The sequence below is a fragment of the Toxotes jaculatrix genome, chromosome 8 (assembly GCF_017976425.1).
Source record: "Toxotes jaculatrix isolate fToxJac2 chromosome 8, fToxJac2.pri, whole genome shotgun sequence".
Taxonomy (NCBI): Eukaryota; Metazoa; Chordata; class Actinopteri; family Toxotidae; genus Toxotes; species Toxotes jaculatrix.
Genome location: NC_054401.1, coordinates 1,998,031 through 2,069,794, shown reverse-complemented (window position 1 = coordinate 2,069,794; position 71,764 = coordinate 1,998,031). Strand labels below are relative to the sequence as shown.

At 41.7% G+C, this 71,764-nt stretch overlaps 4 protein-coding genes across 7 annotated transcripts in view; 3 read left to right on the top strand and 1 right to left on the bottom strand.

The window, feature by feature from the left end:
• Positions 1-12,255, top strand: part of prdm1a (PR domain containing 1a, with ZNF domain) — a 15,370-nt gene extending 3,115 nt beyond the window's left edge. For 2 of the 3 annotated variants that reach the window (XM_041045118.1, XM_041045119.1), the window contains exons 2-7: positions 123-458; positions 2,781-2,900; positions 4,284-4,536; positions 8,892-9,967; positions 10,281-10,409; positions 10,525-12,255. In XM_041045118.1, coding sequence (XP_040901052.1) covers positions 123-458; positions 2,781-2,900; positions 4,284-4,536; positions 8,892-9,967; positions 10,281-10,409; positions 10,525-11,070 — 2,460 coding nt within the window. In that variant the 3' untranslated portion in view covers positions 11,071-12,255. Of the gene's footprint in view, positions 1-122; positions 459-2,780; positions 2,901-3,474; positions 3,500-4,283; positions 4,537-8,891; positions 9,968-10,280; positions 10,410-10,524 lie in introns of those variants that run through there. The other variant, XM_041045120.1, reaches the window with a different exon arrangement.
• An 18,750-nt stretch (positions 12,256-31,005) lies between these two features.
• Positions 31,006-60,047, bottom strand: atg5 (ATG5 autophagy related 5 homolog (S. cerevisiae)). Of its 2 annotated transcripts, none has more exons than XM_041044537.1 (9): positions 59,965-60,047; positions 59,683-59,803; positions 59,077-59,264; positions 58,197-58,324; positions 56,999-57,077; positions 56,246-56,408; positions 52,911-53,005; positions 44,309-44,426; positions 31,006-32,876 (listed from the first exon to the last, which is right to left on the bottom strand). In XM_041044537.1, exons 3-9 carry the CDS (start codon positions 59,182-59,184, stop codon positions 32,740-32,742), a joined length of 828 nt encoding a protein of 275 aa, XP_040900471.1. In that variant the 5' UTR covers positions 59,185-59,264; positions 59,683-59,803; positions 59,965-60,047; the 3' UTR covers positions 31,006-32,739. The 2 variants fall into 2 exon arrangements, with proteins under 2 accessions (XP_040900471.1, XP_040900472.1); XM_041044538.1 differs by having other exon boundaries at positions 59,077-59,261.
• Positions 60,004-64,025, top strand: dctn3 (dynactin 3 (p22)). The gene is made up of 7 exons (XM_041044539.1): positions 60,004-60,143; positions 61,530-61,614; positions 61,936-62,022; positions 62,307-62,390; positions 62,605-62,663; positions 62,749-62,808; positions 63,079-64,025. The coding sequence occupies exons 1-7, from the start codon at positions 60,054-60,056 to the stop codon at positions 63,163-63,165; spliced, it is 552 nt and encodes a 183-aa protein (XP_040900473.1). The 5' UTR covers positions 60,004-60,053; the 3' UTR covers positions 63,166-64,025.
• Positions 64,026-70,988: 6,963 nt separating this feature from the next.
• The window catches only part of nt5c3a (5'-nucleotidase, cytosolic IIIA), a 12,345-nt gene continuing 11,569 nt past the window's right edge, over positions 70,989-71,764 (top strand). The window contains exon 1 of the mRNA XM_041045228.1: positions 70,989-71,360. Within this exon, the coding sequence (XP_040901162.1) occupies positions 71,223-71,360 (138 nt within the window). The 5' untranslated portion in view covers positions 70,989-71,222. The remainder of the gene's footprint in view (positions 71,361-71,764) is intronic.

Sequence of the window (71,764 nt, the reverse complement as noted above, 5' to 3'; positions counted from 1 at the left end):
CATTTGGTTGCACTTTCTTGAGTTTTTCTTGGTGGAAATGTTTAAACACAGGAATGTAAAAGTGAAAATCTCCCTCTCTCTTTCCATCTCTCTGCCTGTGTTTGTGCGTGTCTCTCGACCAGGCGACCTCTCATAGCTCGGCCATGTTGACCAGTGAGGGGGCGCACACCATGGAGCAGGACGACTCGCACCACGGACCCAAGATGGCCTCTGCCGCCAGCTCCAGCTCAGACGGAGCCGAGACGATGACAGACACAGACGTTGACATGGAGATGGAGATGGAAGAGGCAGACATGACTCGATGGACGGAGACAGAGTTTGAGGAGAAGTGCACATACATTGTCAAGGACACGGCGTGGGAGGCAGGGACGGACAGTGACGCCACGGTGACGACAACCAGAGCCGAGGCATCGCTGCCCCGAAACCTGGCCTTCAAACACCCAGCTGACAGCAAGGAGGTTAGACTCAACACACGCAATGGGAGACACACAAACGTTCTCTCCAGTCACAGTTTTTCACACACACACACACACACATGTGAGTCAGACGCAGCTCATGTAATGAAGAGGGGGTCGTGTCTCATCGTAAAGCTTCACACACATTACAGAGAGGAATCTATGCGTGTGTGGGGGTGTGTGAGATGCCTGAAGCAGAATTTACACACCCTCTCTCTCTCACACACACACACACACTGTAACTGAAGTGTGCTGTGTGTTTAGGCTGGTGTTCATCAGCTCGTATTCATTCATTAAAACTCATTCATCATGTGAGGAAATGACGATGGCTCGATCTGTGATTATTAAACTGCCTGCAGTACCAATCCCAGCTGGCAGGGGGCGCCGTGAGAGGGGGGTTGCCAATTCAGCAACAAGTGCAACACTTCACACCGCTTCAGTCTGCTCACATCTGAGCTGCTGAATGATGTTGGGTGTGAGGTTTGATGTGAACTTTGAACCCTCAGGTGCTTCATATGTTTAATCTACAGTAGCCTGTAGGAATTTTGGTCTTGAAATTTTAAGTTTTATTTGATTTAGAGTGAAAGATTCTTTTTCATAGCAGAGTTTTGGACTTTTGGAAGACATATAGTTTAGTTAATTTCGGTTAATTTTGTTAACAGAAGGGGGAAAAACTGTTTTGCACAACATATTTCCTCTGTAAATCTTTCTAAACTAACCAGTCAGCTGCTTTTTATAAAACTACAATAATAACATTTTGTCACTTATCAAACTGGAGATGAAAAAGTCTAAATGTCAAAGGTTGAAACTCGGATGACTCCACACAACCTCCAGTAATGTAAGAAAGTGAAAAACAGAGGGAGTTCAGCATCTGGAAAGATGAAAAATTAGTTGTAAATTTGCAAGTTCAAGTTTTAAATAACATTATCACTAAGAGACTAATCCGTTTTAATAATACTCTAAAAAGTTGTAAAGAAATCTTTTAAATGATACTTCACAGACTTTAAGTTCACCCCACATCTTTTTATCCAGGACACCTGTAGAAAAGCAGTTTCAGTAAATCTCCTGCTGTGGTGCAGGATCTTTGCTGGGTTTCTCGAGGCGTCTTGAACTGGAAAGTGCATGACTTCAGATCAAAAGGTCACAACTTTGCCAATTCTGACAGTTTCTTTGCAAACCTAAAGCAGCGTGATCACATAGATTTTCTCATCAGGGGCTTATCAACAGGAAACCGTGGAAAGAACCAGAGAGAGAAAGAGAGAGAGAGAAGAGTGTGTTTTGTTTACGAGCTGATACGCTATCAGCTAACATTTATCTGGACGGAGAGAGGAAGAAGGGAAAGGACGGGAGTTTGTCGCGCTGATCAAAGAAAATTGAGTTTTGGTTCAAAGAAAGAGAGAGAGCATTGTAAAAGCCAGTTAATAAGTAAAAAAAGGAAAAGAATCCTGTTACGTACACTCATGCACACACACTAACACACACTCATGTCTGGTTCTGCAGAGGGAATAAGGAAAAGGGGGATTTCCCGTGTCACCAGGGAACGAGGGGGTTTGGGAAAGACTTTTGTTTGCGTGGGTTATGCATGAAGAAAAAGTGTGAGTGGATTTCTCTGCCATCCGCGGCTGGAGCCTGACGTCTAGTCAGCGCATAATCCCTCACTTCTCTCCTCTTCCTCTTCCTCCTCCTTTGTTCTTTGATTGAATCGGATGAGGAACAAAAAAAAAGGAGAAACTTTTTTTTTTTTTGAGTGTCTGTACGTTCCCCCCGAAGCGTGTGAAGTGGCAGCGGTTTTAGTTTGATGTGGCGACAAGTGAAGGTGTGACGAGTGAGAGACAACGAGATTTGAAAAAGGAGATTATACAGTTTTTCTCCAACCACACACACACACACCCACACACACACACACTCCTTTAATGAACTGAAGCATGAAGTTAGGTAATTAATCATCGTCTCTGTGAACAGGTGGTGAATAGCACTTGTCTGTGAGTCTGAATTTGTACGTACAATAACACTTAATTAGACTTAATGACACATATCACAGACGGTGACAGCAGTGTTATTTGCAGTGTTATCACATTATTGTTGATTGATGCATCCTTGTCGCTTCGTGACACAACTGGCCAGTGGAGGGTGCCACACCGCTGCACCCCTCTATCAAGGCAGAAGTGGTTTCTGCCACGTTTAGCTGTTAAATGTGCTTTTTTTTTTTAAGACGCCACATTATGACCTGTTAAGATTCTACAGTTAAACATCTTTTAACTTCCCACACACACAACATCTAAAGCCTTTTGTGTAACCTGCCCATGTGTGCGTGTCTTGGTGCAGGTGGTCGGCGTGTACAGCAGGGAGTACATCCCCAAAGGAACTCGCTTCGGCCCTCTGGTCGGGGAAATCTACACAGCTGACAGCGTCCCCAGAGACGCCAACCGGAAGTACTTCTGGAGGGTGAGTACACACACACACACACACACGGAAAAAGCGCACACATGCAGACACACACACTTCCTCAGAAGCCGGAGGGACCCCTTCCTGTGACGTCAGTGGAACAGGAAACTGGACTCGCGAGAAATGGGGATGTGATGTCACCTTCACACAAATAACATGTCACACTGCGGTTTGGCAGAGCACAATTGACTCCCTCACTACCGGTAACTGACAGTGAGAGTACACATCCTCCCAAACCATCAAACCTGACCACCACCTACGCTGTGTGTGTATGTGTGTGTGTGTGTGTGTGTGTGGGTGTGTGTGTGTGTGTGTGTGTGTGCGTGCGTGCGCGCGATTTGCATGAAAAGACAGACTCGCTCTGCAGCAAACCACAAGCAGATACTACACCAGAAAGGTGCTCTGAAAGGAGTTAAGAAAAAGAGTTGAATCTGATAGAGAGAGAGTGAAAGAGTGAAACAGAAAAAGGGGGAGGAGAGAGAGAGAGAAAATGACTCAGTCCGTCCTTTCTCTTTTTAATATAAAAGAGGATCTCCTCCTCCTCAGCACTCTCTGTCTGTCTGTCTGCTGAAGGGGCTGAAGGTGAAGAGAGGATCATGGTGAGGAATAAGAGGATGGAGAGATGGAGAGAGAGATAAGAGAAGCAGTAAAATGGTTGGATTTAATGTAATTTAAATTTAAACCGGCCCGATTCAGTCTGGGCTTAACTAGTCAGTCAGTTTTAGTTATTATTTTTCATTTGGTGAGTTACTTATATATTTACTTTTTCAGTCATTATTTCTTTATGTTGTCAAACTCTTATTTTCTTAGATACTTGGTAAACTATGAACTAATTTAATTGCTTTTTGAATTGTTTAGTAACTTTTTTACTTATAGTCTCAGCAGTGATCATTTGGCTGTTTCTTCACTGATTTGCACATTTTTTTCTTCATATTTGTATTTTTACTTTATCAGACACTAATTTATCTACTGATGTAGTCACTGAGGTGGTTTCTTAAAATTTACTTTAGTAAACTTAAAATTACTTTAGGAAGTTAGTTCTTCAGCTTGTACATACTGTAGTTGGTCATTCACTGTCAGTTATTAAAAGGAGGAAAATAAAGATGAGGGAAAAAGAGATAACTCTTATTGATAAAAAAAAACTTTTATTCCTTTAATTCCAACTAAAGTTAACTAATTTAGTTTTGTTAAAATTTAAATCCTGTTTGTTCTTATTAGAGAGAAAAAGGGGGAAAAGAAAGAAAGACAAAAATTAAAATAATAATTAAAATACAGTATTTTTTGGTTTGTTTAATTTACCACATTAAATTCTGTCACTTAAACATTTTTTTCACTAAAATCTCATGAACATTTCTTCCTCCTCACTTCTTTCCCTGGCTCCAGATCTACGTGGACGGGGAGTTCCATCACTTCGTTGACGGCCTGGACGAGACTCGCTCTAACTGGATGCGGTACGTGAACCCAGCTCACTCGGCGGCGGAGCAGAATCTGGCGGCGTGTCAGAACGGCATGGAGATTTATTTCTACACCGTGAAGCCCGTTCCTGCCGGTGCTGAGCTGCTCGTCTGGTACTGCCACGACTTCGCCCGACGCCTCCACTACCCACCATCAGGAGAGCTGATGATGCAGAAACTCAGTAAGTTTATGAGTTTTTTAGTTTGTTTTTTGTTTTTTGTTTTTTTTTTTCAATCTTTTAATGACCAAAAACTTTGGTGATGAACAATAAGGACAGTAACTGAAAGAAATATGAAACTGGCTTTTTTTAGTTTTTAGTTTTCAGTTTGGATCAGAGGTGAATGTTTTATGTTTTCCATATGTGGGTATTTTTATTAAATGTGTGAGCTGCTAACATAAAAAACTTAAAATCAATAGGCAGTGTAGGTCTGTGTGTATGTGTGTGTGTGTGTCTTGAGTGTGTCCTGTCGCCACTGTTAAAGCCTAACAGTGTGTTTGAGTGTAGCTGTGTCTCCTTCCTCTCTGAACGTTAGCCTGTCATTAACTCACACACACACATACAAAGGTACACAACCGGCAACCTTTCATCTCTGTCAGTGCCATCGTTGTATTTTTGTGTGTGTGTCAGTGACAGAGTAATTACACAGACAGGGGGATATGGCCCCTAATGCCACAGTCTTACACACTTAAAGACCCACTTTTAACATGAAAGCTCACACACACACCCATGCACACACACAATCTTGCTCAACCTCAATAAAAGAAGCAGAGACAGTGTGTGTCTGCACGACTGTGTGTGTCGTCAGTGACCTCTTAATGAGAAAAATGTCTAAAAGGAGGCGTCCGGTTTCTCTCCTTACAAAGAACCACTGACAAGTATTAATCTTCATCAGGATTTCTGCTTTAGCTTTTGTTAACTTTTTGCTGACAGTATTAATGATCATCTTCAATCTGATCTCAACCAAAAACCTAAATCTAAACCTTTAAACTAACACGCTGCACTAAACTCCTCTGCGTACACTTTCATGACGCAGCCGGCTAACTGCACTTATCCACTTTAGCTGAGCCGATCAAAGAGAGAGCGAGCTAAGAGGAAAACAAAGAGAGGGAGAGAGGGAGCTGAGGGGCTTCCAGGTGTGACTGCAGGCTAATAGTAATGTTAAGGTGGCAGAGAAACCAGCAGAGCCAGCCTCAGCGACTCCACTGCCCAGGGAAAAATGCGCATTACCTGGGGGACAGAGGCAGGGGGTACCTTCAGCCCCCCCCTCCCCACTCTAAGGCAGTGTGTGTGTGTGTGTGTGTGTGTGTGTGTGTGTGTGTATACAGTATATGTGTTGTCTTTAATTAGCTTCCTCTGTCATTTAGCCCCACAGGCTCCTGTTGACCTGCCAGTTACCTGCACTCGGCCAGTTTTGTCCTTGAGCTAGAAAACTTTGATTTTCTGAACTTTTTTTTTCTTGCGCAAATTTCATTGCGCAAATGTTTATCACATGAGTACTTGAGTACGTGAGTCAGCTTTTGACTGTTGGTGTGGACCTCAAGAGGTTCAGCTCTACAGTGGAGTCAGAAATAATCTCATTGGCTGAGTAAAACCAAAACCACACTCTTTCTGTCTAAGTAACGTTCGAAACCCAGTTAAAAGGGCAAAAGGTAAAAGAAAAGGAAGCTATTCTTATGAATCCTAGTAATGATTCTACTGAAAAAAAAAATGTAATCCAGTTTTTTAAGTGGGCTTGTTAGCCTACAGTGGTTTACTTTTGAAGCTTAAACTCTCCAACATCATGAAGGTCGCGGCTGTGAATGAAAAACAAAGTTCGTCCTTCTGAAAAGTTTGCTGTTTGAACCAGAGGTGAAAATCTGTGCAAATCCTGGGCTCAAAGTAAACAAAAATAAAAATACAAAAAAAAAAAAGAGTAGCTTGTGTAGCTGCCACATGAATGTCTTAAATTTCGTAAATGTCTTATAGTTTGTGTCATTTCCATTGGCTGTAGCCACACAGATATTGATGACTGTTAGAACACATCAGTGAAACTGCAAGCTAACACTGTTCTCGATTACTCATGAGATTATTTCTGCCCCCAGAGCGGCTTCATTTTTAGAGAAATGTCTCAGTGACTTCAATTAACATGTTGTTTGCTTCTTTAGTGTTTCTTTATTCAGAGCCAGTCATTCATTCAGGTTCATTTTAAATTTCGGATACTGATTATTTTCAGATCGAACTTTTGAAAATGATGCAGCGTTTTATTTTGTTCATGTCTTTAAAAAAAAAAAAAAGTATTAAAATTACACGTTGTGTCCCAGCGGGGGCACCAGAGATACCAAATGTCACATCCTGTACTGTATTCCTGAGGAGTGTGACAACATTTACTGTCGTCTGTATCGTGTTTTTCTCTCTAGTTTTTGCTCTTTCCAGCGAAGTCATAGCAAAACCAGACGTGTGTGTGTGTGTGTGTGTGTGTGTCCGCGCACGCATGTGTGTGTGTGTGTGAGAGCAAAATGACTGAGCGTGCGCTCTGCTGTCTCACTCCGTCACTTTCTCCTCTCTCTTCTTCTCGTACTCTTTTTGTTGTCGTCATTTAGGATTCCTTAAGTGTTAGCACTTGAAAGCACCTGTCAGCCGCGCGCGCGTGTGTGTGTTCAAAAACACTCTCTTCTTATACACACACACACACACACGCACACACACACACACACAATTTAAAGTGCAACATGCCTAGAGATTCACACCCACTCTTTTCATCTCAAACACATGCAAGCTCACGCATACTGTGTGTGTGTGTGTGTGTGTGTGTGTGTGTGTGTGTGTGTGTGTGTGTGTGTGTGTGTGTGTGTGTGTGTGTGTGTGTGTTGCTTGGCTGTACGCCCTGATATGTTTGGCACATGAAAAGAAAGAAAGTGGAGGAGGGAGTGCTGGAGGTAGAGTCGCACCTCCCACCCCCTCTGTTGACTACTTGAACTTCCTGGCAGAAGGGCCGTGTTGACAGATTGATATCTCCAAGATGGCTGCCCTGTTTGTGTTCTGGAAGAGGGAAAGAGGGAGGAGGAGGAGGAGGGCTAACTGATAACCTTAGTGTTTACACTGCTGCTATACTACTGACGCAAGGGTCACTGTGTGTGTGTGTGTGTGTTTACGCATTTTTCTTACCTCTCTGGGATCCTTACCGGTATAAACACCGATCAATAATCCTCATAGGGACCAAAGCCTGGTCCAAAGGTTAAACATGATTTCTGAGGTCCTGGTTAAGGTCAGGGACCAGGTGTGAATTCAGGCTGAGTTAAGTTTTAGGATTAGGCATGAACTGGTGATGGTCAGGTTTTGGGTTAGGCTGCCCACTACGAACAGAGGTCAGTGCATCGTCCTAACGATGATAGATGCTCATGCTTGTGTGTGTGTGTGTGAGTGTTGGGGGGGGCAGGGGTTGAATCAGGGGGAGTCAAGCAAATTTTACCAGTGCTGGCACTCAGGATTAACTTTGACAACCTTCATCTCTCTCACACACACACACACACAGACACACTCACACACTCCCCTCTGGGTGACCTCATGGTAAAAAGTTGACTGGGCAGTAAATGAGCTTATAGATAATAGACGGCGGCGTTTTAAGGGCCTGACTGCAGCCATTTAACAGCCGAGATGTGCTGCTAGCTGACATCCCAGGACTTTTAGAGTGTGTGTGTGTGTGTGTGTGTGTGAGAGAGAGAGAGAGAGAGAGAGAGAGAGATCCTCCTAATCCACTCTTTCATCATGCAGAGGAGACAGTAGGTGTGAGTGACTTCGGAGGAAGCTCTCTAATTTAACCTTTTGACCCGGAAACAATGGTGAATGGTCAGGAAAATCAGGAGAGTAGGAGCTTGATCAAAAGTGTGTGTGTGTGTGTGTGTGTTCGCCAAAAGTGGAAGAGTCAACAAATCAGACAGAAGCCTTTGTCTGCAGGCACCTCTTTGTGTGTACCTTGTCACATGGTGTGTGTGTGTGTGTGTGTGTGTGTGTGTGTGTGTGTGTGTGTGTGTGTGTGTGTGTGTGTGCATGTGCATGTGCGTGTGTGTGTGTGTGTGTGTGTGTGTGTGTGTGTGTGGAGGGCAGGTGGAGGCCAAGCTTTTTCAGAGGATAGCTTTAGCAGGAAACTTTCCATCAGCCCTGTCTGCCACCATTTTGATTTTATCTTGATTTCATAGATACACACACACATTACACACACACAACACACAATGCCCAAAGGCAGCTGTCACGCCTCACTTCCTGTCTTTTGCCCCCGCCCCCCTCTCTCCTCATGCTCGTTCGTCAAATCTGTCACCCTAATTGGCCCACCGAGTTACTTATGGTGTTCCCTAACCCTGTGACACACACAAACTCGCACACATACACATCTGCTGAAGACAACTTTGTGGCCTTTGCGGCTCAGTTTTAAAGGAGTTTATGTGTTTGTGTTGTTAAATAGAAGTCATGATTACTCGGGCCCCAAGGGGAACCAAGAGGGCCCTACCTTGATCTGGTGAACTCCCACTGACCTCTCTCCTCTCCGTGTGTTTCTACAGAGCAGTCTCTCTTAGAGGTGAAGCAGCAGCAGGTGAGCAGTGAGGAGCATTCGGTCGAAGCCTCCAGCCTGTCCCCCGTCGCAGTGACCCCCACCCCACCCAAGAGGGAGCACAGCGTCCTCTCCATTCTGCGTGGCACCAACAGCACCTCATCCTCCTCGTCCATCAAGAGGGAGCCCAGCAGGCCGCTCCCCACCCGCCCGCGCTGTGCCGACAGCCCCGAGCAACCCCTGTACCCTCGTGCCCTCTACCCGACTTTCAGGCCTCACCCACCCATCCCCGAAGACTTCCTTACCCACAAACCCGCCCAGCTCGGTTACTCTGGAACCCGTTCCCCTGGCAACCAATCCTCAGCTACACCCAGCCCTTCAGCGAGGAGCAGCCCAGACAGCAGCCCTCAAGGAAGCCCTTCGGGTCCGGTGCCATCCCCAGCTTCTTTCTACCCCACTGGACTGGGCTCCTACTGTAGTTACTCCCCGCCATCTGCCCCCCTCTCCTCACCGTTTTACCCACCAGGAACCCCCTACTCACGCTACCTCCTGCCCCATCACTACCCTCTGCCTGGCGGTGGTGGTGGGATCTTTCCCAGGATGTACCCCCTCTACAGCAGTCTTCTTCCCACTCACGTGCCCCTCCTGCCCTCCGACACAGCAGGGAGGCGTTTCCTGATGCCTGACCCCGTCCACCCCTCCTCCATTTCTGCCCACAGAGACCTCCTCCTTCCTGGGCCCACCAGTGCCTTCTCAGCCGCCACTTCTCTGAAGGACAAAGCAGGGCCTCATCACCCTTACCCCGGGCACCCTCACCTACCAGCCCACACCCCCTCCAGCGGCTCCCCAACAGCAGGCACAGCACCTCCCAGCGAGCGGATGCCTACCAAGCCTACCTCAGCCCTGCTTGGCAATGCCAGTGAGCATCGCCCCGATGAGGAGGCCATCAACTTGACCAAAGTGAAGCGAGGCGCAGGCTCAGCGGGTTACAAGGCGCTGCCATACCCGCTGAAGAAGCAGAACGGAAAAATCAAGTATGAGTGCAACGTGTGCAGCAAGACCTTCGGGCAGCTGTCAAACCTGAAGGTGAGGCTCGAGACACCGCCAAGTTGTTCCGTGTTTGGCTTTCGACATCACGTCTGCTTGTCTGATTTACTGCCTTATTGTCGTTCCAATCCTTCGTACTGTGAAGGCTGCAGTGTAGTCAGTAAGCTGCAGAGCAGGTTTACAGTACTTGAAAGAGCCAATAGCTTCCATCACAAAATGTTTTACAGAGCTCACATCACACAGCTAAAGCCAACTGACAGATAATCAAGTTAACATTGTGTTGCCAGTGAATCGTTTAGTTCTTTGATAATAGAAAATGGCTAAACAGACTTTTATCTTCTCCTTCATGCAGGTTCATCTCCGTGTCCACAGTGGTGAGAGACCCTTCAAATGTCAGACCTGTAACAAAGGCTTCACCCAGCTGGCTCACCTGCAGAAACACTTCCTGGTCCACACTGGGGAGAAGCCACATGAATGCCAGGTGAGAAACAATTCTGGGCTGATTACCTAGGCAGCTGAGTGAAAAAGCAATGTGACGGTCGGTGGGTTGGTACAAGCTGCTGACATCATTTCTTTTGTCACCTCTCCTCGTCCAGGTTTGTCACAAGCGCTTCAGCAGCACCAGCAACCTGAAAACTCACCTTCGCCTCCACTCAGGGGAGAAGCCCTACCACTGCAAACTCTGCCCAGCCAAGTTCACCCAGTTTGTCCACCTCAAGCTGCACAAGCGCCTGCACTCCCGTGAGCGTCCACACAAATGCCCTCACTGCCACCGCCACTATATCCACCTGTGCAGCCTGCGACTTCACCTGAAGGGCTACTGCCTGGCAGCCAGCTCTGGCTCTGGCAGTCCAGCCGTCTCTAGCCAGGCTGCCTTGGAGGAGGTGCACCGGGCCAACGAGGAGATTGAGCGCTTTGACATCAGTGAGCATGCTGACCGGCTGGAGCAGCTGCAGGGAGGAGTGGAGGTGGAGGCCATGTTGGAGAAGCAGGTACTGGGGATGCTGTGGAGGGAGACTGCAGGTTATGGTGCATACGAGTCCCCGAAAGAGACGTCGGTCATCAAGATGCGGCACAGCACCCCCATCCTGCCACTTCCTGCCAACGTCACCGTCAAGCAGGAGTCAGAGGACCAGGCTTAAATGACTTCTGAAGCCAAGGGACATGGAGTCAAGACTGCATGACTCGCAGAGGACTGGGTTGCCAGGAGCAACAGCTGTAAATAAATAATTTTCAGCCTGGTTGTCATCAAGAGTGAGATCATGACCACGCCAGGTTTTCAACCTATCAGGGACTCACGTACTCAGGGCTACAAGAGACACTGTCCCACGACTACTTAGCAGTTTCAGCGTATTCTTAGAGACAATCAACTATCCAGGACTTACCTTTGATGTAATTAATATAATGCTATTATTGTCATTGTTGTTGTATTATTTGGTCTCGATTTTCAATTTTATTTTTTTTTTTTTTTTGATCAATTAGTTGTTATATAACCTCCTTAATTTATTATACTTTTTATTTGTTGTCTTTAAAAGCAATAAGTGGAATTCATGGTTACACTGACAGGGTGAAATCAATGTAAAAGACTTTGTTCCTGTTGATTTTGTTTTTCTCTGTGGCCATTTCTCTGTAGATAGTCACTCCTTCTTTGCCTATATCTGTCCCGCAACCTCTGACGTATAGAAACAGGGGTGTCCACTCTTCAGGGTTTTATCTATTTAAATTTAGGAACCATTATAGCAGGTTAAAAAGGGTTGAAAAACTTGCCAAAGTACGGCACATAAATTTGTTAATTTAGCAAGAAGAGCTTTATCGCAGCCCTGCTTGATACCTTCCCTAAAGTATGTCTGTGTCATTTTCTGATGCCTACTTAATTTAAATGAAACGAAAAAGGGCATTTTTTTGTATGTTTTTCACAACGGTTACCTCAGTGTGCATGTGACAATATGAGTGTGTGTGTGTTTTAAGGGACAGCTGAAAGTGGGAGCTTTCTATTTATTTGCTTTTTGCTACTTGAAGAAGAAGAAACCAAATTGAAGTGCAGCTCTTCATGTGGTCCAAAGGAGCGGCACAGCCCGCTCAACATGTAGCACATAACGGACTCGGGAGGCTGGTGAGCCGTCCCCTCCTCGTCCCTTCTTTTGTTTCATTTTTGTTTTTTTACGACACTGTTAACACCCAACAGGGAAGTGGACATCCTTAGATTTTGGGATTCCCTCTTGACGCTAGGAACCAAAGTTCACATGACTTTAATTTCCAATGCACACAAACACACAAAAAAAAAAAGACAAAAAAGGAAAATCAAAACAAGGGAAGGAAAGACTTGAGGAATCTAAATGCTGAAGAAGGGAAGATGAACTGTGTGTATATGATGAAGTGTTCTCTCTTTAGCTGTGGTCACTCATTTTGTAGATGATGTTTTTGTTTTGTTGTTTGTTAATATTTCAGTTGAGAAACAATGGCCCCTTCTTCTGCCCCACCTGTCCGCCATCTTCTTGATGAACTGGCTTACACCAAAGCACCTCGGCCCTCTTTTATGCACTGGCCCCCCTCCTCTTACTTTATAACTTCAGTGCCGATGCTTGCACCATTTACACTGCATACTATATCACTGAAATTGGTCATGATGGCATTAAGACTCATCTTAATGTTACTACAGTAACTGCAGCAGTTGTACATCAACGCTGCAGCTCTCTCGCTTTCTTTCCTCTGTTTCATTATCTTTCTGTCTGACTAACGTTTGACCAAAGCATCTCCTTCTTTCTGATCAGAGCTTTAACTCCAGAGGAGAATTCCCTAAAGGACTGTCTCTGTTTACATTCTGGTTTACATAGTTATTTATGTGCAAAAATGTCAAAATGTGTAAATTATGATATAAATGTTCACTGCTCTAATCTAAACCCCCTGGCTCTGTGTGTTTTATTCCTTTTCCTCGTGGTAAAACAGTCACCTGACGTCATGACAACGGAAGAGCACAGATATTCTATATCTTTATACCACTATTTATGTAGTGGTACAGCTAACATTTTACCAACAGTACAATATATTTAATATAAGGAATATAAAGTGACCTTCGTTTGATCGTCTATTTGATAGGTATGTAAAAGAAATTGACAGGTTTATATTTAATCCTTAATTATTTTTAGTTCAACTTAGTAATAAAAAAATACTTTTACATCCCAGGACTTAAATCTTAAGCCCTGCTTAGACGTAAGTAAAGTTCATAATACTATAAGACGTGTCACATTAAATGACAAAAGCAAAAGTATAAACCCAGATAAAATATAAGTACTAAATAAAATAAAAGTAAATAATCCAAAGAAATCAAGACCAGAGTCACATGAGATAATTCAGGGATGTCTTGCAAAAGTTCCAGTAGTTGGGTTTGGATGAAATGACAGTTTGAACAGTAACGTTAGCTGTGGGGGGAAGAAAAGAGCATTTATTTAAAACAGCTACGCCACTAGTACATTTCTGGAAAAAAAAAAAAAGATATAATCATAGTATGTAAAACAGTAAAATGCTTTAGCAAAAGATTCACTGGACTTTCACAAAAGCCATTTCACCCACACAGGTGTTTTCCCTTTATTTGCCTGATTAGACCTCTACTTAAGACTCTGTGGGCGTGTTTCATTGTTGAAACACTGTTGCACCTGTGAAGGAAATTTACTTCCCACTGTGGCTCTGCCCTCAGCAGAGGTCTGAGGGCCAGTTCATGGTCTGTCAGAACTACTTTGTTAGATGTACAAAGGCTTTACGCTCAAACCGAAGGCCCACATTCAAAGGTGTGAAAAGCCGGCCGACACAAACAGTAGGAAGTTGTGATATCATTTGAAAATGGAGCGAAAAGCACATATTCTCAGATGTGTCTCTCCTGGAAGCCGTGAAACAGCGTTGCACTTTGGTCTTCAAATAAAAAGTGACGAAAAACTGTGTCAAGACTGAAGAAAGGGGGGTTTTGCTTTCTCACCTTTACACAGCTGGCCAATCACAGCTGGAAGTGGGCGTCAGTGTGTTGTGGTTTCAGAAAATTACAGAAATGGTTGGACACGCAACGCCCCACCCCAACACTGGAAAGGTGTAGGCGCCAGGGGAGGGAGTTTCTGAAGCTAACCGATGATCCAGTTCGGACAGAGCAGAGAGCCGGCTTATCATCCAGAAGAATTTACAACACCTGTGTGGGTGTGGAGCTCTAGATATTATCATCACGGACATAACTCGTCAGAGATGAGCTCCAGCAATTCATGTAAGAGTCGGGCTTTGAAGAAAAGAGCATTAAAATAAAGAGGCAGATGATGCAAACGGTGCACAAACCAGCTCAGGCAAAAACAGATCAGCACAATGCAGAGATTCCAAATCGGGGTTTTTAACTTCCAACCCACTGATTCACATGCTCCAACTCTAACCACGGAGCGTGCAGTAAACCAGGCTCTTTGGTGGAAAGTCATGAATCTTTATGTCCATTTCCTTGCAGTGCTGAGCTTTAAGACTGGAGCCGGAAATGGGAACTCAGCTCCTGTGTCCTTTGGGCTGCAGTGTGTCTGTCTTTTATCCTGCGTGTAGGAGACGTGCAGACAACATGACTCGTTTCAGAGCTTCAACTCTGCAGACACACACCCAATCACAAGTTTCAGAACATTTACATGTGGCCGACAGCTGGAAGGCCAAAGCTCAACAGATCAAAGGTCAAAGGTAAACCCAACATGGCCATTTATACCAGATATGCCCTGGTAACGAAAAGGAGAAGAAAAAAAGACATTAAATAGAGAAAACTATATTTAGAACTATGGAGAAAAGCTATGTTATCATTACAGTTTATATTTTTTACATGAGAGGTGTAGAAAAAAGGGAGAATTCAAATTCTATTTCTTTATGCATCTGAAAATCAATCAGCACAGCAGCAATAAACAGTAAAGAAAATTACAGCAAAGTGCAGCATATACAGATGTATATAAACTGCAGAAAAATTCACATAAAAACTGTGAGATAACGTTTGAAATTGATGTCTGTGGCTTTAAAATTGCTGTGACCACCGGCGAATAAAACTTTTCTAACTGTAAATCACAAATAGATTTTACTTTTTGTCACTACCGTTACACTCATCCACTCTCTGGTTCTCACTGTCGGCGTATAAAGTCAGAACAGCAGCAGATTTATGACATTTTGATTTGAGGCTATGCTGCGGTAACGTTAGCAAGTTAGATAGTTGGTTTAGCACTGTCGAAGACACCCACGCTGACGTTTCTCTCTCATGTGTAAAATTCTCAGTAGAGCAGCACGTAAGCTAAAATAAAGTGTTTTTTTCAAGCATTTCTTGCGTTGTTTTCAACGCCCAAATCCGTTGCATTAAACGTAGTGCAATAACCGAAATCTTCTGTTGAAAACTCGGTCAAACTTTGAGACGTATGTTTTAGCAAATGAACCCTTCATATGCTGTAGCGTTTGATGTGAATTGGTCGTCCTGTTTTTTCAGTTAACGACATTTTGCATAGGCAGCGGTACATTTTCCTCTTTACATAGCAAGTTATTTTAATTGCCTGTATTTTGGATTGTTGATTGAGGAATAATGTTCCACTGTAAATTTAGTGGGTGTGTTTATGTGTCTGATAACGTTAGTCACTTTATTAAGCACATAAAGCTGCACAGTAACACTCACAATTATCGCTATAAGTGTGGTGTGCCTGACTGCACACAAATGTACCTCAAAGCTCCTGTTCTACAAACGCATATGTATAGAGAGCACAAATCAGTTAGATTGCCATGCAAAAAAGTGGACACAGTCTTAAAGTGTGTGGCTCACCCTTGTGCATTCAAGTGTGATACTGTAACCTCTCTTATACAGCATTTGAAGACACACACAAAAGAGGGATTGGAAATCAAATGTCCATTCAGAGGCTGTGACTGCAGCTTCACAGTTTCATCTAGTTTTGACTCGCACATTTCCAGGAAGCATAGAGGCAGACAAGTAGAGGATCTAACTGATTTGATTCTACACAAGTCTGTTCCCACAGAGCCTGAGCCTGAGCCGGGGCCCTCATGTTCAGAGGTTTCTGATGAACAAAATGAACAAGACATTTCTTTTGCTGTTGATGAAGCCCTATTCCTACACAGTCTAACACTTCTCTACTTGAAATTACAGGCCAAGTTATTGTTACCAGCAAGCACTATTCAAACGATCATTGATCATGAACTCAGCCGTCATCCCAAAATTGAAGAAATCCTAGCTGATTACGAGCCAGAGACCTCAAACAAGGCTGTATGTGTTCTTCTACTCCTGATGGCGTACTTCAAAGAACCCAAAACATCCATCATACTTGAGGTCGATGTAAGTTGTTAAAACAGATAAATAAGCATTTTGTCATTACACAAGTAACAGTAAACAGATGTATGATACACATATCTTATTTTACAGCCATGTGCCACTGCTGCGGATGTGCAAAGGACACAGGAGCTGCCAAGCACCCCCTGCTTGATTGTACAAGGTAGTGTTTTTGTAGAAAAATGTGTTGAACATTGTTTTGCTCAATTTAGTGTTAATCTTATTTCCATCTCTTCTGATTCTAAACTTTTCTGAATGAAACATAATCTCAATGACACATTCAGCAATCCACATCGTTATGACAGTACACATCTGCTCATTTCAGGTGACCTGATGAAGCCAAGGGCATGGCTGTTGTCGATCGAGGAACAAGTGGTGATGGGACCACACAGGAACATGTTAAACGGGTTGGCTGCGCTTTTTTCCAGCTTCTACAATTTTAATCTTCAGTACCCTGAAGAGAGTTCCTGTACTTTGGAGTTTATTCAGAGGTACAGTATAATAATTTCAAACTTAACATTTTATTGGATCCTCAGTTGACAACCCCTTTCACTCAAAAATATAAACCTAACACACACACCCTTTCCAAGTCTCTGACTAGCAAACACCTTTACCTGCTTCCTCTGACTCTTCCTCTGGTTCTGTGTCTGACTCAGACTCTGACCTCTCATTTTCCTCATCCTCATCCAGGTTCACATCCACATCATGTTTAGTTTTATTATCTTTAACTTATCCAAGACTATGCATTTTTTGCAAACAGTATATTTCTGACCTTGGAAGAAATGTGAAATATTTTTACGAGTAACATAAAGCTAAAAGTGCCAGCTAAAAGTGATTCAGTAAAAAATATGGCCAAAAGCAAGTGAAAATTTCAGAGGGTTGAAGTAACATAAAAGATTACCTGATATTAATGCTTTTTTTGTTGTTGTTGATTTACAGATGCTTCCTGGGTATCAATCCAGAAAGTGGATCCAAGACAAAGAGGAAGCGTGGAGGCATCAATGCACATGTAAGCACTCTAATGCGCAAACTGGTAGATTTTGAGTGGCAGGGAGTGTAGGATTTTTTCAACTTGAGAGTATCCAAAAAAAGTTGAACTATCCATACATTAGTTGGAATCGTTGTACTGTTGTACATTTTTGCACATTTTAATTTTAATTTTTAAAGCTGTTTGTAAAGGGTGTCCCATTTGTCATGACCCCTTGTTTCCATTTGCAGCCATTTTGATTTCATTTATTGTTTTTAATATTTACGATTTGTTCTGAATAAGTTGGGGGCATGTTTAACTGCCTATGAATGTTGCTGTTGAATGTAATTGTACTTTGCACTTATAAGCTTGATTAAAAAGTGAAAACAAATCATCATCATCTTTGTTCTGTTTTCTTTTTTGAGCATAAAGCGAGAGGGTGCAGTAAATTTCTAATTAAAAATGGATTTTACAATATATTATTCTGCTAATTAAATTGTAAATTTACAGTAAATTATTGGTTAATAATTGCATTACTTTTACAGTAATTCAAAGTGAATATTTTCACAGCAGTTTACTGTATTTATGTCACAGCTAATTATTGCTATATCACGGTAATTCCTTGGGTGTGACAACCATGAATTTGCAGTAAAGTATTGTTGTTTTGACATAAATTACTGTGAAATAATTACAGTAACATGCTGTGAATTAATTACAGTAAACTGCTGTGAAAATATTTATGTTTAATTACCGTGAAAGTAATGCAATTATTAACCAATAATTTACTGTAATTTCACAGTGAAAATTCTTACAGTGTGTGTGTCTGTCTTTTATCCTGCGTGTAGGAGACGTGCAGACAACATGACTCGTTTCAGAGCTTCAACTCTGCAGACACACACCCAATCACAAGTTTCAGAACATTTACATGTGGCCGACAGCTGGAAGGCCAAAGCTCAACAGATCAAAGGTCAAAGGTAAACCCAACATGGCCATTTATACCAGATATGCCCTGGTGACAAAAAGGAGAAGAAAAAAAGACATTAAATAGAGAAAACTATATTTAGAACTATGGAGAAAAGCTATGTTATCATTACAGTTTATATTTTTTACATGAGAGGTGTAGAAAAAAGGGAGAATTCAAATTCTATTTCTTTATGCATCTGAAAATCAATCAGCACAGCAGCAATAAACAGTAAAGAAAATTACAGCAAAGTGCAGCATATACAGATGTATATAAACTGCAGAAAAATTCACATAAAAACTGTGAGATAACGTTTGAAATTGATGTCTGTGGCTTTAAAATTGCTGTGACCACCGGCGAATAAAACTTTTCTAACTGTAAATCACAAATAGATTTTACTTTTTGTCACTACCGTTACACTCATCCACTCTCTGGTTCTCACTGTCGGCGTATAAAGTCAGAACAGCAGCAGATTTATGACAAATTCATCGCAATTCAAAGCGGATTTCTTCTGACACTTCGGAGCCAGCTGTACAAATTGACATTTGGCAGAAAGGAAGTGATCAAACGCATTCCACCTCTGCGTTATTAAAGATCCCACAGAGAGTAGAGAGTCACTTTATGAGAAAGCAGTATCAATCCGTTACCTCATCACCCAACTAAAAACACTCAGCGCGCCCCCACCCTTTGACTCAGCATCTTTCACTTTTGCGCACTGCGTCGCTCTTTCCTGTTTGTTCGATCTTATTATTACTATCAGGGAAACTTCTCAAGTCACCCATTGACACAGTGAGTTCCACTACCTCAGCATCATGACGCCGGGGTTTCACAGCACTTTTCTGACCGGGGGAGGACATCTCCTACCACCACTGGAGGAGGGGGGATATCCCACGGGCCCAGACGCACAAACTGAAACGTCAGGTTTGCCTTCCACTCGCCTGAGCTGGGGTAAGGTTTGTTTATCTGCGATCTGATTTCCCCACAGGGTTTGATAAAGTTTCAAATTTTATCTCATCTTACACAGTCCTCCCTTTCACACGAAGAACTTCTTACCAAAGTGAGATACACACAATTTTGAAGAAAAGAGACGCCCACGATTTAAGGTTAAAGGAAACTGGAGTCCATTTGAGAGATGGAAGTTAACGTCGAAGAGAATCCTGGTGTCATTTAGAGCAAATATCGTTTCCACCTATGTCTACGTCTAGTCACCCGCTTACTTTGCAGTGATTTTACACGTGTCTTAACAGCGGCTGCATTTATATGGACTCAGAATACTCAGAATAAGAGGTCATACGCATAAAAATAGCTCATGCAAACACCCAGAAAAGGAGTTTCAGTACAATAAAGGATCCCCTTTGTCCCCTTTCTGTTCCTGCTGACACACAACACTGATTTGGGGAGACTCACCACTCTCTCTCTCCCTCTTGTCCACCGCAGTTTGGAATTTAAGACATTTCCTGGTGATGCATCTTTCTAACAGCTTTTAGGATTCTACAGTACACAGTGTATGTACAAGTGTATGTGCAAGTTCAACATCTCACCCCTAACCCTAGTGTAGTGCATGGTTATGGTGTAATGAGTAGGGGTTAGTGGATGATTATGTAACACATTCAACATTGGAGCCAAGAGTCTCTTGGCTTTTTTTCAAAGCTTAGCCGTGACTGTGATTTTTTTTTCTTTACACTATCGTGGATATTTCAGAAATAATCCATCTTTTTACCAAACTTTGTTGAATTTCGTTGTATATTACAGCCATTTCTGACCCGATCTCTTGACAGTTTGATATTTTCCCTGACTTTGCTGTTCTCTGTCCCGTCAGTGTGCTATTTTGTTGCCCAGGACAGTATAAAACCCTCCCTGCAGCCGTCTGAAGGCAGAAGGACAGACACACCGATAGATCTGCAGATTTTGATTTAAGAAGTTGGAGCATTTGGAGATGCCCACACAGTCCACACAGCCAAGACCTGCCACCCTGGGCTTGTTGTTGCTTGTTTGATTGATTAAAATGGGTCTCCTTATGTCTTCATTTTATTTATTGCCTGTGCCGTGACGTTATTGTTGGTCATTTTTATTTGTTTTTAATGTCAAACCAAGTTTAAGTTGTTGCCCCAGATAACAAGGTTTCCCTTTAAAGCTATGAAATGCAAGTTCTGGAAATGAAGCTAGCGCTAGCGTCCCTCCCGTCCTTCTCTCTGTTCCGTTAAACTCCACCCAGCCTTTCGCCTACATCGGCAGCTCGCCAGCCAGTGAGTCAGCCACAGAGACGTCTTCCAGCAGCTTGAAGCCTCTGTATGAGAGGATGAGTTGACCAGAAGCGATTTCATGTACTGACATACAGCCACAAGCCCCCGCCCCTGACTTTAGCCCGACTGGCAAGAAGGTCAAGCACCAGTTACATACTGTAGCTTCAATTAAAGAAACTTGACCCCTGACCTTTTGTCTAATGCCCCCCCATCAGGCTGAAATTTCCCCTCGACAAGCACTTACTCAGATTTCCATGAACTTCTTCTCAGGATGCAGCGTCAGACTGCCAGGCTGCAGTGGAGAGTCGACAGTAAACAGAAACAGTGCTGCTGGCATCGTTTCAGAGAAAATACTCATGATTTATACTCACACACACACCCACACCCCCACACACACACATTCTCACTCACACAAACACACACACACTTATTGAGAAATGCATAAACACACACAAACCAGGAAATGCACATACTATCTGATCACTAATAAATATTCGTACAATGACACATGCACTTCCACACATACACACAAACTAACAATGACAGACATACAATACAAACACAAGTGAAACATTTGTCCACTTTCATGTCTCCGTTTACCGATTAATCATTTGTCTCAGGAGATCTTGTCAGTTTCCCCTGAAATGTTGCGATAACTTTCATAATGAATCCACAAACCAAACAAACCCTTCAACACCCACACACATACATACATATACACACACACACACACACACACACACACACACACACACACATAAACATACTCTCCATCTCCTCCAAGCTGTCTTCCAGAGTGACGCCACTGAAGACGTTTTCGGAAACCGAGCGGCATCCCCGGCGGCTGTTTTACCGTAAACACGTTATAGCACATCATCACGTCGCCCAGACGCAGCAGAGGAGGGTCACTGGTCAGGACGGGTGACTCAGACTTGTCACCCCCCTCTGCCTTCACCCGACTTCCCTGAAATTCACGTTTTCTTCCCAAATGTTTTTGACAGGAAGTCACAGCCTTTTTTGGTGCTGGGCAGAGCTGAAGAAGACTCTGACTGGCGAAGAGTGGACACTATTATACTTTAAGGAGGGGAAGTTATCACATTTACTGCACTACCTCAGCGAAAATATTATAAACAAATGAGAAGATTATGGCGACAACTGGGAGCCAAATGTTTCCCCAAATTAAAACCACATTTACCATAGATGCATTTGCTGTCTGTCACCAATAAGAGCTTTTCTTCTTCAGCTAATGGTTTCCTCTTTGTCTTCAATGAAGAGAATAAAGTTGTTGGACATGATTTGTTTTTTCCTTTTTTTTTAATCTGCTGTCACACAAACCTTTTATCCACAGCTATTTGTTCCATATGTTGTATTTTAGCCATGTTAGCAGCATGGCTGCATGAACTACAGTGTCAGTCTGTCGGCCAGTCGTAGACAGGCCGACAGACTGACAGGACATTCATGGTCCCCAGAGGATGAATCCCAACAGCTCAACAGCTATTGGATGATTTATCATCCAATGTCTTCATCTGGATGACCGTCATCTCGCCGTCATCAGGTGAAAAATTTAATTTGTCCAATATTTTGGTTTATGATCAAATACCAGCAAAACTAATGTCACTTCCTTCAGCCTCAGCTGTACTTTATGTTCAGATCGTATGAGCAGATATTAGTGAACATGGTACCTAGAAAATATCATCATGTAAAGCCTCACACACAGAGCTGCTAGCATGAATGTTGATTCTTGGTCTGATATTACCTCATTTCATTTTTGATGTCCAAACTGAAGCTCATGAGGTTCATTAATTAATCCCTACGTAGCCTCAGACAGTTTTTCAGACAGCATTCACAGAAGGAGCATTACATTCAGTTAGCACATAGCCAATAAAGCTAATAGATATGAGTGTAATCTGTAGGAATCATGGCAAATTTCTATTCATTTAAAAGTATTTATTTATTTTTTATAGGTAATATAGTGATCTGTATTGTCACTGATACCAAAAGGCATAATTCGTGCTGCGAGGACAACACAAAACATCAGCTAAGACAAATTTTGAGACAACAAAATGACACTGAATGATTGAAGAGACAAAAAAATAAGCATTGTAATAATTCACTGACGGCAGCAAACCTATTTTTCTCTCTGTTTTCCTGATACCTATGCCAATATCTCAGTACCAGTAATCAGCTCAGGGTGTCTGCTGATACTGAGTGCTGATTCGATGCCGGCTAAATTTAAAATCTGCTCACCTCGCTGTGTGGAACTCATTAGATTCATTTCCTTGCAGAGTAAGGTTACACGAGGCGAGGGACGGCTGCGGCACTAAACGCTCAGTCAACCGCCCCCCACGGTGGATGGCATCAAAACATGTTGAGACACTGTAATACTGAAAATGAATGCGGACATGCTTTAAGTTGCCATGGCGACAGTCCCACGCTCCTACACAATGATAAGAGGTTTGTCATACAGCAAATCATAATGTGTGTGTCATGTCTCCTACGGTATAAGAAAAGAAATGAGTGTGTGTATGATAATTATTAAGCTGCTCTATAACTTGTGATAAAAAAAAAAAGGCAAGCAGATAGGTCAACATATACACACTCTGCAGGGATATTATTTACAAAATTACACACACACACACACACACACACACACACATACACAGTCACATCTCTCCAAAGCACACTCCCACACACACATACATGAAAACTGAAACAATTCCGTACACGCACACACTCCGGTCATCTCAGTTCATCGGATGACGACGCAAACAAGAAAAGCAAAGTCCCAGTCAGTCCGTTCTCTCTCGTCTCTGGTTCAGATGGAGGCAACTTTTCTCTTTTGGAGATGGTTACAATAATTAAAATAATAATAATAATAATAATAAATTGACACATTTTCTCAGATGCCTAAATTGAGCAAACCTGAGGTACAGAGTAGTTCCTGACACATCCAGTGACACTTTCAACCTAAACTAGGTTGGATTTTCCTCTCCGTGCCAATATTTTCTTTTTATTTTGTTAAGAAAGATAAGAACTTTTGCAATCCCTTCAGTCAAGATAAATAAACATTACTTTAATGGTTTTTACACTGCAGAACAAACTCCCAGAGATTCAGAGCCTTGAAAAGCATTTTAGAACTGAACCATAGAACCTTACTTATTCAAGGCCTCTGATTCACTGGTTCCCAGTTTGCAAGGGGAATGTTTCAGGCCCAGGGGGAATATTTCTTTCTGCTACACTGCCTCAAATTGTGTGAAAACGGAAAAAGGATGAGGATCTGCTGAGAAACTCATTGTAGTCAATTTTGTCAAACCTCCAAGAGTTCAAAGGTCATTATACGCCCTGTTTCATGTTCATCTACAGCTGTGAACCACGGAGCCGCTCAGAATACACACTGCAGTTTGAACATGCACACGCTTCCTTGTTCATGATCTGTTTCAGTCTGACACACACAGTCACATGTGTGCAGAGGATGACTGAGGTGATTCAGCAGAAAGCAGCCATCTTATAGCAACCGCCCCCCACCCCGTCGATCTTCAGTCTTCACACATATGGAGCCTTGTTCTTCTTCTCTTCATCTTCAAACCGCAGCAGCCAGCGTCTCTTCCTGCAGGCCGTCCACATGTTTTATGCATCAGCAATACTGGTCGACATTTTTCCAGTATGTTGCCCCAGTCACAGAGGACATGTTTTATGTGGTTACTGGAACACGGGCCGGGGGGGGGGGGGGGGGGGGGGGGGGGGGTGTTTGTCCGTGGTGGGTGTAAAGTCATGGGATATTTTTTTGCAGCCCCCAAATCCTCATTTTAATGGTTATTGTTAGATTGTTGGTAACTGCTGGTTACTGCTACTAAGAGTTAGCATTACAGTAATCACAGCCAGGCATTAGACAAGCTGCTTGTATACATGGATTTTACACAAACCAGGCTTCTTGTGTGCATGTAAACATCTGTGAACACTAGCATTAATTCAGTTATTGTAACGACCCTCAACGACAGGCTTTCCTTGCAGGTGTCTGAAGGGTGGAGTCAGGTCGTTAGCGAGATCCAGCTCACCTGGACTGATACTACTTGAGCCAGCATCCACTGTCCTTCAGGCTTTTGTTTGGTTCAGTTGCATTTTCAGTTTCTGATGTTGCACAGCGTGCTCCATACATGTTTTCACTTTAGTTTGTTGTTTACTTTCTCTTTTATTTGGGTAAAAATAAACCTCTTCAGTTTTTGTTTTGTTCCTTGAGTGGCTTTAGATTCTATCTCAGCCAAAATCCTCCCATGAAATAAAATTATTTCAATAATGAGAGAAAAATAAGTGTCTCCATGGAGCACTGAAATAGTTTTTTACACTTTTGTGCTTTTGCACAACAATTTAAAGGTGGTTGAGTCACAGTGGTTGAGTCACAGCACTTGAGTGCAGACACCTGTTGGTTGCACTCAAGACATAAAAACAAGCCCAGTTTTTTATTAACTGAAGAAGATTCTGCTGTGTTCAGTCAACATGTCTGTGTGTGTGGTGTAGAAGGAGCTCTCTCTTGTATTATCAGTTCAAATAAAAAAATAACAGTCTTTACACGCACAGCAAACTTTTTTACACAAAAAATGAAATTACACCTGCTCCTTTCTATCCCTACCGTACACAGGAATCTTCCCAGAATTCTTATGTGTGACCGTTTTTAATTTCAAGGAAGTGTGTTACCATCATTTATTGTGTATTTTGTGTGCTAACATTGCAGAGAAATGGGCATTAAATCCCCTATCGTGGAGGTCCAGTCAGAACTTCATAGACGGTTCACAGCAATTTAAGTTGGACCTGAGACCTGATTCAGGCTTGGCCGTATACGCAGAACTCAACACAGTGTGTGTGTGTGTGTGTGTGCATGCGTGCCTGCGTGCGTGCGTGTGTGTGTGTGTGTTGAGAAAGAGAGATCAAAGCATTAAAGCTCGCCAGCCTCCATCGTCCACATCCTGTCATTCTCTCTCTGTGTCTGTCCCTCCCTCTCTCTCTTCAGCACCTGCCTATTAGAGGGCGACAGGGTTAATAACGAGTTGCCCCCCCCCCTCCCCCCCGTGTGTGTGTGTATTTATGTGTGTGTTTATGTGTGTGTGAGGATGACTGGAAATGAGAGAACACCTCCAGGAAAAGCGAGAGCGTTTCTCTTGTAATTCTGACCTGACCCTCTGACTAGCTTTGTTTTAGACGTTTGCATTTGTCCCATGTCCTGTTTGAGTTTGACAAGAGTTGGGTTTTCATCCAAATGTAGCTAAAATGAATCTTTTAGCTTTTTAGAATAAAATGAATCTTCTGCAAAATAAAATGTGAATGAATGCGTGTTTCCATCCACTGTTGTTATGAAAACATTAGGAGTTGGTTTATCAAGATACAGTTGGTGTTATTCTCCACTCAGGTGCTTTTAAACCACTGTAGAAGAGAAAATAAGAGCATCAGTCAAACAGTGAAAAACAGTGTAGAAAGAAACAATGGAAACACGACATTTCTGTTTTTCATGTTTAACTAAAGCAGTGTCAGTGTCCTCATCTTTCCACACGAAGCTGATGTTTTTTGCTTTTATCGATAAGCAGAGTTTTCCATCTTTGCCAAGAGTAAACACTTCGAGATGTTTTGAGATTTTTTTTTCTGCACCTCTACTCACCAAACGTCCACAAAGGAGCACAATGAAATGGTTTTCTCAGTTTGGTCCTGAGAAACCTCACTGGTCTTGACACCGACCTCAACCCCATCCAGGACGTGTGGGATGACCTGGAGAGCAGACTGTGATCCTGCAGCCAGAAGAGTGGAGGCTGTCAGCTATCACACATAGGTGTAAAGTTCACAAACATCTGTGTGTGTGTGTGAAACATGTGATCTGAAAGTGTCTCTGACGTGGAGGAAATGTAAGATTTCCATCAAAGCACATGAGCACTTTTACAAAATGACTGTTGATATTTATTAGAACCTTAAAATAGATTTGATCAAACCATTGTTTAGAGACTAAGAGCTGAATTACTTTACTTTGAAAGATGCCTGGAATTTTTTTAAAACCATACATTCAGTGAATTTATCCCAGATCAGCTTTGAGATTTTTTTTTTAAAGTCATAAACCGTTGTTGTCACCCCAGTGACAAACATCTCGTCGGAATAGGAATAAAACTGAAAACACGTTTCCGTTGCATCTGTGCTGTTTTTCTCTTTTACATCACACACTCCTCTCAAGTTGATCTGCAGCTTCACTGCTCCACTGTTTTTAAAAGTTCAGGTGGCATTTAAGCATTGAGCCTTTGTTTCAACAGCATCTCTGCTTCAAAGTGTGACAGGACACTTACTGCACCTGTTTGAAGTAAACTCAGTCAAATGCTGCTGAAACTTTTACTTTTCTTTACTTTCAAATGTGCTCGGTGGTTTGTTTGCTCATATTTTCACCAGAATGTGGTTAAATATACAGATTCTGTTCGTAGTGAATCTACACTGTACGTTTCCTGACTTGCAAGGAAAAACACAAACTAACACACAAAACAAAGAGAAAACATATGTTCCCTTTATTAAACGTTACCGTGACACATTTGTTCAGCTCAGTGAGGAGTTAAATTAGTGTTTACTGCAAAAAACCTGGACTGTCGGTAAACAAGCGATCACGCTCATTGTCCCTGTCACCGAACAGGAAACCAAACAACCATCAGCTGCAGAGGATCAATAAAATGACAACCGCAGTTTCCTAAAATGATTTTTAGGAAATAAACCAACAGAGGTTTTGACTGAATGTAGCTCAGCATGAAGAGACATGTCTACAGATGTGAGATCACAGCAGCTGTTCCTCCGCTTGGCTTTTCAACAGGAGTCAATGTGTCTCATTATTAAAACAAGATGGTCAAACGATAGAAATGAAATGTTCGACTTTTATTTCAAACTTATGGCGGAGTGTTCAGGGCCACTGCCGAGAACAAGGTCAGAATGTTTCAGGAAAAATGAGTCACACAAAAAATAAAAATTTGAGAATCAAATTGAAAAAGTACAAAAAAAAAAAAAAAAAAAAAATGACAGCTTTATTTTGACATCAGATGTTGAATGAATGTAATTAAAAAAAAGACACACACATACATTCTGTCATTCTCTCTCTCCTCTGTGTGTGTGTGTGTGTGTGTGTGTGTTTATGGTTGTGTGTTACCGTTGAGGACTCCAGTGAATTTAAAACCAATTTAACAACAAAAACAAAGAGGCAAAGACAGAAAAACTTGTGTAAAACACAGTGATAGAAATTTGAGGTGATAACAACACGTTCAGTTTAAAGTTGTTAAAGACGCATTAAAGAGAAGACAACCTGAAAACTTTCTGTGGGTGTATGCGTGTGTTTAGTCTGTTACACTACACGTAAACAAGCGTGTCTAGACAAAGACGCTGAGTTAGAGGAGTGACCACAGTCTTTAACAATCATTTACTCTGGACGTCTTCTCTCTCCGTTTCTTTACTAGCTTTGTTTTTCATCCTTTCATCCGCTCCGTCTCTCCATCCTGCAGTTTGCACTTTCATCATTCTCACATTTTAGCTCAGCAGGAACACACTCATACACACACTTACAGTATGCTGTCATTTTCACTCATCACACATGTTTTCTCTGTCCCACTCTGTGTGTGTGTGTGTGTGTGTGTGTGTGCAGCTTCAGAGGGGAAACACACTCATGACTTCCTCTTCATCACTAATCACTCTCATCTGTTGATCTTCTTGATCTCTGCTCTGCTGTCTGATACACAGCAGAGCGTGTGGCCCCCTGAGACGCTTTAAAAGCAGAAGAAGGTGTGTGTGTGTGTGTGTGTGTGTGCGTGTGTGTGTGTGTTCATGTGTGTGACTGTGAGACTGTGGTTTTGTAGAATCGGAGAGGACAGTAAGGGACTGAGTAGCGTTGGAGGGCATAGTTTGTGGTTTGAGTTGATGGTAAAAGTGTGTGTGACTGTGTGTGTGTGTGTGTGTGTGTGTGTGTGTGTGTGTGTGTGTGTGTGTGTGTGTGTGAGACAAAGAATGGTTTCAGGGAATCTGTTCGGAAATCAGTTGTCCGGTAAAGTTTTGCCTATTATTAGAACAAACAGACGAGTGTTTGCAGTTGGTATGGAGACACAAACAAACTGTTGATGAAAACCTTCCTGACAGGAATCAAATTCTTACTCAAACTAAACTGTTCTCTCTCACTGACGTGAATTATTTGGCACCACAGGATGAGAATAGTGTTATTTTATTTTTTTTATTACTGTCACCAATTCCTCTGAAGGAATCTATATTTATTCTGCCGAACCAGTTCAGTCTGATAAAGCTTTGCCTCTGTGAGGTAGAATTCCATAAAAACTACAGAGGTGTGTTTCCAGTGACGGCTGCCTGACACCCAGAGGCAGAAAATGCTGTCGCAGCACTGAGTAAACTACAGTTACTGTGTTAATTGTAATGAAGGGATATGTTATCTGGTGCAACTATACAGATCTTTTCTTCTTCTTCAATTTTATTCTTATCTTAATCTTTGTTCTTGCAAAAGCATGAAGAGAAAAGTAAACTGGGCTGTGACGGCCTCATAGTCCCTGTAACATTAAATATTCATGTTCAAAACAAGAAGAAATCAAAGTTAAATTTCAGAAAAAAAATATTTCTGTTATCATTTAATAAGAGTTTAAGAATCAAACACTGATCAAAGACCAAACCCAGACCCAGAATCTGACCACAGGCCTTATTCTGTGCATTCTCCAGTTCATCTAAAGCTAAAGTTAGTTAGACAAATGAAGCAGGTGTGAAGCAGGACGTCTCTTTGTCTTTCCACAGTCAGTGTTTCTGGTGGAGGGACAGTGACACATAGAGGTAATTCTGTAGACTTGAAAAACTGAAACTATTCTTCAGTTCTGTGTATCTCTGAATTCCTGCAGTCATGTAACTGTGAGCCAAACAGGATTTGGAGGTTAGAAAATAAATATTGTGACTTTTCGCATCGTTACGGGCAGTGGTTGTTTTGTAGGATTAAACTGAAAACCTCCGTGACGAGGGGTCGCGACCCTTGGGTTCATTCACAAAGACTGAGACGATGATGTGTGCGTTGATGAAAATCGTTCACCTTGCAGGATGGTGGGTCGCCACCAACCACCAACGCTGGTCAAACCAAATGAAGTGAGCTTTTCCACTCTGATTCAGGTCAGAGACGGAGACGCAGCCCTGCTGTTTACAGTTTACCTTCGCTTCATTCCATCCGAACACCTCACTCCCCCCTTTCATTCCCCACGTCCCCCCCACTCCTCCGTGCTGTACAGTACGGGGGTTGGACGACGGCTCGGGAAATCCCATAAAAGTGTGTGTGTCAGAGAGATGATGGAATGAGACAGACTCTTCATCACTGCGTCTAGGGCTGCAGTGTGTATACAAACACATGTACACACACATACACACACAAACAAACATGCACTATACCCCACGCTAAGGCCTGGGTTTTGACTCAACACCATAAACCCGCCGTCCCATCATGCTCGGCGGCAGCAACAGCGGTGAGAAAGCCTGACTTGTTGACATGATGTGTGACATCACTCACACAACACACACTTTAAATTAGCAGACTGGCAATGTGACAAGAGACGAGTGTGTGTGTGTGTGTGTGTGAGAAAAGACTCCAAAAAATTCCAATGGAACACACACACACACACACACACACACACACCTGTGGGGGGCTATAAATGATGTCTGTAATTATGTACACACACACACAAATCACACACTTCACACTGTACAGACTTATTCCGCGAAACCAAGCTTTCTCACATCGAGACAAACACACACACACACACACACACACACACACACACACACACACACACACACACACACACACACACACACACACACACACACACACACACACACACACACACACTCAGACACAGTGACAGAGCAGCCTGAGGCCTGTCTGACAGGACTGTTTAGTGGTCTCATTAGCAGCGGGTGGAATGCCAACAGATAATTAACCAGGAGAGATGAAGAGAGAGAAGGAGGGCGAGTGCCAGCAGTAAAACACGAGAGAGAGAGAGAGAGAGAGATGTTCTTTATGGGATGGATGAAGTGAAAAGATGGGGAAACACCAGAGGGGAGGGAGGGGGGAGGCTGACTTCAATCACACTTTCACTAACGGTTTCATGGAGGAATCCATTTCTGCCAGTTCCAGTCTTTTCGTGAGATTCGGTGACAGTAAAGGAAACGTAGCGTGTCCCCGGCTGTGTCCTAAAGGCTACGTTGACCTGTTCGTGACTCTCAGCTGGCAGGAGCGATGAATATGGCTCAGCATCAGGCTTCTGTGAACTCTGAGCTCAGCTGCTGCAGAGACTTCACACAGAATGCTCCGTCAAAGCAATGTCTCATTTACTTGGATCAAATATTTCCTTTAAAGGCCCAAACACACATGTCAACAGCAGCATCTCCGTCCACGTCCACTCTACCCTGGAAGACCCGCACATGTCGCTGTGACCAGTTTATGGCTGAACTCAAATTTCTTCTGCGGCTGTTTGTGTTAAAGTGAGAGACAAAAGTCAAAATGAGAAATGCTGTTTCCACAATGAATAACTGGATTCTTTGACAATTAAATATTTCAATCAGCTCACTTTTATTTTAAGTCATTCTGGATAACAGTGTCAGCCGAATGCTTTAAGTGGAATTTTATTTCAGTATGAACAGATATGTTAAAAAAAAAAAAGAAGAAGAAGAAGACAACGTGAGAATTTTGCTTAAAAAATGTGATTAATTATGGTCCAGGTAGTAATCTGATCTGGGCAGCCGTCACCCTGGTACTCTGTCTGAAGTCACACCCCGGCAGCCAGCAGACCACATGCTAAACGCTCCTGATGGCTCGTCATCTAAGCTGAGTTCTTAAATGAGCATCTGGTTTTGTTTCATCTTAAGTTTGGCAGCAGACGAAGCGACTCGAGCCAAATCTGACGAAAACAGACAGTAAAAGAGCTTAACTGTGTTGTATTGTAGGAGAGAAATCAACACCTGCTATTGAAAACATGTGTGAAGTTTTTTCCCATGACCCTTTCACAAAATGCTCTGCCTCGTAAAGAGCTGATGCTCAGACGTTACCCGAGGAACATCTCAAATCTCCGTCTGTCTTCTGCAAAGATGGTACAACAACTAAACGAGTTAAAAACAGACGAGTGCAGACTTGTTATCAGCTCGAACACTGAGTCATTCTTAGTTTATCCACTTGGTTCTGATAGTTGCAGAATCCCATCACCCACTGAGGACCGTGTAACCATTAAAGGACAATTCCAGTGTATTTAAACCACGAAACTAAGAAGTAATATGAAAGCGGAGCTTCTCTTATAGATGAAGATGAAAAATTGCACAGTTAGTTAAAGCTGAAATTCAATGCTAACGTGGGGACAGTACAGGACAATGGCACGTGGACATTCGTCTGCTTCCTAACAACTCCAAAACTAGAAGCTTAGCTCAGCAGTGATGATGAGTGAAAACCAGCTCCTGTGTGTGCCGGGATCACCGCTCATCCTTTTCTTATTCAGTCTCATTTTGTCAAAACCAAGCCAAACAAATGTTAATCCAGGAAATCTAAGCAACAGAAAGTCCTCGGGAAAAGTCCCCGGGTGTTTCATTTTTTGGAGATTTTATGGAGCTGAAGAATTTCCCAGACTCTGATGTAAACTCAGGCGACCTGTGCGTGTACATCCAGACATTTTTGCAGGGATGATGAGAATGGTAATGATAAAAATGCATAAACCACAGGAACTAAGGCAGCTTCAGTAGGATGGATGCACCGCTCCACAATCCCCAAACAAACTTGTCTCCCTGTCCACGGGGACAGTTTTCGTCTTGGACTAGTCGGAGAGAAAGGTGTATGCTAGGATAGAGAAAACAAGGGATCCGTTCACCTCCTCTCCTCCCGTGGAGATGTTTGTTCATAGAGGAACAGAGGAGGACGTGAAGAAGCGAGACAGCAGAGTAGGAAGTTAGAGTTCCTCTGCTCATTCAACCATTTCTTCACTTGAAGAAATCTTCTCCTCCTTTGTGAGCAGAGGAGGAAGAGAAGGTCTTTTCATCTTTGCGTCCTAAAAATGAGTTTTCAGAGGGAAAAAGTAGTAGTGGTAGTAGTGGTAGAATATAAATAAAAAAAGATGGAAAAGGAGGTTGGAAGTACCTCCTTCACATCCTTTTTTCATCTGTAGCCACAAGATTCTGATCTCCTCATTAAAGAGTCTGTTCACAGTTTCCACCGTTCCGTGCGCCGTTAAGCGTTTGTCTGGTGGGCCAGCTGGTTGGTCAGTCGGTTGTCACGGTGACAGCAACGGTGGGGTAGATGCAACCTCAGTCGGTGGGGATGGGGATGATGCAGATGTGCAGGAAGTTGTCGGGGTGGCTGAGGTGTTCGCTGAGCCACTGCAGAGGAGTCTCCAGCAGCGGCTCGATACCGTGGATCACCACCTGGTAACGCTTCTGCTCACCTGAGGGGAGGGAGGGAGGGAGGGAGGGGAAAATAATTTAATAATAATTAGTTAGTAGTACGTTTTTAGAAGGCGATACATGGCTGTGATCAGGACAGTACATCTACATTTTCATGCACTTACAGCCAAAGACTAGTCTGGATGTGGTTGTTGGCAAGATATGCAACACTTCCTGTTTCGAGTGCACCCCACAGGAAGTTGTTCCTTTATAACATGCACATTCAAAATTAGTTTAATATTAGATTCTATATAATAATAGATTCTATGTGCAAAGTTTTGTGTAGAGTTCGAAAAAGTAGGTTTTGCAATTTAGCAATAAAATAATTATAGGTGGAAATTGATGGCGTATATCACAAGATTCAGCTAAATTTAAAGAACACATGCATGTAAGGTTTTTGAATGAGCGATGTAAAGTAGGGAAAACCCTGACTGCAGCACTGTGTTCTGGTGGACACACTGTCATTTATATTAATTAAAAAAAAAAGACAGTTGACAGTTCCTTTCACCAATAATAAAAGGGAGGAAAGACAGATGAAAATGAGGGATGAGGAGAAAGTCTGGTAAAGGAATGAATGTTCGAAAGGAGAGGAGGAAACGAGTAAGTTAAAAAAAACAGCAGAGAACGAGAGAAAAGAAGAAAAAGAGGAGAGAGCACGAAAAGCAGGTATAAATAGGTGGAGGGGAAGGTGCAGGTGAAAAAAGAAGAGGAAGGAGAGAGTCAGAAAAAGAAAGAAGAAAGAGAAGATAAAAAAAAAAAGACTGAGGGAGCAATGAGAAAAAAGATCTGGTAACATGAGGTGAGACAGACCACATCAGAGACTACAGTAATACCACTGGTGTGGTGGGTGAGAGAGAGAGAGAGAGAGAGAGCAACAGAGGGAGGGAGAGGGAGAGTGAGAGAGAGTACGAGTGTAAACGTGTGTGTGTTCAGTTAGGAAGCAAAGTGACAGTTGATTATTTTAGTGTTTGTCGTTGAGAGGATTCGAATTTTAAACTTTCACTCTGACAGTTTGTAGTTTCAGACTCTTTGTGCGGTGCGTGTCTCTCTGGCCTGATGGCCTCCTGTGATTGAGCCCGCCCTTTGCTGAAAGGCCACGACCGCAAATCATCCGTTACGAGCAAACGCTTTCTCAGGCTTCTCGACCTTCCGGGGTCATGTGACTTGCAGAGCTGATTTCTGATGTGATTCCAGTGACAGTTACTGAGCGTGAAAACCTGAGCTACAATTCTTGCATTCAGGACTCGCTGCATTTTCAAAGGTGCACTCCAGCGATTTCACACATGAAGTCCATCATACAAGCTGTACAATGGCTCAGGAGGAGAAAATGAACCTGATGGACCTGTAGCCACATTTTTAACATAAAGCCAGTGTTACAAACAGGGTGTGAAGTCAGGTTTCTTTCCCACAGGAAGTCAAATGAAAGACAAAACTGAGTTACAACAAAGGTGTAAAATGCCAAGAAATAAATAAATAAAGAAGATGAGGGTAAATGCAAGAGCTGGCCTGGTAAAAGATGATTGATTCTGCATAACAAGTGCAACCTGGTACCAGAAGAATAAATTCAGTGAAGCAAGAAAATGTTTAAGAACATTAAAATTCAATTTGATGATAAAATGCTATTTGTATTTTGCTATTTGTATTCTTTTTTATATTTTTCCAAAGTTATTTGCATAGACGACTGGTGCACAGACACTGGGTTTAGAGCTCCCTCCATATCCTTTAAAATCAAACACAGGTATCTCATGCTCAAACTGACTTTCTAAGAGAGTTCACAAATAAAAACAGAGTCAAAGGCTAAAAAATTTAAAAGATTAACATTTTCTATCACTGAGCTTTTAATTCCTACTAAGTGACTACTCTGTCCTACTTCTTGTAGGCTAAATTTTACAAAAAATATTTATAATTATTATTATTATTTTTTTTCTTTAGCAGAAAATGTGCAGACGAGATCAGGTGGCAGAACTTGATTATAATGCATGTTGGCCTTATAATGTAATCTAATAAGTTTCTTATTAATCTAATATAATAAGAAACTTATGTTCAACAAGTACATTAATTTAAAAAAAAAAAACAAACAAAAAGAAAAACAGTTAATACAGCTGTTTTCAGTTTGGTTGGTCATAAACAGAAGTTATGATTCTTTTAGTTTATATCTGAGTTTAAAAATAATTATTTAAAAACAAATATATGTTAAATACTCTAGTTTGTAAAAGTTGCGTGTCAGCTTATAGGCAATAATGAGTGTCACCCAATCAGGATGTCTGTATGTGCGTGAGAAAGACAATGATGGGCCTTTTCCTGTCTATCACTCTTGACCTCACACACACATACAAGCTGCTTCTATTCACCCACCTTGTACATGACATTTTAGTTCCACGTAATATCAGGAGGACGGTTGAGGTAGAGCGTTAACTGTCGGTCTGAGAAACGGCTCCACCCTACACCTGCTGAGTGGATGGCAAACAGCAACATGCACGAAACTAATGCCCGGAAAACAATGCAAGAAATGTGCACAACAAAGGCCCTCTGAAAATTACAGATGTGCACATTTAGGCCAGAGGTGGCTTTTGGAGATGCAGGGTTAGCTGCCTCCACTGGCGCTGCCGGAATTTAAATAAATAAATAAATAAATAAATAAAGCTACATATAAATTTTTTAACAAAATTTGAGCAAAAAAAAAACAAACAAAAAAATTTAGAAAAACTAAATTTTAGATTTCAAAACAAACCAGAATCTGTAATATTTTAACAGCTAAACTGATATTTTTATTCACTGGGACAGAGACAGATCAACGATGAAGGTGAAGCAGGATCGGTCTCTGCAGGAGGATTAAATTGTTTAACCAGCTATTTTAACTGATGTTTGGTTAATTCAGAAAGTTTGGTGAATGCAGGATGCAGAACTGCAAGGAGAGAGTCAGGAGAGGACTGATTTCTCCTGTTGAATTAAAAAATAAAGCTTAATTGTGTGTGATTTTTTTTTTTTTAAATTATCTATCTGTTATAATCGATAATCCATGTAATGCCTGATAAGGATGATTAACCTGTAAGTGTTGTTGGTAGATTGGGGGAAAAAAACGGTCCAAAATCCTGTCAGTTTAACCTACTGGATGTATTTCAAATTTTTTAAACATCTCAAAACTAAGTTAAGAAGTTAAGAAGTTTGAGGAGTCGAGTTAAAGTGGAGCACTTGTGTGCATCGCTGGCTTAGTGAATTAAAACCACTGAGCCACAAGCTTGAAAAAAAAAAAAAAAAAAAAAAAGAAACCATCTGAAATTCAAGCTGCGCTGACTCGATTTCCTCCTGACTAAACCGGAGTTGAGGAGCAGCTGAAGAAGCTGAATAATCAATAAACTAAAAAAATAAATCAATAAAACCCTGAAATGAATGAGGTATGAGCACTGAAAGTATTGTAACTCAAAGTATAAGTATGATATTAGCTGAAGTGAACTGAGAGGAGATGGACTTTAAATTTAAATGTAAGCACTGAAAGAAGTAAGAGTAAGTTAAAGTGTAATGATTGAAAGGAGTTAGGAGCCGGGGAGCATGTCACGGTGTATCAGTTATACTGTTTAAAATACCACAAACAGCACAACTACTGTGTCATTGAACAGTTTTTCATTTTTAAAATGTCTTTGAGGGACAAACTGCAGCAGCATGATCTGCAGCTCTCTTGTAGTTACTGTTTTTTTTTTTTCCTTCGTTTTTCAGAAATGTTTGCTTCACCAGAGGACCTGTGCTTTACAGTATTCTCCCTGGCAGCAGGAAAACACCAAAACATTTTCAGGCATTACAATATAAAATCTAGGTTAAAAGAAAATGTGTCATGCCTCATTAAAAATAATCACGGTAAAATAAAATGGTAAAAGCTGAAAATAATTAGCCTAATTCAGCAGTTATTTTTATTTTTTATCTACAACTACAATTTATTTTATTACCTACCCTCTGTGGAGCCACTTTAAGAAGGTGCTCCAACGGTCCTTTCTTCTGATTAGTTTTAGGAGATTACTGTGGAACTGCTTTACAAAGTTTAACGGGTGAAATTCAAATGAGTTAATGACATTTAATTTGATCACTGATTAATTTGATTCTGTTGAGTTCAAAAGTACAGAAAGTAAAAGGTGTGATCCCGCCTATATGACAGCAATAACGAGAACACACTTTCTCTGGTTCTCTCTCACTCACACACACACACACACACCCCGTCCATTTCTGGGTGTTGATACACACACATCTCTAACCTTTAGCCCCCGTGTTGCTTGGTAAGGGCAGGCAGATGTGGGCGGAGTAGGCGTGTTGTCAGAATTTCACTTTGAGAAATTGGGGAAATTCACAATGGGCTACGCCACTTAACACTCACACTCTCTCTCAACACACACACACACACACACACACACACACACACACACACACACACACACACACACACACACACACACACACACACCCCACTCAAATACATGTTACTGTAGATCATCGCATTACCCACCTGCACCTAAATCACTCAGCCACATGTATAATCTCACGCTCATATTCATACTCATACACTCACATTCAAAGAACCGAATGACAGATCAGGTCAGTCTCAGTCTCAGTAACTCTGCATGATTTATCGTATTTTGGTCGTCATCCTCAGTACAAATTCCTGCAATAAACACATTGTTAACAGCTGCGACATCACAACAGCTGAGACTTGTTAAGCCACGAAGTTGAGACAGCAGAGAAAAAAATCTTTTTTTTTTTTTTTTCCACAAAAACATGGCAGACAGGCGGTTCTTTTGTGCTATCTTAGAGGGAAACAGAGCTGCTGTTACCGTTTCCAGTAATGTTAAACTTTCTATGCACTCACATACTCGCATGCACGTACTACTATTACTGGCAGCTGAGAAAAAAAAAAAAACTACTATTGAACCACATAGCTGGTAGCTAAAGGTGGTGTTCCACTTAATTCTGATATTTCTGTCTGAAATGACGGTCTGACTCGAGGGCAATAAATTGTACTTTTTTTCCCAACAATTTAACTCATTAAATTCAGTTTCTTTGTCATGAGGTGTGCTACTCAACTTCAGAAAAGACCAAAAAAAAAACAGCTGAACAGTCAGATGATGTCATAAAGGCTTAGAAACTTATCGTATATGTAAAAGTTAAATATAAAAGCATGTGGAGATGAAAAGATGTGGAGTTTTAAAGACATGGATATTTACCAGCAAGGGAAGGCGTCCCAGGCCAGACGAGTGCGTTCGGGGTCTACCCCAGGGGCCCCTACCAGTCGGGTATGCCCAGAAAACCTCCAATCAAAGCTACCTTGGAGGCATCCTGATCACATGCTTGAACCACCTCCACTGGCAGCTCTACTTTAGGTCACTACTGACGCTGCACCAATCCGCCTGTCAAACTCACGCTCCTTTTTACCTTCACCTGTGAACAAGACCCCAAGATACTTAAACTACTCCACTTGGGGCAGTGACTCACTCCCTTTCCTGACATGGATACCATGGATATGGACTTCGAGGTGCTGACTCTCATTCCAGCTTCTTCAAACTGAGCTGCAAACAATCCAAGTGAAGCCGGAGATCCTGGTCTGATGAAGCCAACAGAACCACATCATCTGCAAAAAGCAGCACGGCAATTCTGAGGTCCCCAAACCAACCACACTCCTCCCCCTGTCGGTGTTCTGAGATCCTTTCCAAGGTTTTTTCCAAATCACAAACAGGATCAGTGAGAAGGGAAAACCTTGTCTGAGAGTGTGTGCTCCCGATAACTGGAGAACACTTTCTGAACTTTCTGAGTACCAATCTGCTGCTTCATGAAATCCATGCTCGAAAGGCCTCTTTCTTCAGCTTGATGGCCTCCCTCACCATGAGGTTGTCAGGTTCTCAAGGCTAAATTGTTGGACTACCCCTTTAATTAATGACCAAGTTGTGTGCAACTGGCATCCACCCCCTCCTCTCACAGTAAATCTACTCTTAAATTCAGTGGGGTCAATTATTAGCAAGGTTCTCCAGCCTTGTGCTGCTGCAGTCTTTTCAACATTTCAACCACCAGCTTGACAACCTTTGACCTTTGACAAAACAAGAAAACGTGTCTAACTGTTGTCCAAACACAAGCAACCATACAAGACGGTTTGACAATTACAAAAATAGGAACAGCAACCTCTTACAAGAAAAACTGTGATTACGGTAATGGTGGACGGTTCAATTCCCCCTGTGACAGGCCAAATGTGCAGGTACAAGAACTGACACAGCAGATGCGTCATGTAAAAGACAACACTGAGGAATGTTAGACAGGAATAGAGATTTGCAGAGGTGTTTTCCCAATCTGACTGACATTCAGCTCTGAGATTCAATAGACCGCAATTCTGTTGTATTGTGAAACTATGTTCTGTCATGATCCCAATTTCACTACATTGCTGACTGCGGTCTCAACGTTTGTTTTTCATACATTTAGCAAAGTACTGCAAATGCTCAGTGCAGATCAGTTTGGACTCTTTAGGTTTTGCAAAAACCTTAAATGTGAGATAACATGATAGGAAAAAAGAGAAACCACTGATGCTTAGGGCCTCCTCACAAAACCAGATCACACTGTCTGATAGCTAAACACTGTGTATCTGTGACGTTTCACCTGCCAGTGAAAAAGACTGAAAGAAATCACACCACCAAACGTTTTACATGGCTCATTAAATCAAAAGACAAATTAGGATGTTTAGGACAATTTGAGCTGATGAGACCAAATGGAGAACCAGTTCTTTGACAGTGTACTGTTTACTCTACATACAGTATATTTAATTCCTCTTAACCACAAGTAAATGATCAATAATCGGTTTGCTTTGGAAAGAAATAGTAACTGTATAAAATTGGACTAATTTATTCATTGACACATGCACACATACACACACAGACACACACACCCTGTGGTTGAGTGGTGCACGACTGCTGGCCAAGACGGCGTGTTATGTCAGTCGAGGGAAGCCAACCACTATTTAGGAAGACCACAATGCAGCACTCTCCTCACAGCCAAGCACACGGTCTGACGGCTTCACTGGCAGCTGGTCAGAGGGACTGACTAGTTATACTGCCTGACTAAAACAACTGTTGACTGACGAAAATAACAACTGGCTTCCTACTGAGTGACTGGTGGCAATCAACCGGTCATTTAGTCTACAACATGTCAAGATAGTGAAAAATGCCCATTACAATTTCCCAGAGTCCAAGGAAACGTCTCCAAATTGATCGCTTTGTCCAACCAACAGTCCAAGCCAGAGAGAAGTTCAGTCCACAATTATATCTCATGAGAGATGCGAGCAGAGCTGAGCTGGTTTTTAAAAGTGTATTTCAGAAACTTTCTGCAGATCAAGAGAAAAATAAGGTAGTAAGGCAGTGATGAACCATTATTGTCTAATCTTTAGACAATAATGGTTAATAATGGTATAATGGTATTTTTACAAGTAGAGAGCAGATCATTTTTATTAACCTAATGTTGAATTTCTGTTTCTTCATATTATAATTCTCTTATAAGTTACTCCTGTCCATTCTGTGCATGCAACACATGTTGTAATGTCAGAACATCCTGGAAATAGGGCAGGATATATATATATATTTTTTTTACAAGTGCAACATGATGCTGAGGTTCCATGATGTTTTCTACAGAACTTTTGACCCTTGACAAAACAAGAAAAAGTTCTTAAGTGTTGACTGTTATCTAAACGCAGTGAACCTTACAAGAAACTCAAATGAAGGAAACCAAATCAAAATAGTCAGAAATTGCCAGCTGCCAATTTCTTGATTCCAAACCGTTCAGTCTTGTTTGTGGTACTGGGTGCGACACACATTTCAGCAGATACCAAAAAGTTCTATACACACAACTTCCTTATTATTTTTGTGTAGTGTCTGAACCAAAGGTCTACGGATCGAGGGTGCTGCATGATGTACACAGTACAAAGTCCTCTGACACAACCTTGATTATTAGTTTTAGTAAAAATAGCTTGACAAATGACTAGTAAGACATTTCTGATATTACTAATACTACAAAATAATAATATTAATGTTACCGATCTCTAACACATTGTTAGTGAGGTATTAACATGTTTTCCAAATGTTCCACAAATTTTTAAGTATATAAGAAATTTGAAATCTCTGCCCCAACGTCTCCTTGAATTCCACCAAAACGTTTGAAGCCTTTTTACAGTAAAGCTGCACGGTTAGAATTAGAAAGCAAAACATCTCAGCTGACCACATTTTAATCAACAATAGAGCGAGTCATAGAACAGGCTTTCGAGCCATTCTGAATTCCCCTGTCTGGTACACATCTCACACGCCCGCGCACATGAACCATAACCCGCTATCTGCTGTATCAAAACACCCGCTGAAACCTACACATACCCCTTAGGCCTCTGAAGTGAGCCGACCCATGTGATGAGCACAAGCTGTATTGGCTCCTGATGCAGACTGTAAGAGGAAGCTTACCAATAGTGAGTGGGTTGTACCACAGACGTGACTGAGATGGGGGGGAGGGGGGCGTGGGAGGACGAGGGAAGGTGGGGGTTGGATGCTCAAAGTATTGTTGCACGGATTTGTCACTCAAAGGGGAGGGAGGGGTCGGGGTGGGGCTGTGGGGGTGGGGGGGGGGGGGGGGGGGGGGGGGGGGGGGGGGGGTTGAGATTGGGTGGGGGGTTTCCTACGATTATTCACCGACAATATTCGACGTGGGTGTTTTCATTATTGGGCTCACCTCCGATAAATTAGGAAAAAAAAAGCCTTCCTTATGAGAATTGTCTGTCGATACACGTAGGTCATGTGTGGGCAGCATCACAGGCACTACTGATGCAAACCTAAGCCAAATTCCTGACAAAACATTGCTCAATAACACACCTGGTTCTACCTGATTTAAAAACAAAACTCATGAGACAGCTCGAACAGACAGTGCTGACCGCTGGTTCCAGTAACATGCTGTTTTGGGTTTGTTTCCCACAGCAGGGGGAATGTCAGCCTCACAGAAACACAGACTTTTCGGCCATTGCTTGAAAATGATTTGGGAATCCCCTTCTTTTTTTTTTTTTTTCTTAACTCAAGCCACCCCTGTTTGTTTGCTGCCACTGATTTCTGGGTCCCACAGGGGTCAACACCAATCCTCTCCCAGACATAACAGAGGAGAAGACTGTTTGAAAAACCCTGTTATTTGATGTTTGAGAGATCAGAGAAGTGGAGCACCCCAGATTTTCTTTTTGTTATATGTCAGGGTCCCGACAGAAAAGAAAAAAGTCTTCTGAACTTTTGAACAATACTACCAGCAAACCCCACAACCACCACTGCCCCACCCAGTCCCTGAACACACGTCCCAGTCTGTCTAATCCAAACACGCCACCATAATCCACGACTATCACCCAAGTCATCTACCAGGCGAGGAAGAGGTGGAAACCAAACAAACGACAAGAGACAAAAGGGCCACTTTCACCTTGATCAGCCAGGCAGGCTGGCAGACTCCTCTGGGAGGGAGGAGAGCAAAGAAAAGCAGAGACTTAACGTCAAAGACATGAAAGACGTCTACGGCAGACGGGGAAGATGTTGAAGACTACACCTGAGAGAGAGATAGAGGATCAAAGAGGAAAAAAATAGTCTTAGATCAGGGAAACTATACAGACAGGAGACACGGGAAAAGAGGAAGAGACAGTAAGAGGATCTCTGTCTTCATGCAACAGTCCCGCAAATTTTAAGCAAACCTTAAAATCTGCCAAAAACTACGACGCAAATTAAATTTGTTTATAACAGCTGGAAGTGGACTGGAGGGCCAGACAACAATCCGTTGTGCGTAAAAAGAATCTTTCAGTAACATCTTATTACCTGGCAGCTGTTATTGCTCAGAGATGTCAGGTGATGGCTGCATTTCGTGCTGTCTAAAGCCAAAAACAAACAGATGCACTTGGAAGGTTTCATATGTGCCAAATACGGGTTGCGTAACCATGAGAGTTCTACAAGGAAGTGAATCAGATATTTACTGAGGGAGGGAAGATCTTTTTACCGAAAACCTCACATACAATTATCAATAGAACAGCAAATTCTCGTCACTCCGTTGGCCTTACTTCCCAGCTTGGAGGGGTCGCATTAAGAAGAGAACAACCATTTTAGTACTTTGGCAAATAACCTGCATAAACACTTTAGCAGTTACAACTGATGCAGCCTGCCACCTGTGAGCTTGCTACCTCGACGTCAGCAATCAGTTGCTTCTTTACATGTTTTTCATTCATTTGGAGTCATGTTTGTGGCCGTCTGATAAATGTGTTTACTCTCTTTTAGCTCTGTTTTGGGTCTCTCCCAAGACCTGAGGGACTGATTCAATCTAATTAAGAAAAACCGTGATGTTTTGTTTTGTATGACTTAAAATTCAGTTAAGAACTTAAATAGATTTTTTTTTAATTGAAATTCCAAATAACCAACAGATTATATGAAAGTGAGCGTGAGAGCCAACCAATCACCATCACTATGGTGACAAAATGAGAGTGAATGTTGGACAGGCAGGTAGAAAGGCAGACAGAGGAGGGGGGTGTTAATGGTTCTGTCTCCTCAGCACAGGTGAGGTTCCTGCGGGTCCTCTGTCGTAGCACACTATTGTTTCCTTATCTACTTCCTCTCTCCTCCTCTGCAGACACTGCCTGTTTAGACTGCCGCCGCTCGCCCCCCCCCTCTCTCCACTCATCTCTTCTTTCATTATCACCACACCTCCACCTCAGGAGCAGCTAAACTGCAGCAATTCTGTTGTCCATATGGGCATTTAAAGCTGTGTTGTGTTGAGAAGGGTACGTGTGCACTTTTTGACTTTGAGTATGAACGAGACATGAGTGTGACACTGGTTATGACTTGAGGTGGGCCTGGTCTTGTAAATATCCTCAGTTATTATTAAAGCAACTAAAAACATTCTCCATCTACCTGTTTAGACTGCAGCGCCTGGTTCGCCTCTTCCTGTTGGATCCCTCTGACTTTACACCACATCTGCAATTTGCTCTCATTCTTTTTTTTTCCTCCTCATGCCTCTTCACTCTCTATCTACCCATCATCTTGTCTCCTCCTCCTCCTCCCACATCTTTGTTCACTTGTTCTGGCAACTGCCACTATTTTCCCTCATCTAGCCCCCCCAGTGGGTGCATTATCTGAGAGAGTGGATCTCTGACATGCGTCGTGTGGCTGTGTAAATAAAATAAACCTGAGAGGAGAAGTGCTTCTTTCCTCTCCCACTTCTGGAAGATGGCAGGGTGCATATTTGGGGAGCCAAAAATCAAACAATGTTTGGCATGACTGAGGCTTGTGTGTAAGTCATGTAAGTGTTCTTGATGACATTAATCATGTTTTTACTGTCTCTGATCACTTACGTTGTTCACTATCAAAAAAGGGCACAGTGAAAGAGAGAGTGAGAGAGAGAGACTGTAAGTCTAAAGACTCACCATCATTTGGTAACGCAGCTGGGTACATTTCTTTCAACAAGCTGCCAAGTGTGTGTACGCTGCCTTCAGGTGAAACGGGGCGAAACAGTTTCTGGATGAATGGCCTGTCGCTCAGCGTCTGCAATGAATTAGAGCACAGCAAATTAACACAGAAAACATATACACAAACATTCTGCATCCAGTGTGTATTAAAGCAGGGTTTGGCTGTTGTGTATCAAACAAATTTCGCACAAACATGTCCCTTACAAGTCAGAGAGATACACAGATACTTTAAGGTTCAGTTAAGTTAAGGGAACTACAACTACTCAAACAGACAGATATCTAAAGGGGAAAAAACAGACAGACGGAGAGAGGAATTCAGCAGTGTCTGATTTTACTCATCAAACATGATATCAATTCAAGGAACCGCTGGGAAAAAGCAGACCAAATATCCAGTAAATGGGACATGTTCATGTTAGGTAGCATAAAGGGAAATTTTAAGGTGATAAACAGAGTTCACAGGGTTACGGTGGTGGGAAGAATCCGCACCAGGCTGCACGCAAACGCTGTGAATGAACAGCGTTTGACCTGAGCTGGGAATCTGGTGCTTTGATGAGCCCAACTACTCAGAATGTGATATTTAGCAATCCGCAACATTTCAACAGATGTTACAAGTGACGCTGACATGTTTTAATGGTCAGAATCAGTCTGGAAGTCATTAACCTCCACTTTAGTTTGTACTTGGAAGAAAAGTGAGCTTCTACACAGACTTAAAACTCCTCGGGCTCTCCTTGATGTTCTTTTATGGAGAGAATGGTGGAGTTAATTATAATATTACGTGCATTTTACGTTGTTCTCTGAAAAAGAAATCCCCCTCTCTCTTCCATCGCTCCACAGAGAGGCTGGAGGTCACAGAGATGGTGATGTTCAAGAGTTTTGCTCAAGGATACCTCAGAAAAGGCTTGGTTTGGACAACGCTCTTCTCTTTACAAGGGTTTTCCTAATCACTGTGTTACCCTGCGGCTCCATAGGTGACCTGGAATTAGCCAATAAAATGTCAAGAAATTACAAACATTTAACTGCAAAACATGATGTACCACATCTCAGGCTGGCAGAGATTAGTCACAAATGCTCTTCTCTATCGTCCTTTGTGAAAATATCCCTTCCATCCTTCATCTCAGGTCTTTTTTCCCACACTGTATGTGATCCGTCTACAGTCAGAGGCATATTGATGCAATGATGCAGCTCTGGCCTGTGACCTCCTCACTATTAGCTACTTATCACGGCGGTGATCTAAGATCTTGTCCTACTACTGACAACAATGCAAACCACTCCGGGTGAGAGCGACCACTAAATGCCTAAAACCTAAACTCAGCTAAGTCATGATGGGACGGATAAACAAATGTGATGTATGCGGCAAACATCCTCATGACTGTTCTGTAGTGATCGACTCTGCAGCCACAACATTCCATGAGTGAGAGGTGTGGGAGACACGTGGGAAATCACCAGCAGACACCAGACTAAAATCTGGTAAACCATTCACAGACCTGCTGACGGACTTTGACTCAAGGGTCTAAGGATAGAGGGTCTCACATTATGGACATTTATGATTTTGGGTACTAAAAATAAAAGTGACTTGAGTTGATTTGAAGTAATTGTTCCCTATTTTAAAGGTCCAGTAAAATTTAAAAAACGACTATTAACTTTATACCCAGCCGAACTGACGTGACTAAAACATAATGTATTTTGAGTCGCACTTCATCTCATAATCACCATCAATGAAGGAACAGATACAGTCCTATTTTAATCAATTCAGCTATCTACACAGAATGTGTAACATCTCCCATTTTACTAACACACCTGTAAACGCAGCCCGACGTTTATTTTAAAGCTCCTTGTCTACTTTCCTGTGTTTAACACACATAACCACAGTGATTATGTATTGGGCTCTGAGCGCTTCCAAAACCACAGGATACCTACAACTCAATACTGTACCTGAACGCCTCCTGTGTCGACACAGATGGGAGCACCTGAGCTGCTGCTGCTCACCCTACACCTTCTGTGAAGACTGGGTGTAAAGCTCAGTTTGACAGTTGACTAGAATATTAGAGTTAGGGCTTTCATTCCTACTGGAGTAAACATTATACCATTTGTATGGTACATCTACCAAACTGCTTAGATTGATCTGCTCGGCGTGCTTTATGTTGTGATGTAACCTCCAGTAAATCCAGTTCCTGAATCTGATTCTGGTATGTCAGCAGGCGTGCTCTTTGTAAATGTCAAAAGTCTCACTATCACTTCAGTGCCGAATTAAAAATTCAGTGGTTCTAGTTACCGGGTGACCCGTGTCCTCAGGGCAGGAGAGAAGGCGCCAGGCACTGGACATCGTCCAGGAGTTGCCGTCAGGCGATGACTTAAGTATGCTATTTGGTTAATCAATCACTACAGCAGATCTATGCTATGTGCCATTGTGTCTCAAGAGCACAATGTCAACACCAGCTAATTTTACTAAGTTGTCTTTCTTTGAACATGCATTAATTAACGGAATCAATGGGAGCAGTGTTTGGCTGGAGTGAAAACCCGAATGCTTGATTTGCCTCATGTATTGGGTCATGATTAGGGCACAACATCAAAATATTAATAACATCTGGAACTAAAAATTTAAGAAATGTTAAAATTGTTTAAAATGATTCATCAAACAAAACGGACAAACATTTGAGGACCTGCAGCATTTCTCCACCTGATATAAACCGAATTCATTTGGCTTTTTTTGTTCAAAGACTTGGAAGCTCAAAGACTTGACCTTGGACCTGAGAACTTTGTAGGCTAAGAAATTACTCAAATAATTGCCATTATATTAATTATATTATGATTTGCAGTCCTAATAACGCACATCAAAATCAATCGATGTAATGACATCATTACAATTCCACTAAGGCAGAACCGAATTATCGCCGAATCGTGATCAGTAGTGATCGGTATTAGTGAGCTCGGTGGGGTTCAAACTCTGAAAACATATAACGCCTTGCTCTGCCCACTGAGCAGCCATAGAACAACGGGAGAAACTGTGGCATCAGAGGGAAATGTGTCGCAGGCAGATACCCAACCTGGTGTCAAACGGAGAGTCTGACACACAATAGGGCCTAATCATGAGGCTGTGAAAAGGAAGCCGGCGAGGACGGGGATCGAGTAACCGAGCGGTAACTACACACCACAGAGCCAGGCGCGAATAAGCAAGAGGAAGGTGGCTGTGGAGGCGCGAAGCCAGCGCTCAGGTTACACAGAAAGACTGAGTCACTGACAGGAAGCACAACGCTTCGTGCGGGATCATCGCCGAGAGCCAGAGCAGGGAGAGTGCGCTAAGTGACAGCTACTTCTTTGCATTTTTAAATAGCAAGCCATGAATAATTTAGCCGGTCACCATACAAAGAAGGGGCTATTGATCTCCAGGGAGAGAAGCGTGATACTGCTTGGATGAAGACACTTTCTTTTCAGCTGGCGTGACACCTTAGCTGGCACGGCGGCACATGGCGACACAAAGGGAGTGAGGTGTCATTAGGATTCAGGTGAAAAGAGATGGCTCGCTCTCTCTGAGTGAAAAGACAGCGGAACTCAAGACGTCGCCTAATTGATGGAGGGGATTCAATCCACCTAATTGATGGTAAAACAATGGACGGGGGGGTACAGTACCATCAATCAACACGAGTTTCCGTGAACTGAGAGGGGTGAGAGAAAGCGTTTCCACTGAACTCTGAGACCATCCATTCGTAAATTAAAATTCCAGCCTCATTTTTAGCAGTCTTCATTTTCTCAGAAGTTGAAATGTACACCCGTGGAGGAGAAACTCCATCAAGAGACACTGAATTGAATTCTAAATTATTTATCGCTTAAGTGTTGCTATGCTAGGTTGGCCTGTTGTGCCTCACCACTCAGACATCTCTATATCTCAAAGCTGATCAGAACTTCTCAGCCCTACTGGGCAAACACGCGGATTTGTATTCACCTGTTATTCTAACTTTTTGGCACCATCAACGGTGAGGATGTTCTGATCAAAGTATTGTAAAGCAGCGAGACTGAACTGTCAACTGCAACAACAGTTTAATTTCAGTGAAATTCGGATGTTATTAACTTATCTGTAGGGGGTATTCAGCCATACAGATAAATTTAAATTTATCTGCAGTATATTTGGGTAGAGGCATAAACCTCAGTGTCAGATGAACCAGAACTATTTGCCTGACACTTTGGGAATTCTTACTTTTTAATGCAATACCCAAACAAACCACGGACGTGGAATTAATTGTCAAAATAAACCTCCACCTCACTCTTACAAAACCTCTGTGACTGATCACATTTCTACAAGAAAGCATTACTGTAAATGTGGCAGCATAACAAGCATATCACCTGTTGCCTGTGGCATGATTACGCACAACTGTTTCCAGCATACCCATGTTTTGTAATTGTCTGCATAGTCACCACCTCCCCCTTGTCCAACTCAGCCATTACAAGATATCTGGGAGGCAATAAACCCACATTCTTCGAAGCAGGCTGCTTCTATACAGCACCACAACACAGAGGTGGAGCGCCTGCCCCCGCACTGGGGGTTTGTGAGTAAGTGCTGAGTCACGGTGCGGGAACAGAGAGGTGTACCTGTACAGCAACAATGTAAGTGGTCTTTAGCGGAAGGATAGTAATTTTCACTTTCCACGCAGCGAGACGGTCGGCGCCCTCTGGCCCTTTGAATCACAACCACATGAGTGGTGTCACTGTTGGAACAGGAAGATGCACTAGCAGCCAAACAAGTCCCACCGCTGGCCGGAGCCAAGGGCGCGGCGGGCCGACGCACAAACACACACAATAACGCACAGGCAAAGGGATCAAGTGGAAGCAACTGCCATGACAAAGACAAAAACAAATACATGAAGACACAAACAGAAGCTGTATGTGGTCACATGCAAACACATGTAGAGGAGCACATATGATGAAGACTCACAGAATTACAACAGGTTCATTTTGTTCTTAAAATACTTTCCAGGTATAAACTCTGAGTTTGCATGCTGTGTGTGAAACTGTCAATCTGAGCTCACAAAGATATAAACAAGAATTAATATCTATGATTTATGACAAGTCAAGAAAGGTGGTTAAACTATTTTTAACCTTCAGGACATAAGACAGACATGCAAAACACACCCACACGCATATACAAATGTGTCGTCCATGCCCATGAGGTGTCTTCATCTCCATAAGGAGAGCAGGCCAGACGGAAATGAGCCCTCTGTTATTTGGACTGAGTGTTGTCATTAATTCTGTCTGCATCAAACACAGCACATGTTATTTACACTAAAGACCACAATCTGGCTTTGAAGGACTCTGAGCGTGCCTGTGTGTGTGTGTGTGTGCCTGTGTGTGTGTGTGCGTGTGTGTGTGCGTGTGTGTGTGTGCGTGTGTGTGTGGGAGGGGGGATCTTTCCTCTGTATTAGACAGTCTCCTGTTAAGTCACCGACAGTGACTTCTGAGAACTAAACAGCTTTGTTCTTTTCGGCGTTTCTGCACCGTTTCTACGTCTCCTTTCTTCTTCTCCACGCTGAGTGTCTTCACTGCATTTTGTTGTATTCGTGTCAGGTCTTGTCACAACTCTGGCTGACAAAACGCTGTTTTTTTCTTTTTTAGCAACAACATACAGACCTTGAATTTCTTTCACAGAACTTAAGTTATCTAATTGATTTTAGTCCTTCTTTTTGTTTATTTAATGCAATGTGCTGCTTTATGGGTCCCCTTTTCTTGGTTTTGGCTGTCATTCCTATCAGTAATATTAAGATTGTACCTACTAACTTAAATTTTCAGTTTGAGATGACGTCTCAAAAACAAGAGGCACAATCAGTGAAAGGATTGGACAGGCAGTAACCAACCCACACAATGGGCAAAAGTACCAAAATAAGAACAGAAGAATAAGTAGATCAGATTGAATAAGAACAATCTTTTCACTGATGCTGAAGATAAAAAAATATTCTGTATTGACTCAAGCACATAATCCTGAGTCATACATGTTTAAAGCAAACATTTGGGCAAATCCTAAATTTCTGTGAAGCCTCATGAAGCTGTTTGGACAGTGAAAGCAGTTTCTAAGTGCCACAGAAAAACTGTTGCACAGGTATTTTTAAGTTCATAATGTCAGATGGAGTTTCTACTCTCGTCCAGAGATTCTTTGAAATAATCCAGACTTTACAAGAATTATGCTTCTTTTTTTTTTTTCCTCCAGTGTGTTTGGGAATCACACAGCGAGGCTTTAACAGGTTTTGATGCCTCAATTGTCATGAAACCAGCTCAGCTCATAAATGACCATGGAAACTTTCAATTCAGCCATGAAAAACACTCAAAACTAGAACGGGCTGGGTTTCTCCTACCCGCCAGCACTTAGCATGGTTTAACAGCTGCAACAAGTGCATGTCTGAGAGGGTGGGTCACGTTGGTCGGACTGCATGTTTGAGTCGGCCACTTTAAAGAGTTATGTTTTATTACTAAACACAAGAATGTTTTTGTCGAAGTGTAAAATGGTTTATTTACACGCTGAAGATGTGAAAGTAAAAACAAAAGGCTTTATGAGCTTTCTGAATTTCATGCAAACCAGTCGGCGTCGACAGTGACAGACAGCTGTTCCTCCGCCCTCGCTGTTGTGCAAAGTGTAAATGCAGCCATATGTGGAGACCAGCAGGTCTCATTAAAAACTTTACACATTCAATAATAAATCATCGCAGTGGGAAATTACCAGCAGTCACAGCAGATATCACTACGGAAAAATATGCTTGGTAGGAAAGTTCACTCTAGCAACTAACCATTACGCTGAAGTCCTGTTCTGTTCTTAACATCTACAAATCTCTTTCTGTTTCATAACTTGACACTCCTCAGTCATCTGAAGCCAGATCTATTTTCTGTTCTGTTCACTGTTCCATTTTTTTTTTTACATTATTTTTCCTAACATGTCTTGACAGGCCCTAAAGTTTAATTCTTTTCAGGGCTCGGTGACAGTGAGGGGTCTCTCTGTTTGCTGTGATTTGAGATCAAGGCTAAATGCACGCACATTCAGCCACTAGACTCAAAGCAGACCGTCAACATGTTTTTGTTGCAAAGATCCAGATGTTGTCCAAATCTTTATTTCCTTAACTGTACTGGAAGAGCCTCCTCAGTGTCCAATGACATTAGAAGGACTTTAAATTACGTTTAATTGCACTGTTTCATAAGATGATTCCCTTTAATCTTTTACTTTGAATGAATTTATTCAGTCGATCTGTTTCTTCCAAACCCTGGAAGTTGTCAAATTAATTTTCCACACTTTTGCAGCCTTTCCTGATCTTCGTAGGAACTCCCAACATTTGACTCAAAGCGTGGCACTTTCCCCCGCTGTCTGGCTCGCGGCGTGCTAATGTTTTCCAGGCAAGGATCAGCCGCTTATTCATCCTCTCATATTTCTCTTTCATCCTCCAAAGGAAATTTTCACCTGAGTCAGGATAAAGTTGTAGAAGTTTGGCTGAAACACCCTACATGAGGCCACTTGTCTGCCTACGTCTCCTGATCTTGAAATGAACCCTGAGGCTCGCCAACTGGCTCATGTTGGTTCAGTGGATTTGCACACAAACTGGAGAGAGTCATGGATATCACATGTACGGGAACACGTGAATAACCTCCAAAAAACCCCCAATGACAAGCACATCCTTTATGATTTAGAGACTGATTATTGCATCAGAGGTCACAAAGACACAGAGCAACAGTAAAACAGTGAACTTACAAGCAGCATTCACAAGTAAATACACACACGTAATGTTTCTCGCGCTCTTTCACTTAAACGTTAGGTGTAAATTAAAAGGATGGCACCGGAAAAGCAAGTTTGATTGGTTTTCAAGCCCCAGTGAGGATGTTTATGGCTGCCACTGTGGGTAGACAAATATGCATTTCCCCAGAAAAGAAAAAAAAAACAACATGAACTGCCTCTCAGACACTTACTCATGCTGTTTGAAGACGGGTATTATGTCAGGCATGAATGCACTGTGAACTGTGTTTTTTAGATTACAAACTGAGATAAAACAAAGAGTGTGTTGTTGGTTATTTGGGTGATGAATATGTCAAGAGAAGGTCATAGACTCTTCAGTTATATGAACGATATAAGAATGAACAACTGAAGTGAAATTAGAGATAATACAGGTACATATGCACAATGTGAAAGGCCACCAGGTGAGGAGATGAGATTTAACAACGAGGAGGCAAAATTTCCTCATCGTGGGTCTGAAGCTGAACAGAAATACTATTGCCTGGATTTCTGAGTCGTGTTTACCGACCAACTGCATATTCTGAGTAGAGAATGAAACTGCGAATAATGCGTTTGCAGAGTGAACAATCTTATCAGAGCCATGGTCTGGTTGGAGGTGACTCTGATTGTAAAACAAACATCAGACAGGCTTGGAGGGATTCTTACACAGCCATCTGGCTCCATCTACTGGGCTGAGAAAGAAATTCTCAGCTCTACTCTCAGGCGTCCGGAGACTCAAAATCTGCTGCTCAAACTAAAAACGACGTAGTGAGGCCGTGGTGGACGGGGAAAACAACGTTTTAAAGTTTTATTGATGTGTGTCACCTGGTATATCCTGAAGGGGATGTATCTGAAGCCTCCCTCCTCGGTGGGATATTCCATCAGCTTCCTGTTCATGGCCCAGAACTGGTCAAACTTATCTGCGAGAACACAAAAACACACAGGTCAATAATTGTAAAACATCTCGAGACACGTTATTTTAAGAAAATGTTCATATATAAATGCCCAAAAGAAGTTTCATTTGAGACAGTCATGTCCTTCTAACAGTTTTTTATGTTTATAAAAAAAAGAAAATTGTGAAAACATGTTTATAATTCTCAAAATAACTGGAAATGGTTTCACTGTTGAAACCGACATATTACACTAACAATACTATCTAAACATTTCAGATGAAACCCATCAGCAGTTCACACATCAGTAACCTGGTGTGAACCCTGAGAATAATCAAGCTACAGACGCAAACTCTGGTTTCTCAAAACCAGGATGAGGGACTATCCGCATTTCTTAATATGAAGAACAGAATAACAAGCGCAAACATGCCAATGAAAACACGATTACAGCCAGAATACCAGTGTACATGTAAACATGTACATCCTGACACATCCTCAAAAGAGGACATGGGTGAGCAGCAATACGTTAGAAAGAAGGTTTTAGAAATGAGCTTCAAGGGAATTTCCCCACTTTTGTTCATGTAATGGACAATTAACGACAAGGCAAACACACATTAGAGCACTACTGGCTATTCTGCAGTGCTTATTTAGATTCCTGACACTCTTTCAGGTATATCAACTCGCTTCACGGTCGGCAATGCAATGAAAAATCCAATAGTATGATGTGTTATGGAAAATGGCAGCAGGATAAACTGTGTGTAAAGTGTATGAATGTGCGTGAGACTAGGATCGTCCTTTATCTTTGAAAAACACCAATTTCTGTATACCTCCGCCCTTTCACATGGCCGGGTCCCCTCTAACACTGCAGCCTCAACGTTGGTCTTGCGGTTGAAGGACGGTCTTTCAACATCAGAAATGATTCCACCCTGCATGTGCTGGTTTCAAACCCTCCACCTCCCCTCGCCTCTCGCTTTCACATGGACCTTCTGAAAATATTTTTTGTCTCTCTCCCGGAGGAAAGTTTGAACCATCTCTGTTTCTCTTTCTCTGTTTCTGGTCTCTTTTGGACGTGAAAGTTTTGGTTTAGATAGGGTTTCATCTCTCACTTTCATGTGTTTCACGTTTCAGGTAAGTCCAACTTCTTCTGTTTGGATTCGTTTATAAGGATCATCTGTTTCTTTAATGTAGTTAGAAACGGTTTCAGTGAAAAAGGGAATGAAACACACCTTGAACTTCTTAAAAACAGTTCATTGCATCATGTTAGTCTCTGTCTCCTGAATGAAATTCTTCTCTGCTTTTTTCTTGTATTAAAATGTGATATCTCTGTTTCTCTCACTATTACTTTCATGGGAAAGTGGAAGAGAGATAAGCAGGTGAAGTTTTGTATGTTTGAGGCCCTTGGGTTTTTCTGCAAACCTGTTCAAAACATTCTCAGTGCCACACGCACAGTGCACAGTTTTAACCGTTACATGACAGTAGAGTACTAAGGAAATAATGGCCCACGCTCCCCGTACCGGACAGTACCGGCGACTATTTGCATTTTTTGAAGGCGGTAGTTAATTTGCCTGATGGGCTGCCACTGTTGTTCTCTGTGAGTGCAAAGCTTCCTCCATCTGTTTCACATTTGAAGCCTTTCAACAGTTCAGAGGGTACAATCGATTTATTTTCCTGCCAACTTTGTTGAGAAATATCCTCAAGTGGCAAAAAAGAACTGAATACATGCAAAAAAAAAAAAAAAAGTATAGTACAAATATTGTTTTCTGTGTTTATTTGAGAACCAGCAGTATATTATATTACTGCACTGTATTCATTATTAAAGATTTCTATTTTATGATTTACTGAAGAAGTGAAATTACAGATAGTACTGGTATTATCGGGCAGGAGCAGGTGCAGGTACAAACTCCACCAACATGAACCAACAGTAATGAACGGTATGAAAATCATCTCCCACAGCAGCAAATGCACCGTTTTCAGTGTTTCACCACACGGTACTCATTCATGTACGAGTGCATTTGACATTATAATAAAAATACATTGTCTGTTGCATGGATCAATCATAAAGCAGGGCTTAGGCTTCAGAATAAAAGATACTTTAGTTCATTGTATATTTTATTAAGCCCTGCATATATATCATTATATATTTGATATATTTAGTTATATGTTTATAAATAAAGCTGAAATAATCACTTGTTCAATTCACAAAAAATTAACAAATTATTTTAAAAATAACAAATCTTTGCAGGTTCCAGCTTCTCATGTGTTTTCTTCCATTTTATCTGTTTGGATTGCAGTGTTTCCCCTACCATTATATTAGGGGGGCGCGCACACACAGGTGAGCACACTCCCACCAGCGGACAGAGAGCGCGCGTCGGAAAATATGTGGCGTCAACTGCCTGAAAAGCCCCCGCCAACTCTGCCAACCTAATCAAAAAAGATTATCAGGCAACGAAAACAAACATTAGACGCGGCCCTGTTTATAAGATGATTTGATGATGACAGAAGACAGAGGCAGAAGAAAGTTATTGGCTGCTAATAAGAGCTAATTTAAAAGGGCTGCCACAGTTACAGATTTAAAAAAAGAAGGTGACTTCTTACTCACTGCCTCAGGGGGGAAGCTACATGACTGGTGGTCAAAGTGTTTATTGTTGCCTTGTTTGATCGTCTTGACCTGCAGGGATCTGAGGAATCTCACGCCACGTGTTGGGTTTTTGCTTTTGAACGAAGAGCACAAGCCCCAAACTTAGGAATCTGTCCCATCTGCCCCGGCACCTACTCCCACATTACCAGCTTCCAGTGCATCAGCCTCACCGCACTAGCTTCACCCACGCAAAAACCACAATCAAAACCATTGACTATTAAGAAATCAAACTGTCTGGGCAGATGGGCAGAAACACATCTGGGAAGCTTGTGGGCGTTGCTGCTGCGATCAGCCTACAGAGAGGTTTGTACAAGTGTGTGTGCGTCCGTGCGTGGAAGAACATCAGCAAATTCTATCTGGGTGCATTCTTTGTGTCTGTGAAAACACCACTCTGACAAATGAGTTAATCTCTTGAAAACAATTATAAAAATATGTTTGTGTGTGCTGGAACTGAGGTGTGTGCATCTGATTGTTAATGAGTGACTGTATGATTGTGTCACTTCCCCAGCAGGTGCTTGTGGTCTGCCTTCCTTGAATCGCGTGCGTGTCTGTGTCTGCCCTCCTCATCTTTCAGCACGCACAGCTGCTTGCAGAAATGTGTGCATGTGTTTGTGTTTGTGTGTGCGTCTCACCATTCTGCAGTCCCATCCACAGCTGTTTGTGGTCTTTCTTCTGCATGTCATTAACGACTTGGCTCTTGTGCTTGAGGGCGTCGGCCTCCTTGATGCTGGACATGAAGTGAGCCTCGATCACTGAGTTGGACGGGCAGTGGAGCAGGTCAAGGTCTGGAAAATTCTGACACACATTCACCAGGCTAACGTTTTATTTAAAGCTGCATTATTGTTTTTTGTTTTTTACCAGTAAGTGGCAGAGGAACTCCGTAACAAGCTGGCAAACATATTATCGAACAATTTCCAGTTACACATCCAATATTTGTGGCTGTTTAGCTGCTAAATCTTCCACTTCCTTCACCAGTTAGTTGAAATTTGACTGTCTGCTGTTTGGTGCTGGCCAGATACTGTACGGTGGGTTTAATCAGAGCATGTTTGATGAAAACAGTTGCCTGGTGCTGCTGGAAACAGGATTAATGAGAGAGCAGAGACTGAACCACACAGGAAATGTACCATAAAACTACACCAATAAGCTAAAAGAGGCTAAAAGACTCCCTTGAACCACAGACTGGTGATAATTACCTGTGGCTTCATCCCGTTTCACATTACATGCATCATTTGATTAACTGTTTATATAAAAATATTCACAAATGGAGCTTTATTCTATTTAGAAAACAACAACACAAAATGTACACAGAATTTACTGATAAGATACAAAGTGAAATACATTATTGTGGATGCTGTACATGCACACACACTCTGACTGGCTCTTACCTTAAAGTGCACAGTGATACTCCAGGGTAAGACAGTGTTGGAGGCATGGAGGTCAAAAAGAACTCCAATTGGATAGTGCCTGCAACCACGAAACACAAAAAGGAAATAATGTTTCCAACATCACATCACAGAATCACATCACTTAAACCTGTTAATAAGTGATTTAAAAACACAGATGATTTTATTCTAACAGGCTGCTTTTTAGGCTTGTTGTGACCAAACCTATTGTTAGAATAAAAGGTCTTAAAATAATTTATCATTTTATCTGTATCTGTATTTGTACATATGAAGTGCCAGCGAACAGAACCGGTGTCAGTTTTTCATTTGCTTCTGATGTTGTTTGGTCCGGCTGTCTATGGATGCAGTGTGTGAACCTCAGGAAACGGTTTATGTTCTGCTCCGAAGTTTCTATTTGTCACTTCCTGTGTTTAGAATAGGGTGGATCTGTCATGTTACAGTCAGCTAGGATTAGATCACTTAATTACAGCCTCAAATCAGAGGAGTGTATTTCTAAAGCGAGTCTAATGGTCAGTCACACACACACTGACCATGGTAGTCATGTAGTTCTAGTTCCCGGGTCAAAAAGCCAAACTGTACCAAATCTGTAAAAACTAATGGCACACCCACACCGCAGGTTACCAAACTCTAAACTCATCACTTTTACTTTTACGTTTACAATGAATTATAAATTCACAGTGAGAAAAGAAAAGCAACAGAATGTCACATTTGCAAGCAAATATTTGGGTTTTTATTTTCCACATGATAACAAATAATTAAATAAACATCAGCACTGACATCTGTTCATTTTCTCCATTGCGTTTTACTGGAATTACTGAGACTGTGATGCCACTGTGAAGTCGGTTCTTTGTTGTCTGTGGCAATACTGACACCTAGTGGCTGAACTTTGAGCCTGCAGTCTTTCACAGGGGCAGATAAGAACCAAGGCGACTGTGGTTAATATGAACTGAGGCTTCTCTGCAGGCTGTGAATGAACTGACTCATAGTAACTTCTCTCTAGAGTTGTGGGTGGTGTGAATACACTGTGAAAGGCATTTTTTGGAAACAGTGGATGTTTACACACATACATTCACAAATCTCAAAATCCACCAGTGTACAAACTCATAATGATACTCACCCACACCCAACCTTCTTAACCCAGGACTAATAAAACCACTTCACCTAACATTCATTCTCTCACCATTTAAGTGGTGTTCCTTCATACTCGAACCACATCTCCTCCACGTCCTCGGCCTTCATCACTTTGAGGAAGTGTTTTTTCACCTTGTCTGTCACCAGAGTCAGGTAGCTCACCCTGGGTAACAGCAGCTGGGAGAGCCAAGAGCAGGAAGACACACATTATTAAAACAGTACAGTCTGTTACTGTGTGCTGGCATCGGGGACTAAGATTAGAGTGAGTCTGAGACTGCATTCTTTTTAAGATTTGTTTTTTCAGCACAGGTGGATATTGTATGGGTTATGGCACGGAGCAGTATGTCTTAGGTGAAAAGCCCCTTTCTCTTCAAACAACTAATCAGTCAATATGAGCAGCAACCTGACTGGCAAAAGGTCTACACGGAAAGCATTAGAGTGATAAATTAATGAACATCACTAAAAACATTTCTGTTATCTATCATTTATTATTCATAAACAATCCCAAAGACTCCAAGTCATAGTCAAACTCTGATCCCCCCCACCATCACCACCTCTTGTTGTTGTTTTACAGAAGAATAAATCACTCCCTCCTTCTTCACCATGTTGACCATCTCCAACAAGTACAAGCTTAACAGCATCACACTCCCCACACCCAGAATCTCCCTCTGGGACAATAAAGACTGTCTATCTATCTGTTATACATACTTAGTAGGAGTAACTTTTCAGCTGCATGCATCCAGCATGATGAAGAATGTAGGATACAGCATTTTGTGTTTTCCTAAACAGGAAGTTACCTGGTGTGCCTTTTAATTCATTCTAACATAAAGATTTCAAATAAAGAGCTATAAGCTCTTAGAGGTTAGTCTCAGCACCAGTCAGGCCTCATGTTATGAGGCCATATGCAGTCAGAAAGGAACTGTACTTACATAGTAGGGCTCGGCCTCTCTCTCAGTAACCTCATCCTGGTTCAAAGTGAAACAGGTGGGGATCCGGCCGAACCAAACGTCTCTCAACACGTCCTTGTCATCTGCCATGCTGCTTCTGCTCCCAGTGGCACATAAAGAAGTAATCCCCCAGACACAAGCCCCGAAGTCCAAAGGCAGACACCTTCCTGCTGTCAGCAACACAGCACAGCAAACAGGGAAGCATTAGTGAAACTTTGGGCAACACAAAACCACAATGAAGTAGCCAGTGCAACACAAGCTAGTACCACCTTGAAGTAAATAATGTTAGCTAAGGCAGGCATGTCCCTATGTCGGCGGGGCAGTTATTACTAAGTAATAAACCAGTAGAAGGCAGTGACTCATCTGCTGGACTTCAAAACTAACTCCAAGCCTCTGAAACTACGCAGCTGCACAGCTAAAACTGACGTTAGCTTGGAGGCTATGTAAGCTAACTTAGCCAGTGGAATCACCAAAGAATTGTTTACAGTAAACAAATGGGCCCGCTCCCTGTGTATTGGCATTATTGTCCGCAAACAGCTATTCACTGTGTGCGAGGAAGAGACGGTGATATGAGCGGGAAAACCTTACTTTCTGTCGATGTTTGGCACTCTGCTTGGATGGAAGAAGGGCCGTAACTGCCGATGCTGTCATTCCCCTGCTGTCACCGGAAAAACAGCTGAAAGCCCCGTTCACCGTAAAACAGCGACACCTAGCAACAGCGCGAGAAACATTTTTAAACATTACTGATACGTATTTATTTAGGCAAACTTTTATTTTAAAAGCATATGTTAATTGTATTTTTAAAAATCTACAGGTTATACATTATCTTAAAAAAACTAAATGTTTTTAAACCAAGTGCGCACAGCATACGTCATCATACGCGACGTCTCTCGAGCAGTCCGGATACGAGGAGGCTGTTTGTTTTTCAGTGGCAGAGTCAAGAGTAGATTTTTTTAAAAATGGAGACGGATAACCTGGAAATGCGTCTTCAGGCGCTGGAGAGTCGTATATACGGCGAGAGAAGAAACAAAAGTGGAAAACCCGTGAAGGTTTGCTTAGAATAACCCTTTTTTCTGATGAGTGGGGGGCTTGCAAAGAAGCTAGCTAGCTAGCCTAGCAGAGCTAGCTAGCTAGCCTAGAAGAGCTAACTGCTAGCTCTGTCACCGGCAATGAGTGGACGCCCTTTTTATTCCATACACACTAGCCGCCCAGTGACTCAGTACACTTTTATTAGATGCTGTGACAACATTTCATGTCGAAGTAACAACTGTAATGGGCTCATTAGCCGGCTGGACCGCAGCTAGGTCAGCTATTCGGTTTCCGTAGTTGTCAGTAATGAGACCGTATCGGTGCCGTTGTGTGTTTCAGCCTCTCTGTAATCAAATGTGGGTCTGGTTTCGTGTCGCTGCTATCTGTAGTCATCCAAAAGTGTTTTTCACTTCTGAGTGCGTTGTTTTTGTAATAAAAAGAAGCGATACGCACATTTAGTTGCCAACAAATTGATATTTTATTGATTGTTGAACTAATTCAAGCGAAACATTTTCTATTTCAGCTTCTCAAATGTTAAGATTTGCTGCTTTTCGTGTATCACTTGATTATCTACGGGATTTAATGTGTTGGTTTAATTTAACAAAAAAATTAGTTACCCACTCTGGATTTTGGAAACCTGTGATGGATATTTTTCTTTATCTATTTATAGACGTAGTATAGACAGAGGGAAATCCCTTGTTGAACATAAAGTAGTAAAATAGATGTGATGGCCCTGTAGGCAGTGGTGCTCCTGTAAAGTAAAGGCACAGATTTGGTTAATTGTGTTTTATTAATATCTAAAGCAAGTTTTGCATCTCAGAAATTCATTGAAGTCACTGGTTTCCACGAATTTAGAAAAACACCATTTTCAACCTGCAGTTCTGCTTTAATCATAGTCAGTGTACATATTTTTAACAGATGGATTCCTGAGCCACTGAGTGGGGCGTCTCATCAGAGCATCATATGATGAGAAAAACACTTTTAGCTTACAGAGGGGCATTGAAGTGGATTTGCTGTGTGGTAGATGTAATTCCAGAGATAGGACAATGTGCCACACTGTTCTGCTTAAGTAGTGTTTTTTCTGTTTCTGAAAACTGACTGAAATTAGGTTTAAATTACAAGCATAAATGAGTTGTTAACAAAAAAAAAACATGTTCATTTCAGTTGTGCTCAGAAGTACGCACAGGCAAATAGCCATTTTTGTCGAGCATCCTGCAAATGTTCCCTTGAGGGTAATAACCCCTGAGTCCTCAAGGGCATAACGCTGACAATCAAAGAAGAAAGTGCAGAAATTAAAAATGCACAATAAGGCTACTCTATTACAGTAATGAAATGAATACTAATGACTTTTCTGTATCCTTCGTATTCATCAACATTAAATCTAATCAGTGTCCTCTGTCTTGCAGTGTGCAGAGTCTTTGGCCAGGATTCAGGCAGGTCTGACCAACACAGCCAACAAGAGAGAACGAGTAAAGATCCTGCATAAGAAGAGTGAGTCGCACGCTGCCCAGATAACCACAGTCACATCAAAGTGCTTAGTGTAACTGTACAAATTTATCAAGTTACTGAAAACGGTTTAATTTCACAATGGTACAGTTATTCATGTGTAGTGTAACACTAAATATCTACAATGTTGAAATATATTACAAGCTGATTTCATTCAGGTTGCCCGCTGAACATTAAAATGTCAAAATGCTGACACACGATGCCAGAAGTGCTCCACAGTGCAGGAAGTTATGTGTAGTCAGATCTTAGACCGAGTTTGGTCATTACTTGATCATATGTATTGCTGCTGTGGTTGTATGTTTGCAGTTGAGGACCTTCTGAAGTATCTGGACCCCCAGTTCACCGACCACATCACCGTACCAGACGCCATGAAGCTGGAGTTCATCCTCGCTGGTAAGAAGTAGGAGGAACCTGGGATAGATGAATAAAATTAAAAACACCTGTTTAAAGCTACAGTCAGATTTGTCTCTAAGAGATTGTTTATTGTAAACATTTATTATTTATTCTATATGGTGGTAAATAGTATTTCTAATGTTTAATGCCAGTTCAGTTTTGGGACATTGTATAACACAGCAGTTATCAGACAAACAAGCAACTTTGTGTTGTAGGAGACTAAACGAGCAATTTCCATGTGATTTAATACTCACTGTGATACTGTCGTGTGTTTGTGTGCACAGAGGAGGACTTTCTGCTTTCCCAGGCTGCTTTGCTGGAACAGGTCAGCAGCCTGCAGCCACTGTTGGACAGCACCCACATCAGAGGTGAGCTTCACCCGACAGGACACCGTGCAAATCAGGCACAAAGGAACATCTGCTCCTTCGTTCATTTTAGGAATTACTAAATGTTTCTTGTCAGCAGCTACTGCTTTTTTTTTTTGTTTCTTAAACAGCCATGATGCCATTAATATCATGTAGCAGGTATACAGCAGTGTTTACTCCATCAGGCATGTGTTACCTGTGTCTCTGTTGTTCACAGATGTACCAGAACACGCCACCAAGTTGCAGCGCCTGTCACAGATTCACATCAAACAGCAGGTAACCAAACTCGTTCTCTCCCTCTCTGTCTCTTTGTGTTTCTCTCTCTCTTTTTATCTGTTGACTCTTCCACGTTCTTTTACAGGACCAAACTGAAGCTCAGTCCCAGGAAGTGAAGAAGCTTTTTGAGGAATACAACAAAATGGTACGGCTGATGATACTTAAATGCTTGAATAACCAGTTTTGCAGTGAACCATTCTGCCTCTTCTGTTGTAAAACTGCTTTGTCTGGGAAACCTGTGAACTGCTGAAATACTGGATCCACCAGCCTGCCCCTGTCTCACTGACCTCTTTGTAAAATAAACTGTAAAAGAAAGAAAGCTCCACCCACTAACAATTTCAATTTCCCTTAGGGGATCAATAAAGTCTGTCTATCTATCTGTCTAACCATCTAACCCTTGGAATCTGATTGGCAGATGTTCCTGCTCTCCAAGCAGTTCACTCAGTGGGACGAAATCCTGAGGAAGATGGAGGAGGCCAAGGGCATCCGGCCTGTGGAGTAGTTGCTGTTAACACACACTTCTGATGAGGATGGTGACAATAAAGAAGACTGCACTTTGGTGGGAGCTTTAGACCAGACAAGTGTTCCACACATGGTTTGTTCTTCCCCAAGAATTCAGAACAAAATGAGACAAAAGGATTCCAACATTACACTGTTTTGTTTTTAACTGTTCATCGATTCGCCACCAGAATTTAATTGAATCTGGTGAAATAACTTTGATATGATGTTGGTTTTAGAATATTCTCCATCCCAAACAAATGATTTCACTTAAAACACAATTGTTTCAAATGAAAAATCTGGGGGTTTAATATAAGTTCAGATGTTTTGTAAAACTGTATTTTTTGCATCAGTGGAGAAAAATGTAGCCCTCATAACTAACGAGTCATTCCTCTGTTAAGCGTACCTGCATGTGTGGACCTACCAGGTAAACTGGCACTAGGTGATGTACCACTCACACAGACCCAGTTGTACAGTGAAACTGGAATGTAAGGAGCGGCATAAACATAAAATGTAGAGGAACTCAGTCGCACATGAGTCTTCAGTCACCTGAAGGAACTCACTCCCATCATGTGATGTGTGGCTCAGACAGGCGCTAAGATGCTGTTGTTATTTATTTTCAGGCTACAGAGCTTTTTTTATGCTCGTGTATTGACTTTGCTTGTAATGCATTCCAACACTTCTTTTCTACAGCAAGACTTGTCCTGTCCATCACTTATTCACTGACACACATCCATATTTCCATATCCTCTTCAAGGCTTTAGTTTTTGCCTTCTGACAAGCTGAGTTGCAGAAACATAGCTCCACAGTAGCTTCACATAAATGTAACATGCTATTACTAATAAAGTGCACTGTGCACAGGTATGAAAGGAAGATGTGAATAAATGAGTGATCAACATAATGAATGTAGATGCTACCTAACAGGACATGAGTGTGTCACTAAATTGGTTAAACAGAATGCAGTGAACCACGCTGAGGCCTTCATGGTCACCCGATCTCAACCCAACTGAATCCCTTGATTTTGGATTGACATGTTTGGGAGCACTCTACACCACTGTCACGAGGGATTCAGTTTTAGAAGAATAGTGTTCATCCCTCCAGTAAAGTTTCACAGATTTGAAGAGTCTGTGCCAGGGGTCTCTGAAGTTGCCATGAGGCTCACTAAGCTCACTCAGATACTTTGCGTCGGATTTCCCTTTAATTTGAATCATCTGTATATATAATTTTCATAATATTATCAGGGACAACAGAAGACATTCCATTCTTGCTCAGTATTTTATTTTAAATAAGAACATGCCACTTGAAGAAAGATCACAACAAGAGAGCAACACAGCCAGGCAGGCTGGATTGGTACTTCTTAACGAGCGTTTGGACATTTGTCCATGCACTTTTCTTCAAGTTCTGCATTTTCTACCATCTTCTTCACCAGCTCTTTCAATTCAGGGCAACCTGCAGGTTCCCTGCAAAAACGCTGCGCGGACGTTCCCGGCTAAAACAAAACAAATTAAATACAGTTAAATATGTACACTGGGTCAGCAAAAAAGTATAGCATGCACCAGCCTTATCTTTTAAGTCTTTAAGTAATCTGGAATCTAAAACCATTGTTATAATGTGCCGTACTTTATAGGCCAGATAGTTGTAAACATGGAATGGTGTTAAATGCTCCACATACCTGCAGTGAGACTGTCTCTCCATAGCGTACATAGGTAGCAAGGTGTTCACAGTTGTTTGTCGAGACACTATAAGCTCCACAATTTCCATGTTTTTCCTCGATGCGATGAGTTATCTTTACATCTTCTTTATCTTTCGTCTCCCTTACAAAGTACTTGTCTAAGTAATTGTCTTTGGTGCCTTTGCCTTCGACGTCTTTGCCTTCGACGTCTTTGAGGACACCAAATTTGCAGTCAGTTTTTCCCAAAATTTTACCTGCCATGATGGTGAGAATAGACTTAATACTGCATATAAATTTGATAAGAAACTTGCTTGAAGGAAGGATTTTAGGAACATCCACTCAAAACAGTTCCTCTCATCCCACTGTTACTTGATAATCCTTGTGGTTGCAAATCACAATGTTCCACAGTCGTAAATAAAAATTGACAAAAGCATGTTCAACATGTTCAAGATGGACATTTCCCCATTTTAGGAAATTCTTGTTTGCTATCATACCCTGGAGCTAGCCCACAGTTAGTCATTTAAGTAGATGATAACAGTCACCATTTAAATTACACAGTTTGGGATTTGTTGCAAAGTGTATTTTTATATTTTTGATGAAGCAAAGCTGCTAGTCTCTTCCTGCTTCCAGTCTCTGTGCTAAGCTAGGCTCAAGAAATCATGGACCTATTTGTAGAGGTAGCGCTCAATTCTTATCTTCTTATCTGAGTCTACTGGTGCTCGCAAATGTGTTTCCTAAGATGTTTGAAAGGCTGTGTGTAGTTGAAATGGTTTAACTATATGAAACCTTACAGTGTTTACAGAAAATAGTGCGAATTTTCTGTTGTTCTGAATGTGATCTGGAGTTGAGTAATGAGTAATTGCTCAACTGAGAGAAACTTTGCAGCCATTTTGATATTTTAATAATTGTTTCAGTATTTTTTCAAGAAAACCCTTCTGGTTTCATCTATACGAGTATTTGATGTTCCTCTTTATCATATATGATAATAAATTAAATGTCTTTAGATTCTTAGATCTTTGATTTATAACAGGTATTTTTCAGTGTTAGCTGACATTTTATATACATCACACCTTATCAGTTAATTTCAGAGAATAATCAGCAGATTAATCAATAACCAATAGCCTGATGTAATTAAGTCTAAATGCCTCCATGGTCAGTTTAAATACACATACCTGTTCGATGAAAAATGTCCTGCCCACTTTCTTTGCCAGTTAGTTTTATATTACCCACATAAATAGCAAAGTGCTTGTAGGTGAAACCCAAGCATGGACATTTCCTTTTAAATGAAATCATATCTCCAAACTGGAACTGTGAAGAAATCAGAGATGCATTTTACCAACTGGACATTCATTACAAAACAGTACAACACAACTATCAAATGACTGAAGAACTGGTGAGGATGGATAATCTTACAATGCTAAGCAATGAAACTTTGAAAAGAGCAGGCCAGCCATCACACTTTCTTATGTCTTAAAATGGTGACATCAGCTTCATGTTGGGGAATTTATAACAGAAAGCCTGTATTACAAACTGCTTTGTGGAATTTGAAAGATAACAAAAAATACCATTTCCAGCGTTTAGAACTTTAACTGTACAAAGGTCTAAAAGTCTGGATATCTTAACTAAGTGCTTTGCTTTTGACCATCCTGATTTTAGGCTTTCTTAGGAGTCCTTCAGCTTTATGAGAGTGAATGACCAAGTTGCTAGAGTGCCCTATGTAAGTCATTTATCAAGTTAAAATACCCAAAAATGCTGTTTGCGGCTAAATTGGAAGACTTTTCCTGTTCTTCCTCTATTTCATATAGTTGCAAATTGGATCATTTTGGATTTTTGACTGTTACTCAACAAGCAGCATTAATCTGGGCTCTGACAACTTGATAAGTTTTTTTTAAACTTAATTCATGACTAAATGGTTAAATATTTTGCTTTAGTTTTGGGGATACTTACTGTATATGTTACAGATTGGAATTTTCTTATTATACAGTTTTTGTCTTTAGCTGCATTTCAAACATCCTAAACATTTTCCAGCCCAAAGAAAATTTTGTCTTAATACCAGGACACCTTGGCAGTCTTGAAATACAAAAATGATCAGATATTAGCTTAAATTATTTAACATCAATTAGGTAATACTGGGTAATTATAAGCTGATGTTTTTAGAAGAGTTTGAACAAGTTGTACAATAAATACTTTGAAAGAAACTTACTTCCCCATGAATCTCTACGATTGTGATCGCAAGCTGAAGGATCACAGCAACCAAGATCAGGATCTTCATTTTTGCAGAGGTGGAAAACTGACATGATCAAAATAAAATAATGAAACCACATCATCTTAAATTATCAAGGCACCCCTTTGAATTTGTACCTACTGGAGGAACGTGTCATACCAGGGCTCAGTAATGGGACTAAGAAAGGAAAGAACATAGAAAAGCAGCAAGTAGAAAAAGACAGAGTAGATATAAATTATGTCCTGCCAATGAGATGAGGAGATGGTATTACAGTATGTAATACTAAGTATTAAAATCAATAAAACTTTACCAGAGTATTTTAGGTGCTCAGTGTATACTGACATGCCTGTGGACATTCTCTGGCTTCATAAGCTTATTCAGCTCTTTACAAAAATAATGTGAAAGATTTTAACTAAAAGTGAGATTTTCTCCTTTAAAATCAAGAATTCACTGTCAATGTTAGAATTCAGCCTTAGCTTTATTCCATCACCAGCCACATACAGTAGGATGGCCACTTAAAAAGTCCTCAGACAAGTAGTGTTGGAGGTCTTACCTTCTTCAGTGAGACGGTGGAAGCCTGTTGAGGCAGAGGAAAGCATCTCCTTATATATAACTGAGAACAATACACCTGATGATATTGTGTCTTTGTCCAACCCAGATATCCCATGGCTGCCCACCGGACTCATTTGAATGCTCCAACCTACAGTTGAAGGATAACACTTATCAACTCCTATACTTACAGTACCTGTGCTTGGCTAATCACACACTCTTATGAGCCAAAACTGAGCTGAGTACTCAGTAATCATAGTATTTTACCCATTACTGTTTAACTGTCATAAGCCAGTTTCTAAAAGCAAAGTAAAATGTGGTTAATACTGTACATCTCATTTCAAAGGTCATTGTTCTGCACAGGAAAGCAGAAAAATGGAAAATGTAACTGAAATTGTGCCACAACCACAAGAAAAGCTCATAGCTTTGGGTTTACAGTAAATTTATTGTATGGTTCAGAGCCTCTGGTCTCATCTCTCAGCACTGATAAACCAGGTTTGATGCATTTTGCACAGTTTATGCATTCTGGGCACTTCTCTTTTAAATGACCTGATATGTCTTGCGTATATGGTTTTTGAAAGAGTATGCTCTTCATGATCTGTGGATAGTATTCTTTTTCCTGTGTTGTTCAGCAGTTAATACCACTTACCTCATTAGTTGACCTTTGTAATAGATTACCAAGAGGGGAGGAACCTTTTGAATGTCTACAAGGAGATGTGACTGCAGCATTACTAACACTCCCTAATACAACCATCTCTGAGACCAACAAGCTGATATACATCACAGCAACAGTGATCTTTAAGATGCTTGGCTGCAAGATGAACATAAGAAGCTGTAAAAAGCATGGAGAAGGAGTTTGGAGGCCAAGATCAAGGCAACAAGGAGAGAAGTTAGCCAGCTATTGGAACTGCAGAAAGTCATGATGAATTAAGGTCAACCTAAGAAGTGCAACAAGCTGTCAAAGCTCACAGCCTTGCCCGCCTGAAGAGATACTCCAGAGAAATAGAAGCTACGAGAATAAACCAGATGTTCTCCTCCATGCCACCCAAAATGTACTCTCAGTGGTAGGGTAATAAACTGAGAGCTGACCCAGCAATGCTGAAGACTGAACAATACTGGAAAAATATACGGGAGAAGGAGGCATGACAAAACAACAATGCTCAGTGGTTAGTGGACCTGAGAGCAGACCACAGCAACCTTCCTGAACAGGACCACCAGTACCCATCATAATGGCAGACATCCAAGAAAGGATTTCAAGCATGAGGAGCTGGACAGTTCCTGGCCCTGACATGATCCACGCCTACTGGCTGATGAACCTAACTCTCTCACTCCATGAGCACCTGGCAGCACAGATGAACCAGCAGCTAATGGATGGGACCCACCATGAATGGTTAACCAACGACCAAACAGTCCTGATCCTGAAGGATCCCAGAAAGGAGCAGTCCCATCCAAATACCACCAGATAACCTGCCTCTGCACAATAAGGAAACTTCTGTCAGCATCATAGCGGCTAAGATGAGTAGCCACATGGCTCAGTACATGAGTGAGGCCCAGAAAGGAACTGGTAGGAACACCAGAGGTGCAAAGCACCAGCTGCTGGTAGATAGAGCCGTCACTTGGGACTGTAAGACCAGACAGACTAATCTGCACATTGATTTAAAGAAAACCTATAGGTCTATATCCCCTCAGCCAGATCATCACCAAGAGCAGTTGTGGATACCGAGTGCAAGATGGAGCAACCATCAGCCACCTATGCTACATGGATGACATCAAACTGTCTGCCAAGAGTGAACGAGACATCGACTCACTGATCCACACCACAGCAACAACACTGGAATATCATTCGGACTGGATAAGTGTGGTCAGATGGTAACAAGGAGAGGGAAGGTAGTCAGAACTGAGGGGATTGTAAAAACAAATGTACCTGCTCCTGTACCTTCAGCAAACAGTCATAAAAGATAGAGACAATTACTTTATTCTAACTGCCTATGGATATGAAGGTCATTGTATCTGTGCAAAAGCTGCTAGCTGGGGCACAGCAGTCAAATAAGAGCTCATTTGCATAAGAATCTTGACACGTTTCTCAGATAAAGGCTCAGCAAAACGTATCTTTTCTTCCTTGGAAGGTGTAAGACAACATTCATACAATGGCATGAAAACATTTGGGTACTCCTGGTCAAAATTTCCCTCCCTATGAAAAGTTAAATGAGTAAAAGATGACCTTGTTCCCAAAGGGCATTAAGTTAAAGATGACAAATTTCTTATTTCTTTTCATTTTTTCTTTTTAAGATATAGTAAACAGGAGAATGAAAATTTACAGTGCAGGGCAAAATGTGAATAAATAATCACATTTAATTTCATAGAGGGCAGTGGCAAACACAAAGGCCTTAAACCTTAATTTAAAAGAACTGAGAGCTGGAGCAGACCTCAAGTTTTCCAGGAGTTTTTTTCAGATATGACACATGAAGCATATGAATAGATAACCTCCAACAATGTGGAAAACCTTTACTGTATACAACAAAGGAATCTGCAAGCTATACACTCAATATAAGTCTATCAATATGCTTAATTATATAAGGATGATGAAAAGAGGGTTATTTCAAATGTGTAAAGAGAATTTGTTCAAGTACAGGTATTGTTATTTAACACAGTGAGGATCTCTCTAACCATCTCAACACCATTATGCATCAAACCAGTCTCTCTGTAATTTAGTGATGCTCTCCAAGATCTAAGTGAGTCATCTCAGTGGTCCAGACTACTAAAAGGGGACGCCAAATGTGTCTCCTGGCTTAAATTGATAAAATTACTAATTTTAAAGTGCAGTAGGTTTAGTAAAAGGTTTACTTTAACACAACTGTAATATGGCCAGTTGACTTACAACAATGCAAAACTGCAACAGAGAAAAGCTGTTTTTTAGGTATTTTAAAGGGAGTGTCAGGAGGACAAGATAATTAAAAACGATTTGTTAAAGTTATTTTGGAAATGACTCCCCAGATTACCACTGACAAAAACACTTTATGTTGCAGATAGTGTTCAGAGTAAGATGTGTTTTGTTGATGAATTTTGTTTTGGTATTTCCTGTAATAACGGAAGTGTTTTATTTTGAACTTTCGAGTGAAAAGGGGTAAACAGCGATGCAGGTAAAACCCCCTGAAGCAGAGAGAAAGAAAACTCTCAGCTGTTTTAACTTTTTAAAAATTGGGTTACTCCTGCATTAGAGGGAACATGGTGAATTCAGTGTTAGTAAACGCCTAGAAAGATCGTTAACCTGACAGGTTGGCTAGCTTGTGTGTTGTACAAAGTAACGTACAAATTAAGATCTTGTTTAAATAACGTTAGCTTAACAGCTAAAATGAACGAAAGCGCAGCTAACGTGTCGTTTCGTGGTTAATCTTGCTGTAAATTTTTTGAGTTTTCTGGAAAGTTGTTTAATTTTTAGTTTTCATAGTTATTAGGTTGGTTTGGTGGGTTTTTAGACTGCTACAGAGTGAGTAGTCTTGTGCTTCATAGACGATCTTCGGCCGCGGGCTGCACCAGTAGGAAGGCGCCTCTTGACAGAGGAAAGGACGGGACTCTCCGGGCGGCGGGCTGGTCGGTGGAGGAGCAGCGGACCGTCATGGACAGGACGGCCGTGGTAAAGGTCGGGGCCGCGGCCAGTGCCAGCGTCTGTGCTCTGTTCGGCGGAGTGGTACTGGCGCAGTACATCGTCGCCAAGAAGAAGCGAGCGGGCAAGAAAACCAGGATCATAGAGATGGTGAGTTAAAAAAAAAAAAAACACTCGCTCCACGTGCGTCAAGGTGAGATTGCACATAGGAAGTAGAGAAGTTTGGCTTTCAAAATAAAGGTGTAAAAGCTTTCACGGGAGCATCGCGTCATGGTGTGGGGGGTTGACAGCAATTCTTAATGTGAGTTTCAGTATAGAGTAGGGACTTCGGGGTTTGGGTGTATTGCTGTCTTAAGTTTGACATGATTGCTGTTAGAAAAGCAGCGATTAATTGTTTTCGTTACTGCTGAACACGATACACAAGCAGTGCACGATAGGATAGGATATTGTGATTTGCATTTGTCAGTGTCTTGTGTCATCTTATTGACACAATCATTTTATTTTATCAATGAAAAAAATAAGTGAATTGATTACGTTAGCGCTGCTGTATTTTG

What these genes read in the sequence shown, in the direction of transcription:
- atg5 (XM_041044537.1), bottom strand. Translation starts at nt 59,184, where the DNA reads ATGGCAGATGACAAGGACGTGTTGAGAGACGTTTGGTTCGGCCGGATC. An exon ending in GTATCACTGTGCACTTTAAG is followed by an intron (nt 56,409 to 56,998) that starts GTAAGAGCCAGT and finishes AATGTGTGTCAG; the next exon opens with AATTTTCCAGACCTTGACCT. An exon ending in TCCCCTTCAGGATATACCAG is followed by an intron (nt 44,427 to 52,910) that starts GTGACACACATC and finishes AATTCATTGCAG; the next exon opens with ACGCTGAGCGACAGGCCATT.
- dctn3 (XM_041044539.1), top strand. Translation starts at nt 60,054, where the DNA reads ATGGAGACGGATAACCTGGAAATGCGTCTTCAGGCGCTGGAGAGTCGT. An exon ending in AAAGTGGAAAACCCGTGAAG is followed by an intron (nt 60,144 to 61,529) that starts GTTTGCTTAGAA and finishes TCTGTCTTGCAG; the next exon opens with TGTGCAGAGTCTTTGGCCAG. An exon ending in GGACAGCACCCACATCAGAG is followed by an intron (nt 62,391 to 62,604) that starts GTGAGCTTCACC and finishes TGTTGTTCACAG; the next exon opens with ATGTACCAGAACACGCCACC.